This window comes from Struthio camelus, chromosome 27 (assembly GCF_040807025.1).
Source record: "Struthio camelus isolate bStrCam1 chromosome 27, bStrCam1.hap1, whole genome shotgun sequence".
Taxonomy (NCBI): domain Eukaryota; kingdom Metazoa; phylum Chordata; class Aves; order Struthioniformes; family Struthionidae; genus Struthio; species Struthio camelus.
Window position 1 is genome coordinate 2,270,266 of NC_090968.1, and position 68,405 is coordinate 2,338,670.

Consider the following 68,405-nt stretch of genomic DNA (forward strand, 5'->3'; position numbering starts at 1 on the left):
CCCGACCGCCCCGAAAGGCACTCGGAGCCTCCCCGGCCGCCCCGAAAGGCACTCGCAGGCGGCCCGGCCTTCCCAAAAGGCACTCGGAGGCAGACCGGCCTCCCTGAAAGGCACTCGGAGTCTCCCCGGCCTCCCCGAAAGGCACTCGGAGGCAGACTGGCCACCCCAAAAGGCACTCGGAGCCCGCCCTGCCGCCCCCAAAGGCACTCAGAGGCAGCTCGGAGACCCCGAAAGGCACTCGGAGCCTGCCCGGCCACCCCAAAAGGCACTCGGAGCCTCCCCGGCCGCCCCGAAAGGCACTCGGAGCCTCCCCGGACGCCCACAAAGGCACTCGGAGCCTCCCCGGCCTCCCCGAAAGGCACTTGGAGCCTCCCCGGCCGCCCCAAAAGGCACACGCAGGCAGCCTGGCCGCCCCGAAAGGCACTCGGAGGCGGCCTGGCCACCCCAAAAGGCACTCGGAGCCTCCCCGGCTGCCCCGAAAGGCACTCGGAGCCTCCCCAGCCTCACCGAAAGGCACTCGGAGCCTCCCCGGCCACCCCGAAAGGCACTCGGAGCCTGCCCGGCCGCCCCAAAAGGCACTCGGAGCCTCCCCGGCCTCACCGAAAGGCACTCGGAGGCGGCCCGGCCGCCCCCAAAGGCACTCGGAGCCTCCCCGGCCGCCCCGAAAGGCACTCGGAGCCTCCCCAGCCTCACCGAAAGGCACTCGGAGCCTCCCCGGCCGCCCCAAAAGGCACTCGGAGGCGGCCCGGCTGCCCCACAAGGCACTCGGAGCCTCCCCAGCCACCCCGAAAGGCACTCGGAGGCGCCCCAGCCACCCCGAAAGGCAATCGGAGTCTGCCCGGCCTCCCCGAAAGGCACTCGGAGCCTCCCCAGACTCCAAAAAAAGCACTGGGAGGCGGTCCGGTCGCCCCAAAAGGCACTCGGAGGCTCCCCGACCTCCCCGAAAGGCACTCGGAGCCTGCCCGACCACCCCGAAAGGCACTCGGAGCCTCCCCGGACGCCCCAAAAGGCACTCGGAGCCTCCCCGGCTGCCCCGAAAGGCACTCGGAGCCTGCCCGACCACCCCAAAAGGCACTCGGGGCCTGCACGGCCGCCCCGAAAGGCACTCGGAGCCTCCCCGGCCACCCCAAAAGGCACTCGGAGGCGCCCCAGCTACCCTGAAAGGCACTCGGAGCCTCCCCGGCCTCCCCGAAAGGCACTCGGAGCCGACCCTGCCGCCCCGAAAGGCACTCGGAGCCTCCCCGGCCACCCCGAAAGGAACTCGGAGGCAGACCGGCCTCCCTGAAAGGCACTCGGAGGCAGCCTGACCGCCCCAAAAGGCACTTGGAGCCTCCCCAGCCACCCCGAAAGGCACTCGGAGCCTCCCCGGCCATCCCGAAAGGCACTTGGAGGCGCCCCGGCCGCCCCTAAAGGCACTCGGAGGCGGCCCGGCTGCCCCGAAAGGCACTCGGAGCCTCCCCGGCCGCCCCAAAAGGCACTCGGAGCCTCCCCGGCCTCCACGAAAGGCACTCGGAGGCAACCTGACCGCCCCGAAAGGCACTCGGAGCCTCCCCGGCCGCACCCAAAAGGCACTTGGAGCCTCCCCGGCCACCCCGAAAGGCACTCGGAGCCTCCCCCACCGCCCCAAAAGGCACTCGGAGCCTGCCCGGCCTCCCCGAAAGGCACTCGGAGGCAGCCTGGCCGCCGCGAAAGGCACTTGGAGGCGGCCCGGCCACCCCGAAAGGTACTCGGAGGCGGCCCGGCCGCCCCAAAAGGCACTCGGAGCCTCCCCAGACTCCCCATAAGACACTCGGAGGCGGCCCGGCCACCCCAAAAGGCACTCGGAGCCTCCCCAGCCACCCCAAAAGGCACTCGGAGGCGGCCCGGTCGCCCCGAAAGGCACTCGGAGCCTCCCCGGCTTCAACAAAAGGCACTCGGAGCCTCCCCGACCGCCCCGAAAGGCAATCGGAGCCTCCCCGGCCTCCCCGAAAGGCACTCGGAGGCGCCCCGGCCTCCCCGAAAGGCACTCGGAGCCTCCCCGGCCACCCCAAAAGGCACTCGGAGCCTCCCCGGCTGCAACAAAAGGCACTCGGAGCCTCCCCGGCCACCCCAAAAGGCACTCGGAGCCTCCCCGACCGCCGCGAAAGGCACTCGGAGCCTCCCCGGCCGCCCCGAAAGGCACTCGGAGGCAGACCGGCCGCCCCGAAAGGCACTCGGAGCCTGCCCGACCACCCCAAAAGGCACTCGGAGCCTGCCCGACCACCCCGAAAGGCACTCGGAGCCTCCCCGGCCACCCCAAAAGGCACTCGGAGCCTCCCCGGCCTCCCCGAAAGGCACTCGGAGGCGGCCCGGCCTCCCCGAAAGGCACTCGGAGCCTCCCCAGACTCCCCAAAAGGCACTCGGAGCCTCCCCGGCCACCCCGAAAGGCACTCGGAGCCTCCCCGGCCTCCTCGAAAGGCACTCGGAGCTGGCCCGACCACCCCAAAAGGCACTCGGGGCCTGCACGGCCACCGCGAAAGGCACTCAGAGGCAGCTCGGAGACCCCGAAAGGCACTCGGAGGCGCCCCAGCTACCCCGAAAGGCACTCGGAGCCTGCCCGGCTGCCCCGAAAGGCACTCGGAGCTTGCCCAGCAGCCCCAAAAGGCACTCGGTGCCTCTCTGGCCTCACCGAAAGGCACTCAGAGCCTCCCAAGACTCCCCAAAAGGCCCTCGGAGGCGGCCCGGTCGCCCCAAAAGGCACTCGGAGCCTCCCCGGCCGCCCCGAAAGGCACTCGGAGCCTCCCCGGATGCCCCGAAAGGCACTCGGAGCCTCCCCGACCGCCCCGAAAGGCACTCGGAGCCTCCCCGGCTGCCCCGAAAGGCACTCGGAGCCTCCCCGGCCACCCCGAAAGGCACTCGGAGCCTCCCCGGCCACCCCGAAAGGCACTCGGAGCCTCCCCGACCGCCCCGAAAGGCACTCGGAGCCTCCCCGGCTGCCCCGAAAGGCACTCGGAGCCTCCCCGACCGCCCCGAAAGGCACTCGGAGCCTCCCCGGCCGCCCCAAAAGGCACTTGGAGACACTCCGGCCGCCCCGAAAGGCACTCGAAGACACCCCGACCGCCCCGAAAGGCACTCGGAGGCAGACCGGCCTCCCTGAAAGGCACTCGGAGCCTGCCCGACCACCCCGAAAGGCACTCGGAGCCTGCCCGACCACCCCGAAAGGCATTCGGGGCCTGCCCCAGCCACCCCGAAAGGCACTCGGAGCCTGCCCGGCCACCCCAAAAGGCACTCGGAGGCGGCCCGGTCACCCTAAAAGGCACTCGGAGCCTCCCCGGCCACTCCGAAAGGCACTCGGAGGCGCCCCAGCCACCCCAAAAGGCACTCGGAGCCTCCCCGGCCACCCCGAAAGGCACTCGGAGCCTCCCCGACCACCCCAAAAGGCACTCGGAGCCTCCCCGGCCGCCACGAAAGGCAATCGGAGGCGGCCCGGCCTTCCCAAAAGGCACTCGGAGGCGGCCCGGCCACCCCGAAAGGCACTCGGAGCCTCCCCAGACTCCCCATAAGACACTCGGAGGCGGCCCGGCCACCCCAAAAGGCACTCGGAGCCTCCCCAGCCACCCCAAAAGGCACTCGGAGGCGGCCCGGTCGCCCCGAAAGGCACTCGGAGCCTGCCCGGCCGCCCCGAAAGGCACTCGGAGATTCCCCGGCCGCCCCAAAAGGCACTCGGAGCCTCCCCGGCCTCCCCGAAAGTCACTCGGAGGAGGCCCGGTCGCCCCGAAAGGCACTCGGAGCCTCCCCGGCCGCCCCGAAAGGCACTCGGAGCCTCCCCGGCTGCAACAAAAGGCACTCAGAGCCTCCCCGGCCACCCCGAAAGGCACTCGGAGCCTCCCCGACCGCCCTGAAAGGCACTCAGAGCCTCCCCGGCCGCCCCGAAAGGCACTCGGAGGCAGACCGGCCTCCCTGAAAGGCACTCGGAGGCGGCCCGGCCACCCCAAAAGGCACTCGGAGCCTCCCCGGAAGCCCCGAAAGGCACTCGGAGGCGCCCCAGCTACCCCGAAAGGCACTCGGAGCTTCCCCGGCCACCCCGAAAGGGACTCGGAGGCGGCCCGACCACCCCAAAAGGCACTCGGAGCCTCCCCGGCCACCCCAAAAGGCACTCGGAGCCTCCCCGGCCGCCCCGAAAGGCAATCGGAGGCGGCCCGGCCTTCCCAAAAGGCACTCGGAGGCAGACCGGCCTCCCTGAAAGGCACTCGGAGTCTCCCCGGCCTTCCCGAAAGGCAATCAGAGGCAGACCGGCCACGCCAAAAGGCACTCGGAGCCTCCCCGGCCGCCCCAAAAGGCACTCAGAGGCAGCTCGGAGACCCCGAAAGGCACTCGGAGCCTCCCCGGCCTCCCCGAAAGGCACTCGGAGCCTCCCCGGCCGCCCCAAAAAACACTCCAAGCCTCCCCGGACGCCCACAAAGGCACTCGGAGCCTCTCCGGCCTCCCCGAAAGGCAATCGGAGCCTCCCCGGCCACCCCGAAAGGCACTCGGAGGCGGCCCGACCACCCCGAAAGGCACTCGGAGGCGGCCCGGACACCCCAAAAGGCACACGCAGGCAGCCTGGCCGCCCCGAAAGGCACTCGGAGCCTCCCCGGACGCCCCAAAAGGCACTCGGAGCCTCCCCGGCTGCCCCAAAAGGCACTCGGAGCCTGCCTGGCCTCACCGAAAGGCACTCGGAGGCTCCCCAGCTACCCCGAAAGGCACTCGGAGGAAGCCCGGCTGCCCCGAAAGGCACTCGGAGCCTCCCCGGCCGCCCCGAAAGGCACTCGGAGGTGGACCGGCCGCCCCGAAAGGCACTCGGAGCCTCACCGGACGCCCCAAAAGGCACTCGGAGGCGCCCCAGCTACCCCGAAAGGCACTCGGAGCCTGCCCGGCTGCCCCAAAAGGCACTCGGAGCCTCCCCGGCCACCCCGAAAGGCACTCGGAGCCTCCCCGGATGCCCCGAAAGGCACTCGGAGCCTCCCCGACCGCCCCGAAAGGCACTCGGAGCCTCCCCGACCTCCCCGAAAGGCACTCGGAGCCTGCCCGACCACCCCGAAAGGCACTCGGAGCCTCCCCGGACGCCCCAAAAGGCACTCGGAGCCTCCCCGGCTGCCCCAAATGGCACTCGGAGCTTGCCCGGCCACCCCAAAAGGCACTCGGAGCCTCCCCGGATGCCCCGAAAAGCACTCGGAGCCTCCCCGACCGCCCCGAAAGGCACTCGGAGCCTCCCCGGCTGCCCCGAAAGGCACTCGGAGCCTCCCCGGCCGCCCCGAAAGGCACTCGCAGGCGGCCCGGCCTTCCCAAAAGGCACTCGGAGGCAGACCGGCCTCCCTGAAAGGCACTCGGAGTCTCCCCGGCCTCCCCGAAAGGCACTCGGAGGCAGACCGGCCACCCCAAAAGGCACTCGGAGCCCGCCCTGCCGCCCCCAAAGGCACTCAGAGGCAGCTCGGAGACCCCGAAAGGCACTTGGAGCCTGCCCGGCCACCCCAAAAGGCACTCGGAGCCTCCCCGGCCGCCCCAAAAGGCACTCGGAGCCTCCCCGGACGCCCACAAAGGCACTCGGAGCCTCCCCGGCCTCCCCGAAAGGCACTTGGAGCCTCCCCGGCCGCCCCAAAAGGCACACGCAGGCAGCCTGGCCGCCCCGAAAGGCACTCGGAGGCGGCCTGGCCACCCCAAAAGGCACTCGGAGCCTCCCCGGCTGCCCCGAAAGGCACTCGGAGCCTCCCCAGCCTCACCGAAAGGCACTCGGAGCCTCCCCGGCCACCCCGAAAGGCACTCGGAGCCTGCCCGGCCGCCCCAAAAGGCACTCGGAGCCTCCCCGGCCTCACCGAAAGGCACTCGGAGGCGGCCCGGCCGCCCCCAAAGGCACTCGGAGCCTCCCCGGCCGCCCCGAAAGGCACTCGGAGCCTCCCCAGCCTCACCGAAAGGCACTCGGAGCCTCCCCGGCCGCCCCAAAAGGCACTCGGAGGCGGCCCGGCTGCCCCACAAGGCACTCGGAGCCTCCCCGGCCACCCCGAAAGGCACTCGGAGGCGCCCCAGCCACCCCGAAAGGCAATCGGAGTCTGCCCGGCCTCCCCGAAAGGCACTCGGAGCCTCCCCAGACTCCAAAAAAAGCAATGGGAGGAGGTCCGGTCGCCCCAAAAGGCACTCGGAGGCTCCCCGACCTCCCCGAAAGGCACTCGGAGCCTGCCCGACCACCCCGAAAGGCACTCGGAGCCTCCCCGGACGCCCCAAAAGGCACTCGGAGCCTCCCCGGCTGCCCCGAAAGGCACTCGGAGCCTGCCCGACCACCCCAAAAGGCACTCGGGGCCTGCACGGCCGCCCCAAAAGGCACTCGGAGCCTCCCCGGCCACCCCAAAAGGCACTCGGAGGCGCCCCAGCTACCCTGAAAGGCACTCGGAGCCTCCCCGGCCTCCCCTAAAGGCACTCGGAGGAGGCCCGGTCGCCCCGAAAGGCACTCGGAGCCTCCCCGGCCACCCCGAAAGGAACTCGGAGGCAGACCGGCCTCCCTGAAAGGCACTTGGAGGCAGCCTGACCGCCCCAAAAGGCACTTGGAGCCTGCCCAGCCACCCCGAAAGGCACTCGGAGCCTCCCCGGCCATCCCGAAAGGCACTTGGAGGCGCCCCGGCCGCCCCTAAAGGCACTCGGAGGCGGCCCGGCTGCCCCGAAAGGCACTCGGAGCCTCCCCGGCCGCCCCAAAAGGCACTCGGAGCCTCCCCGGCCTCCACGAAAGGCACTCGGAGGCAACCTGACCGCCCCGAAAGGCACTCGGAGCCTCCCCGGCCGCACCCAAAAGGCACTTGGAGCCTCCCCGGCCACCCCGAAAGGCACTCGGAGCCTCCCCCACCGCCCCAAATGGCACTCGGAGCCTCCCCGGCCGCACCCAAAAGGCACTTGGAGCCTCCCCGGCCACCCCGAAAGGCACTCGGAGCCTCCCCCACCGCCCCAAATGGCACTCGGAGCCTGCCCGGCCTCCCCGAAAGGCACTCGGAGGCAGCCTGGCCGCCGCGAAAGGCACTTGGAGGCGGCCCGGCCACCCCGAAAGGTACTCGGAGGCGGCCCGGCCGCCCCAAAAGGCACTCGGAGCCTCCCCAGACTCCCCATAAGACACTCGGAGGCGGCCCGGCCACCCCAAAAGGCACTCGGAGCCTCCCCAGCCACCCCAAAAGGCACTCGGAGGCGGCCCGGTCGCCCCGAAAGGCAATCGGAGCCTCCCCGGCTTCAACAAAAGGCACTCGGAGCCTCCCCGACCGCCCCGAAAGGCAATCGGAGCCTCCCCGGCCTCCCCGAAAGGCACTCGGAGGCGCCCCGGCCTCCCCGAAAGGCACTCGGAGCCTCCCCGGCCACCCCAAAAGGCACTCGGAGCCTCCCCGGCTGCAACAAAAGGCACTCAGAGCCTCCCCGGCCACCCCAAAAGGCACTCGGAGCCTCCCCGACCGCCGCGAAAGGCACTCGGAGCCTCCCCGGCCGCCCCGAAAGGCACTCGGAGGCAGACCGGCCTCCCTGAAAGGCACTCGGAGCCTGCCCGACCACCCCAAAAGGCACTCGGAGCCTGCCCGACCACCCCGAAAGGCACTCGGAGCCTCCCCGGCCGCCCCAAAAGGCACTTGGAGACACTCCGGCCGCCCCGAAAGGCACTCGAAGACACCCCGACCGCCCCGAAAGGCACTCGGAGGCAGACCGGCCTCCCTGAAAGGCACTCGGAGCCTGCCCGACCACCCCAAAAGGCACTCGGAGCCTGCCCGACCACCCCGAAAGGCACTCGGAGCCTCCCCGGCCGCCCCGAAAGGCACTCGGAGCCTCCCCGGCCTCCCCGAAAGGCACTCGGAGCCTCCCCGGCCGCCCCGAAAGGCACTCGGAGCCTGCCCGACCGCCCCGAAAGGCACTCGGAGCCTCCCCGGCCGCCCCGAAAGGCACTCGCAGGCGGCCCGGCCTTCCCAAAAGGCACTCGGAGGCAGACCGGCCTCCCTGAAAGGCACTCGGAGTCTCCCCGGCCTCCCCGAAAGGCACTCGGAGGCAGACCGGCCACCCCAAAAGGCACTCGGAGCCCGCCCTGCCGCCCCCAAAGGCACTCAGAGGCAGCTCGGAGACCCCGAAAGGCACTCGGAGCCTGCCCGGCCACCCCAAAAGGCACTCGGAGCCTCCCCGGCCGCCCCGAAAGGCACTCGGAGCCTCCCCGGACGCCCACAAAGGCACTCGGAGCCTCCCCGGCCTCACCGAAAGGCACTCGGAGCCTCCCCGGCCGCCCCAAAAGGCACACGCAGGCAGCCTGGCCGCCCCGAAAGGCACTCGGAGGCGGCCTGGCCACCCCAAAAGGCACTCGGAGCCTCCCCGGCTGCCCCGAAAGGCACTCGGAGCCTCCCCAGCCTCACCGAAAGGCACTCGGAGCCTCCCCGGCCACCCCGAAAGGCACTCGGAGCCTGCCCGGCCGCCCCAAAAGGCACTCGGAGCCTCCCCGGCCTCACCGAAAGGCACTCGGAGGCGGCCCGGCCGCCCCCAAAGGCACTCGGAGCCTCCCCGGCCGCCCCGAAAGGCACTCGGAGCCTCCCCAGCCTCACCGAAAGGCACTCGGAGCCTCCCCGGCCGCCCCAAAAGGCACTCGGAGGCGGCCCGGCTGCCCCACAAGGCACTCGGAGCCTCCCCGGCCACCCCGAAAGGCACTCGGAGGCGCCCCAGCCACCCCGAAAGGCAATCGGAGTCTGCCCGGCCTCCCCGAAAGGCACTCGGAGCCTCCCCAGACTCCAAAAAAAGCACTGGGAGGCGGTCCGGTCGCCCCAAAAGGCACTCGGAGGCTCCCCGACCTCCCCGAAAGGCACTCGGAGCCTGCCCGACCACCCCGAAAGGCACTCGGAGCCTCCCCGGCCGCCCCAAAAGGCACTCGGAGCCTCCCCGGCCTCCACGAAAGGCACTCGGAGGCAACCTGACCGCCCTGAAAGGCACTCGGAGCCTCCCCGGCCGCACCCAAAAGGCACTTGGAGCCTCCCCGGCCACCCCGAAAGGCACTCGGAGCCTCCCCCACCGCCCCAAATGGCACTCGGAGCCTGCCCGGCCTCCCCGAAAGGCACTCGGAGGCAGCCTGGCCGCCGCGAAAGGCACTTGGAGGCGGCCCGGCCACCCCGAAAGGTACTCGGAGGCGGCCCGGCCGCCCCAAAAGGCACTCGGAGCCTCCCCAGACTCCCCATAAGACACTCGGAGGCGGCCCGGCCACCCCAAAAGGCACTCGGAGCCTCCCCAGCCACCCCAAAAGGCACTCGGAGGCGGCCCGGTCGCCCCGAAAGGCACTCGGAGCCTCCCCGGCTTCAACAAAAGGCACTCGGAGCCTCCCCGACCGCCCCGAAAGGCAATCGGAGCCTCCCCGGCCTCCCCGAAAGGCACTCGGAGGCGCCCCGGCCTCCCCGAAAGGCACTCGGAGCCTCCCCGGCCACCCCAAAAGGCACTCGGAGCCTCCCCGGCTGCAACAAAAGGCACTCAGAGCCTCCCCGGCCACCCCGAAAGGCACTCGGAGCCTCCCCGACCGCCGCGAAAGGCACTCGGAGCCTCCCCGGCCGCCCCGAAAGGCACTCGGAGGCAGACCGGCCTCCCTGAAAGGCACTCGGAGCCTGCCCGACCACCCCAAAAGGCACTTGGAGCCTGCCCGACCACCCCGAAAGGCACTCGGAGCCTCCCCGGCAGCCCCAAAAGGCACTCGGAGCCTCCCCGGCCTCCCCGAAAGGCACTCGGAGGCGGCCCGGCCTCCCCGAAAGGCACTCGGAGCCTCCCCAGACTCCCCAAAAGGCACTCGGAGCCTCCCCGGCCACCCCGAAAGGCACTCGGAGCCTCCCCGGCCTCCTCGAAAGGCACTCGGAGCTGGCCCGACCACCCCAAAAGGCACTCGGGGCCTGCACGGCCACCGCGAAAGGCACTCAGAGGCAGCTCGGAGACCCCGAAAGGCACTCGGAGGCGCCCCAGCTACCCCGAAAAGCACTCGGAGCCTGCCCGGCTGCCCCGAAAGGCACTCGGAGCTTGCCCAGCAGCCCCAAAAGGCACTCGGTGCCTCCCCGGCCTCCCCGAAAGGCACTCAGAGCCTCCCAAGACTCCCCAAAAGGCCCTCGGAGGCGGCCCGGTCGCCCCAAAAGGCACTCGGAGCCTCCCCGGCCACCCCGAAAGGCACTCGGAGCCTCCCCGGATGCCCCGAAAGGCACTCGGAGCCTCCCCGGATGCCCCGAAAGGCACTCGGAGCCTCCCCGGCTGCCCCGAAAGGCACTCGGAGCCTCCCCGGCCACCCCGAAAGGCACTCGGAGCCTCCCCGGATGCCCCGAAAGGCACTCGGAGCCTCCCCGACCGCCCCGAAAGGCACTCGGAGCCTCCCCGGCTGCCCCGAAAGGCACTCGGAGCCTCCCCGACCGCCCCGAAAGGCACTCGGAGCCTCCCCGGCCGCCCCAAAAGGCACTTGGAGACACTCCGGCCGCCCCGAAAGGCACTCGAAGACACCCCGACCGCCCCGAAAGGCACTCGGAGGCAGACTGGCCTCCCTGAAAGGCACTCGGAGCCTGCCCGACCACCCCAAAAGGCACTCGGAGCCTGCCCGACCACCCCGAAAGGCACTCGGAGCCTCCCCGGCCGCCCCGAAAGGCACTCGGAGCCTCCCCGGCCTCCCCGAAAGGCACTCGGAGCCTGCCCGACCGCCCCGAAAGGCACTCGGAGCCTGCCCGACCGCCCCGAAAGGCACTCGGAGCCTCCCCGGCCGCCCCGAAAGGCACTCGCAGGCGGCCCGGCCTTCCCAAAAGGCACTCGGAGGCAGACCGGCCTCCCTGAAAGGCACTCGGAGTCTCCCCGGCCTCCCCGAAAGGCACTCGGAGGCAGACCGGCCACCCCAAAAGGCACTCGGAGCCCGCCCTGCCGCCCCCAAAGGCACTCAGAGGCAGCTCGGAGACCCCGAAAGGCACTCAGAGCCTGCCCGGCCACCCCAAAAGGCACTCGGAGCCTCCCCGGCCGCCCCGAAAGGCACTCGGAGCCTCCCCGGACGCCCACAAAGGCACTCGGAGCCTCCCCGGCCTCCCCGAAAGGCACTTGGAGCCTCCCCGGCCGCCCCAAAAGGCACACGCAGGCAGCCTGGCCGCCCCGAAAGGCACTCGGAGGCGGCCTGGCCACCCCAAAAGGCACTCGGAGCCTCCCCGGCCTCCCCGAAAGGCACTCGGAGCCTCCCCAGCCTCACCGAAAGGCACTCGGAGCCTCCCCGGCCACCCCGAAAGGCACTCGGAGCCTGCCCGGCTGCCCCAAAAGGCACTCGGAGCCTCCCCGGCCTCACCGAAAGGCACTCGGAGGCGGCCCGGCCACCCCGAAAGGCACTCGGAGCCTCCCCGGCCGCCCCGAAAGGCACTCGGAGCCTCCCCAGCCTCACCGAAAGGCACTCGGAGCCTCCCCGGCCGCCCCAAAAGGCACTCGGAGGCGGCCCGGCTGCCCCACAAGGCACTCGGAGCCTCCCCGGCCACCCAAAAAGGCACTCGGAGGCGCCCCAGCCACCCCGAAAGGCAATCGGAGTCTGCCCGGCCTCCCCGAAAGGCACTCGGAGCCTCCCCAGACTCCAAAAAAAGCACTGGGAGGCGGTCTGGTCGCCCCAAAAGGCACTCGGAGGCTCCCCGACCTCCCCGAAAGGCACTCGGAGCCTGCCCGACCACCCCGAAAGGCACTCGGAGCCTCCCCGGACGCCCCAAAAGGCACTCGGAGCCTCCCCGGCTGCCCCGAAAGGCACTCGGAGCCTGCCCGACCACCCCAAAAGGCACTCGGGGCCTGCACGGCCGCCCCGAAAGGCACTCGGAGCCTCCCCGGCCACCCCAAAAGGCACTCGGAGGCGCCCCAGCTACCCTGAAAGGCACTCGGAGCCTCCCCGGCCTCCCCGAAAGGCACTCGGAGCCGGCCCTGCCGCCCCGAAAGGCACTCGGAGCCTCCCCGGCCACCCCGAAAGGAACTCGGAGGCAGACCGGCCTCCCTGAAAGGCACTCGGAGGCAGCCTGACCGCCCCAAAAGGCACTTGGAGCCTGCCCAGCCACCCCGAAAGGCACTCGGAGCCTCCCCGGCCATCCCGAAAGGCACTTGGAGGCGCCCCGGCCGCCCCTAAAGGCACTCGGAGGCGGCCCGGCTGCCCCGAAAGGCACTCGGAGCCTCCCCGGCTGCCCCGAAAGGCACTCGGAGCCTCCCCGGCCGCCCCAAAAGGCACTCGGAGCCTCCCCGGCCTCCACGAAAGGCACTCGGAGGCAACCTGACCGCCCCGAAAGGCACTCGGAGCCTCCCTGGCCACACCCAAAAGGCACTTGGAGCCTCCCCGGCCACCCCGAAAGGCACTCGGAGCCTCCCTCACCGCCCCAAATGGCACTCGGAGCCTGCCCGGCCTCCCCGAAAGGCACTCGGAGGCAGCCTGGCCGCCGCGAAAGGCACTTGGAGGCGGCCCGGCCACCCCGAAATGTACTCGGAGGCGGCCCGGCCGCCCCAAAAGGCACTCGGAGCCTCCCCAGACTCCCCATAAGACACTCGGAGGCGGCCCGGCCACCCCAAAAGGCACTCGGAGCCTCCCCAGCCACCCCAAAAGGCACTCGGAGGCGGCCCGGTCGCCCCGAAAGGCACTCGGAGCCTCCCCGACCGCCCCGAAAGGCAATCGGAGCCTCCCCGGCCTCCCCGAAAGGCACTCGGAGGCGCCCCGGCCTCCCCGAAAGGCACTCGGAGCCTCCCCGGCCACCCCAAAAGGCACTCGGAGCCTCCCCGGCTGCAACAAAAGGCACTCAGAGCCTCCCCGGCCACCCCGAAAGGCACTCGGAGCCTCCCCGACCGCCGCGAAAGGCACTCGGAGCCTTCCCGGCCTCACCGAAAGGCACTCGGAGGCAGACCGGCCTCCCTGAAAGGCACTCGGAGCCTGCCCGACCACCCCAAAAGGCACTCGGAGCCTGCCCGACCACCCCGAAAGGCACTCGGAGCCTCCCCGTCAGCCCCCAAAGGCACTCGGAGCCTCCCCGGCTGCAACAAAAGGCACTCGGAGCCTCCCCGGCCACCCCAAAAGGCACTCGGAGCCTCCCCGACCGCCCCGAAAGGCACTCGGAGCCTCCCCGGCCGCCCCGAAAGGCACTCGGAGGCAGACCGGCCTCCCTGAAAGGCACTCGGAGCCTCCCCGGCCACCCCGAAAGGCACTCGGAGCCTGCCCGGCCGCCCCGAAAGGCACTCGGAGATTCCCCGGCCGCCCCAAAAGGCACTCGGAGCCTCCCCGGCCTCACTGAAAGGCACTCGGAGGCGGCCCGGCCGCCCCCAAAGGCACTCGGAGCCTCCCCGGCCGCCCCGAAAGGCACTCGGAGCCTCCCCGGCCTCACCGAAAGGCACTCGGAGCCTCCCCGGCCGCACCGAAAGGCACTCGGAGGCAGCCTGGCCGCCCCAAAAGGCACTCGGAGGCGGCCCGGCCGCCCCGAAAGGCACTCGGAGCCTCCCCGGCCACCCCAAAAGGCACTCGGAGGTGCCCCAGCCACCCCGAAAGGCAATCGGAGTCTGCCCGGCCTCCCCGAAAGGCACTCGGAGCCTCCCCAGACTCCCCGAAAGGCACTCGGAGGCGGCCCGGTCGCCCCAAAAGGCACTCGGAGCCTCCCCGAAAGGCACTCGGAGCCTGCCCGACCACCCCGAAAGGCACTCGGAGCCTCCCCGGCCTCACCGAAAGGCACTCGGAGCCTCCCCGGCCGCACCGAAAGGCACTCGGAGGCAGCCTGGCCGCCCCAAAAGGCACTCGGAGGCGGCCCGGCCGCCCCGAAAGGCACTCGGAGCCTCCCCGGCCACCCCAAAAGGCACTCGGAGGTGCCCCAGCCACCCCGAAAGGCAATCGGAGTCTGCCCGGCCTCCCCGAAAGGCACTCGGAGCCTCCCCAGACTCCCCGAAAGGCACTCGGAGGCGGCCCGGTCGCCCCAAAAGGCACTCGGAGCCTCCCCGAAAGGCACTCGGAGCCTGCCCGACCACCCCGAAAGGCACTCGGAGCCTCCCCGGCCTCCCCGAAAGGCACTCGGAGCCTCCCCGGCCGTCCCGAAAGGCACTCGGAGCCTCCCCGGCCACCTCGAAAGGCACTCGGAGGCAGCTTGGCCGCCCCGAAAGGCACTCGGAGCCTCCCCGGCCTCCCCGAAAGGCACTCGGAGCCTCCTCGACCGCCCCGAAAGGCACTCGGAGCCTCCACGGCAGCCCCGAAAGGCACTCGGAGGCGACCCGGCCGTCCCGAAAGGCACTCGGAGCCTCCCCGGCCGCCCCGAAAGGCACTCGGAGCCTCCCCGGCCACCCCGAAAGGCACTCGGAGCCTCCCCGGCCTCCCCGAAAGGCACTCGGAGCCTCCCCGACCGCCCCGAAAGGCACTCGGAGGCAACCCGGCCGCCCCAAAAGGCACTCGGAGCCTCCCCAGTCGCCCTGAAAGGCACTCGGAGGCGGCCCGGCCACCCCGAAAGGCACTCGGAGCCTCCCCGGCCACCCCAAAAGGCACTCGGAGGCAGCCCAGCCACCCCGAAAGGCAATCGGAGTCTGCCCAGCCGCCCCGAAAGGCACTCGGAGCCTCCCCGACCGTCCCGAAAGGCACTCGGAGCCTCCCCGGCCGACCACAAAGGCACTCGGAGCCTCCCCGGCCGCCCCGAAAGGCACTCGGAGCCTCCCCGGCCACCCCAAAAGGCACTCAGAGGCAGCCCGGCTGCCCCGAAAGGCACTCGGAGCCTCCCCGGCCTCCCCGAAAGGCACTCGGAGCCTCCCCGGCCACCCCGAAAGGAATTCGGGGCCTGCCCGGCCACCCCGAAAGGCACTCGGAGCCTCCCCGGCCACCCCGAAAGGCATTCGGGGCCTGTCTGGCCACCCCGAAAGGCACTCGGAGCCTCCCCGGCCACCCCGAAAGGAATTCGGGGCCTGCCCGGCCACCCCGAAAGGCACTCGGAGCCTCCCCGGCCACCCCGAAAGGCATTCGGGGCCTGTCTGGCCACCCCGAAAGGCACTCGGAGCCTCCCCGGCCAACCCAAAAGGCACTCGGAGGCGGCCCGGCCACCCCGAAAGGCACTCGGAGCCTCCCCAGCCTCCCCGAAAGGCACTCAGAGGCGCCCCGGCCTCCCCGAAAGGCACTCGGAGCCTGCCCGGCCACCCCGAAAGGCATTCGGGGCCTGCCCGGCCACCCCGAAAGGCACTCGGAGCCTCCCCGGCCACCCCGAAAGGCATTCGGGGCTTGTCTGGCCACCCCGAAAGGCACTCGGAGCCTCCCCGGCCAACCCAAAAGGCCCTCGGAGGCGGCCCGGCCACCCCGAAAGGCACTCGGAGCCTCCCCGGCCACCCTGAAAGGCACTCGGAGCCTCCCCGGATGCCCCGAAAGGCACCCGGAGGAGCCCCGGCCACACAGAAAGGCACTCGGAGCCTCCCAGGCCGCCCCGAAAGGCACTCGGAGCCTCCCCGGCCACCCCAAAAGGCACTCGGAGGCAGCCGGGCCGTCCCGAAAGGCAATCGGAGTCTCCCGGCCTCCCCGAAAGGCACTCGGAGCCTCCCCGGACGCCCGGAAAGGCACTCGGAGCCTCCCCGGCCACCCCGAAAGGCACTCGGAGTCTCCCCGGCCACCCCGAAAGGCACTCGAAGGCGGCCCGGCCTCCCCGAAAGGCACTCGGAGCCTGCCCTGCCGCCCCAAAAGGCACTCAGAGGCAGCTCGGCGACCCAGAAAGGCACTCGGAGCCTCCCCGGCCTCACTGAAAGGCACTCGTAGCCTCCCCGGCCACCCCGAAAGGCATTCGGAGCCTCCCCGGCCGCCCCAAAAGGCACTCGGAGGCAGACCGGCCTCCCTGAAAGGCACTCGGAGGCAGCCCGGCCTCCCCGAAAGGCACTCGGAGCCTGCCCGACCACCCCGAAAGGCACTCGGAGCCTGCCCGTCAGCCCCCAAAGGCACTCGGAGCCTCCCCGGCTGCAACAAAAGGCACTCGGAGCCTGCCCGACCACCCCAAAAGGCACTCGGAGCCTGCCCGACCACCCCGAAAGGCACTCGGAGCCTCCCCGTCAGCCCCCAAAGGCACTCGGAGCCTCCCCGGCTGCAACAAAAGGCACTCGGAGCCTCCCCGGCCACCCCAAAAGGCACTCGGAGCCTCCCCGACCGCCCCGAAAGGCACTCGGAGCCTCCCCGGCCGCCCCGAAAGGCACTCGGAGGCAGACCGGCCTCCCTGAAAGGCACTCGGAGCCTCCCCGGCCACCCCGAAAGGCACTCGGAGCCTGCCCGGCCGCCCCGAAAGGCACTCGGAGATTCCCCGGCCGCCCCAAAAGGCACTCGGAGCCTCCCCGGCCTCACTGAAAGGCACTCGGAGGCGGCCCGGCCGCCCCCAAAGGCACTCGGAGCCTCCCCGGCCGCCCCGAAAGGCACTCGGAGCCTCCCCGGCCTCACCGAAAGGCACTCGGAGCCTCCCCGGCCGCACCGAAAGGCACTCGGAGGCAGCCTGGCCGCCCCAAAAGGCACTCGGAGGCGGCCCGGCCGCCCCGAAAGGCACTCGGAGCCTCCCCGGCCACCCCAAAAGGCACTCGGAGGTGCCCCAGCCACCCCGAAAGGCAATCGGAGTCTGCCCGGCCTCCCCGAAAGGCACTCGGAGCCTCCCCAGACTCCCCGAAAGGCACTCGGAGGCGGCCCGGTCGCCCCAAAAGGCACTCGGAGCCTCCCCGAAAGGCACTCGGAGCCTGCCCGACCACCCCGAAAGGCACTCGGAGCCTCCCCGGCCTCACCGAAAGGCACTCGGAGCCTCCCCGGCCGCACCGAAAGGCACTCGGAGGCAGCCTGGCCGCCCCAAAAGGCACTCGGAGGCGGCCCGGCCGCCCCGAAAGGCACTCGGAGCCTCCCCGGCCACCCCAAAAGGCACTCGGAGGTGCCCCAGCCACCCCGAAAGGCAATCGGAGTCTGCCCGGCCTCCCTGAAAGGCACTCGGAGCCTCCCCAGACTCCCCGAAAGGCACTCGGAGGCGGCCCGGTCGCCCCAAAAGGCACTCGGAGCCTCCCCGAAAGGCACTCGGAGCCTGCCCGACCACCCCGAAAGGCACTCGGAGCCTCCCCGGCCTCCCCGAAAGGCACTCGGAGCCTCCCCGGCCGTCCCGAAAGGCACTCGGAGCCTCCCCGGCCACCTCGAAAGGCACTCGGAGGCAGCTTGGCCGCCCCGAAAGGCACTCGGAGCCTCCCCGGCCTCCCCGAAAGGCACTCGGAGCCTCCTCGACCGCCCCGAAAGGCACTCGGAGCCTCCACGGCAGCCCCGAAAGGCACTCGGAGGCGACCCGGCCGTCCCGAAAGGCACTCGGAGCCTCCCCGGCCGCCCCGAAAGGCACTCGGAGCCTCCCCGGCCACCCCGAAAGGCACTCGGAGCCTCCCCGGCCTCCCCGAAAGGCACTCGGAGCCTCCCCGACCGCCCCGAAAGGCACTCGGAGGCAACCCGGCCGCCCCAAAAGGCACTCGGAGCCTCCCCAGTCGCCCTGAAAGGCACTCGGAGGCGGCCCGGCCACCCCGAAAGGCACTCGGAGCCTCCCCGGCCACCCCAAAAGGCACTCGGAGGCAGCCCAGCCACCCCGAAAGGCAATCGGAGTCTGCCCAGCCGCCCCGAAAGGCACTCGGAGCCTCCCCGACCGTCCCGAAAGGCACTCGGAGCCTCCCCGGCCGACCACAAAGGCACTCGGAGCCTCCCCGGCCGCCCCGAAAGGCACTCGGAGCCTCCCCGGCCACCCCAAAAGGCACTCAGAGGCAGCCCGGCTGCCCCGAAAGGCACTCGGAGCCTCCCCGGCCTCCCCGAAAGGCACTCGGAGCCTCCCCGGCCACCCCGAAAGGAATTCGGGGCCTGCCCGGCCACCCCGAAAGGCACTCGGAGCCTCCCCGGCCACCCCGAAAGGCATTCGGGGCCTGTCTGGCCACCCCGAAAGGCACTCGGAGCCTCCCCGGCCACCCCGAAAGGAATTCGGGGCCTGCCCGGCCACCCCGAAAGGCACTCGGAGCCTCCCCGGCCACCCCGAAAGGCATTCGGGGCCTGTCTGGCCACCCCGAAAGGCACTCGGAGCCTCCCCGGCCAACCCAAAAGGCACTCGGAGGCGGCCCGGCCACCCCGAAAGGCACTCGGAGCCTCCCCAGCCTCCCCGAAAGGCACTCAGAGGCGCCCCGGCCTCCCCGAAAGGCACTCGGAGCCTGCCCGGCCACCCCGAAAGGCATTCGGGGCCTGCCCGGCCACCCCGAAAGGCACTCGGAGCCTCCCCGGCCACCCCGAAAGGCATTCGGGGCTTGTCTGGCCACCCCGAAAGGCACTCGGAGCCTCCCCGGCCAACCCAAAAGGCCCTCGGAGGCGGCCCGGCCACCCCGAAAGGCACTCGGAGCCTCCCCGGCCACCCTGAAAGGCACTCGGAGCCTCCCCGGATGCCCCGAAAGGCACCCGGAGGAGCCCCGGCCACACAGAAAGGCACTCGGAGCCTCCCAGGCCGCCCCGAAAGGCACTCGGAGCCTCCCCGGCCACCCCAAAAGGCACTCGGAGGCAGCCGGGCCGTCCCGAAAGGCAATCGGAGTCTCCCGGCCTCCCCGAAAGGCACTCGGAGCCTCCCCGGACGCCCGGAAAGGCACTCGGAGCCTCCCCGGCCACCCCGAAAGGCACTCGGAGTCTCCCCGGCCACCCCGAAAGGCACTCGAAGGCGGCCCGGCCTCCCCGAAAGGCACTCGGAGCCTGCCCTGCCGCCCCAAAAGGCACTCAGAGGCAGCTCGGCGACCCAGAAAGGCACTCGGAGCCTCCCCGGCCTCACTGAAAGGCACTCGTAGCCTCCCCGGCCACCCCGAAAGGCATTCGGAGCCTCCCCGGCCGCCCCAAAAGGCACTCGGAGGCAGACCGGCCTCCCTGAAAGGCACTCGGAGGCAGCCCGGCCTCCCCGAAAGGCACTCGGAGGCAGCCTGGCCGCCCCGAAAGGCACTCGGAGCCTGCCCGGCGGCCCCGAAAGGCACTCGGAGCCTGCCCAACCACGCCAAAAGGCACTCGGAGGCGCCCCAGCTACCCCGAAAGGCACTCGGAGCCTGCCCGGCTGCCCCGAAAGGCACTCGGAGGCGGCCCGGCCGCCCCGAAAGGCACTCGGAGCCTGCCCGGCCGCCCCGAAAGGCACTCGGAGCCTCCCCGGCCACCCCAAAAGGCACTCGGAGGCGGCCCGTCAGCCCCGAAAGGCACTCGGAGCCTCCCACTCTGCAACAAAAGGCACTCAGAGCCTCCCCGGCCACCCCGAAAGGCACTCGGAGCCTCCCCGACCGCCCCGAAAGGCACTCGGAGGCAACCTGACCGCCCCGAAAGGCACTCGGAGCCTGCCCGGCCGCCCCGAAAGGTACTCGGAGCCTCCCCCACCGCCCCGAAAGGCACTCGGAGCCTCCCCGGCCTCACCGAAAGGCACTCGGAGCCTCCCCCACCGCCCCGAAAGGCACTTGGAGGCGGCCCGGCCTCCCCGAAAGGCACTCGGAGCCTCCCCAGACTCCCCAAAAGGCACTCGGAGCCTCCCCGGCCGCCCCGAAAGGCACTCGGAGCCTCCCCGGCCACCCCGAAAGGCACTCGGAGCCTGCCCGACCACCCCGAAAGGCATTCGGGGCCTGCCCCAGCCACCCCGAAAGGCACTCGGAGCCTGCCCGGCCACCCCAAAAGGCACTCGGAGGCGGCCCGGCCACCCCAAAAGGCACTCGGAGCCTCCCCGGCCACACCGAAAGGCACTCGGAGGCGCCCCAGCCACCCCAAAAGGCACTCGGAGCCTCCCCGGCCACCCCGAAAGGCACTCGGAGCCTCCCCGACCACCCCAAAAGGCACTCGGAGCCTCCCCGGCCGCCACGAAAGGCAATCGGAGGCGGCCCGGCCTTCCCAAAAGGCACTCGGAGGCGACCCGGTCACCCCGAAAGGCACTCGGAGTCTCCCCGGACTCCCCGAAAGGCACTCCGAGGCAGCCCGGCCACCCCGAAAGGCACTCAGAGCCTGCCCTGCCGCCCACAAAGGCACTCAGAGGCAGCTCGGCGACCCCGAAAGGCACTCGGAGCCTGCCCGGCCTCCCCGAAAGGCACTCAGAGGCAGACTGGCCGCTGCGAAAGGCACTTGGAGGCGGCCCGGCCACCCCGAAAGGCACTCGGAGCCTCCCCAGACTCCCCATAAGACACTCGGAGGCGGCCCGGCCACCCCAAAAGGCACTCGGAGCCTCCCCAGCCACCCCAAAAGGCACTCGGAGGCGGCCCGGTCGCCCCGAAAGGCACTCGGAGCCTGCCCGGCCGCCCCGAAAGGCACTCGGAGATTCCCCGGCCGCCCCAAAAGGCACTCGGAGCCTCCCCGGCCTCCCCGAAAGGCACTCGGAGGAGGCCCGGTCGCCCCGAAAGGCACTCGGAGCCTCCCCTGCCGCCCCGAAAGGCACTCGGAGCCTCCCCGGACGCCCCCAAAGGCACTCGGAGCCTCCCCGGCCTCCCCGAAAGGCACTCGGAGCCTCCCCGACCGCCCTGAAAGGCACTCGGAGCCTCCCCGGCCGCCCCGAAAGGCACTCGGAGGCAGACCGGCCACCCCGAAAGGCACTCGGAGGCGGCCCGGCCACCCCAAAAGGCACTCAGAGCCTCCCCGGAAGCCCCGAAAGGCACTCGGAGGTGCCCCAGCTACCCCGAAAGGCACTCGGAGCTTCCCCGGCCACCCCGAAAGGGACTCGGAGGCGGCCCGACCACCCCAAAAGGCACTCGGAGCCTCCCCGGCCACCCCGAAAGGCACTCGGAGCCTCCCCGGCCGCCCCGAAAGGCAATCGGAGGCGGCCCGGCCTTCCCAAAAGGCACTCGGAGGCAGACCGGCCTCCCTGAAAGGCACTCGGAGTCTCCCCGGCCTTCCCGAAAGGCACTCAGAGGCAGACCGGCCACGCCAAAAGGCACTCGGAGCCTCCCCGGCCGCCCCAAAAGGCACTCAGAGGCAGCTCGGAGACCCCGAAAGGCACTCGGAGCCTCCCCGGCCTCCCCGAAAGGCACTCGGAGCCTCCCCGGCCGCCCCAAAAAACACTCCAAGCCTCCCCGGACGCCCACAAAGGCACTCGGAGCCTCTCCGGCCTCCCCGAAAGGCAATCGGAGCCTCCCCGGCCACCCCGAAAGGCACTCGGAGGCGGCCCGACCACCCCGAAAGGCACTCGGAGGCGGCCCGGACACCCCAAAAGGCACACGCAGGCAGCCTGGCCGCCCCGAAAGGCACTCGGAGCCTCCCCGGCCACCCCAAAAGGCACTCGGAGCCTCCCCGGCTGCCCCAAAAGGCACTCGGAGCCTGCCCGGCCGCCCCAAATGGCACTCGGAGCTTGCCCGGCCACCCCAAAAGGCACTCGGAGCCTCCCCGGCCTCACCGAAAGGCACTCGGAGGCTCCCCAGCTACCCCGAAAGGCACTCGGAGGAAGCCCGGCTGCCCCGAAAGGCACTCGGAGCCTCCCCGGCCGCCCCGAAAGGCACTCGGAGGTGGACCGGCCGCCCCGAAAGGCACTCGGAGCCTCCCCGGACGCCCCAAAAGGCACTCGGAGGCGCCCCAGCTACCCCGAAAGGCACTCGGAGCCTGCCCGGCTGCCCCAAAAGGCACTCGGAGCCTGCCCGGCCTCACCGAAAGGCACTCGGAGCCTCCCCGGCCACCCCAAAAGGCACTCGGAGCCTCCCCGGATGCCCCGAAAGGCACCCGGAGGAGCCCCGGCCACACAGAAAGGCACTCGGAGCCTCCCCGGCCGCCCCGAAAGGCACTCGGAGCCTCCCCGGCCACCCCGAAAGGCACTCGGAGCCTGCCCGACCACCCCGAAAGGCATTCGGGGCCTGCCCCAGCCACCCCGAAAGGCACTCGGAGCCTGCCCGGCCACCCCAAAAGGCACTCGGAGGCGGCCCGGCCACCCCAAAAGGCACTCGGAGCCTCCCCGGCCACTCCGAAAGGCACTCGGAGGCGCCCCAGCCACCCCAAAAGGCACTCGGAGCCTCCCCGGCCACCCCGAAAGGCACTCGGAGCCTCCCCGACCACCCCAAAAGGCACTCGGAGCCTCCCCGGCCGCCACGAAAGGCAATCGGAGGCGGCCCGGCCTTCCCAAAAGGCACTCGGAGGCGACCCGGTCACCCCGAAAGGCACTCGGAGTCTCCCCGGACTCCCCGAAAGGCACTCCGAGGCAGCCCGGCCACCCCGAAAGGCACTCAGAGCCTGCCCTGCCGCCCACAAAGGCACTCAGAGGCAGCTCGGCGACCCCGAAAGGCACTCGGAGCCTGCCCGGCCTCCCCGAAAGGCACTCAGAGGCAGACTGGCCGCTGCGAAAGGCACTTGGAGGCGGCCCGGCCACCCCGAAAGGCACTCGGAGCCTCCCCAGACTCCCCATAAGACACTCGGAGGCGGCCCGGCCACCCCAAAAGGCACTCGGAGCCTCCCCAGCCACCCCAAAAGGCACTCGGAGGCGGCCCGGTCGCCCCGAAAGGCACTCGGAGCCTGCCCGGCCGCCCCGAAAGGCACTCGGAGATTCCCCGGCCGCCCCAAAAGGCACTCGGAGCCTCCCCGGCCTCCCCGAAAGGCACTCGGAGGAGGCCCGGTCGCCCCGAAAGGCACTCGGAGCCTCCCCTGCCGCCCCGAAAGGCACTCGGAGCCTCCCCGGACGCCCCCAAAGGCACTCGGAGCCTCCCCGGCCTCCCCGAAAGGCACTCGGAGCCTCCCCGACCGCCCTGAAAGGCACTCGGAGCCTCCCCGGCCGCCCCGAAAGGCACTCGGAGGCAGACCGGCCACCCCGAAAGGCACTCGGAGGCGGCCCGGCCACCCCAAAAGGCACTCAGAGCCTCCCCGGAAGCCCCGAAAGGCACTCGGAGGTGCCCCAGCTACCCCGAAAGGCACTCGGAGCTTCCCCGGCCACCCCGAAAGGGACTCGGAGGCGGCCCGACCACCCCAAAAGGCACTCGGAGCCTCCCCGGCCACCCCGAAAGGCACTCGGAGCCTCCCCGGCCGCCCCGAAAGGCAATCGGAGGCGGCCCGGCCTTCCCAAAAGGCACTCGGAGGCAGACCGGCCTCCCTGAAAGGCACTCGGAGTCTCCCCGGCCTTCCCGAAAGGCACTCAGAGGCAGACCGGCCACGCCAAAAGGCACTCGGAGCCTCCCCGGCCGCCCCAAAAGGCACTCAGAGGCAGCTCGGAGACCCCGAAAGGCACTCGGAGCCTCCCCGGCCTCCCCGAAAGGCACTCGGAGCCTCCCCGGCCGCCCCAAAAAACACTCCAAGCCTCCCCGGACGCCCACAAAGGCACTCGGAGCCTCTCCGGCCTCCCCGAAAGGCAATCGGAGCCTCCCCGGCCACCCCGAAAGGCACTCGGAGGCGGCCCGACCACCCCGAAAGGCACTCGGAGGCGGCCCGGACACCCCAAAAGGCACACGCAGGCAGCCTGGCCGCCCCGAAAGGCACTCGGAGCCTCCCCGGCCACCCCAAAAGGCACTCGGAGCCTCCCCGGCTGCCCCAAAAGGCACTCGGAGCCTGCCCGGCCGCCCCAAATGGCACTCGGAGCTTGCCCGGCCACCCCAAAAGGCACTCGGAGCCTCCCCGGCCTCACCGAAAGGCACTCGGAGGCTCCCCAGCTACCCCGAAAGGCACTCGGAGGAAGCCCGGCTGCCCCGAAAGGCACTCGGAGCCTCCCCGGCCGCCCCGAAAGGCACTCGGAGGTGGACCGGCCGCCCCGAAAGGCACTCGGAGCCTCCCCGGACGCCCCAAAAGGCACTCGGAGGCGCCCCAGCTACCCCGAAAGGCACTCGGAGCCTGCCCGGCTGCCCCAAAAGGCACTCGGAGCCTGCCCGGCCTCACCGAAAGGCACTCGGAGCCTCCCCGGCCACCCCAAAAGGCACTCGGAGCCTCCCCGGATGCCCCGAAAGGCACCCGGAGGAGCCCCGGCCACACAGAAAGGCACTCGGAGCCTCCCCGGCCGCCCCGAAAGGCACTCGGAGCCTCCCCGGCCACCACAAAAGGCACTCGGAGGCAGCCCGGCCGCCCCGAAAGGCACTCGGAGCCTGCCCGGCCTCACCGAAAGGCACTCGGAGCCTCCCCGGCCTCCCCGAAAGGCACTCGGAGGAGGCCCGGCCTACCCGAAAGGCACTCGCAGGCGGCCCGGCCACCCCGAAAGGCACTCGGAGTCTCCCCGGATGCCCCGAAAGGCACTGGGATGCGGCCCGGCCTCCCCGAAAGGCACTCGGAGCCTGCCCTGCCTCCCCAAAAGGCACTCAGAGGCAGCTCGGCGACCCCGAAAGGCACTCGGAGCCTCCCCGGCCGCCCCGAAAGGCACTCGGAGCCTCCCCGACCGCCCCGAAAGGCACTCGGAGCCTCTCCGGCCTCCCCGAAAGGCAATCGGAGCCTCCCCGGCCACCCCGAAAGGCACTCGGAGGCGGCCCGACCACCCGGAAAGGCACTCGGAGGCGGCCCGGACACCCCAAAAGGCACACGCAGGCAGCCTGGCCGCCCCGAAAGGCACTCGGAGCCTCCCCGGCCGCCCCGAAAGGCACTCGGAGCCTCCCCGGCTGCCCCAAAAGGCACTCGGAGCCTGCCCGCCCGCCCCGAATGGCACTCGGAGCTTGCCCGGCCACCCCAAAAGGCACTCGGAGCCTCCCCGGCCTCACCGAAAGGCACTCGGAGGCTCCCCAGCTACCCCGAAAGGCACTCGGAGGAAGCCCGGCTGCCCCGAAAGGCACTCGGAGCCTCCCCGGCCTCCCCGAAAGGCACTCGGAGCCTCCCCGACCGCCCCGAAAGGCACTCGGAGCCTCCCCGGCTGCCCCGAAAGGCACTCGGAGGCGACCCGGCCGTCCCGAAAGGCACTCGGAGCCTCCCCGGCCGCCCCGAAAGGCACTCGGAGCCTCCCCGGCTGCCCCAAAAGGCACTCGGAGCCTCCCCGGCCGCCCCGAAAGGCACTCGGAGCCTCCCCGACCGCCCCGAAAGGCACTCGGAGCCTCCCCGGCCGCCCCAAAAGGCACTCGGAGCCTCCCCAGTCGCCCTGAAAGGCACTCGGAGGCGGCCCGGCCACCCCGAAAGGCACTCGGAGCCTCCCCGGCCACCCCGAAAGGCACTCGGAGGCGCCCCAGCCACCCCGAAAGGCAATCGGAGTCTGCCCAGCCGCCCCAAAAGGCACTCGGAGCCTCCCCGGCCTCACCGAAAGGCACTCGGAGCCTCCCCGGCCGACCACAAAGGCACTCGGAGCCTCCCCGGCCGCCCCGAAAGGCACTCGGAGCCTCCCCGGCCACCCCAAAAGGCACTCGGAGGCAGCCCGGCTGCCCCGAAAGGCACTCGGAGCCTCCCCGGCCTCCCCGAAAGGCACTCGGAGCCTCCCCGGCCACCCCGAAAGGAATTCGGGGCCTGCCCGGCCACCCCGAAAGGCACTCGGAGCCTCCCCGGCCACCCCGAAAGGCATTCGGGGCCTGTCTGGCCACCCCGAAAGGCACTCGGAGCCTCCCCGGCCAACCCAAAAGGCACTCGGAGGCGGCCCGGCCTCCCCGAAAGGCACTCGGAGCCTCCCCAGCCTCCCCGAAAGGCACTCAGAGGCGCCCCGGCCTCCCCGAAAGGCACTCGGAGCCTGCCCGGCCACCCCAAAAGGCATTCGGGGCCTGCCCGGCCACCCCGAAAGGCACTCGGAGCCTCCCCGGCCACCCCGAAAGGCATTCGGGGCCTGCCCCAGCCACCCCGAAAGGCACTCGGAGCCTCCCCGGCCAACCCAAAAGGCCCTCGGAGGCGGCCCGGCCACCCCGAAAGGCACTCGGAGCCTCCCCGGCCACCCTGAAAGGCACTCGGAGCCTCCCCGGATGCCCCGAAAGGCACCCGGAGGAGCCCCGGCCACACAGAAAGGCACTCGGAGCCTCCCAGGCCGCCCCGAAAGGCACTCGGAGCCTCCCTGGCCACCCCAAAAGGCACTCGGAGGCAGCCCGGCCGTCCCGAAAGGCAATCGGAGTCTCCCGGCCTCCCCGAAAGGCACTCGGAGCCTCCCCGACCGCCCCGAAAGGCACTCGGAGCCTCCCCGGCCACCCCGAAAGGCACTCGGAGTCTCCCCGGCCACCCCGAAAGGCACTCGAAGGCGGCCCGGCCTCCCCGAAAGGCACTCGGAGCCTGCCCTGCTGCCCCAAAAGGCACTCAGAGGCAGCTCGGCGACCCAGAAAGGCACTCGGAGCCTCCCCGGCCTCACTGAAAGGCACTCGGAGCCTCCCCGGCCACCCCGAAAGGCATTCGGAGCCTCCCCGGCCGCCCCAAAAGGCACTCGGAGGCAGACCGGCCTCCCTGAAAGGCACTCGGAGGCAGCCCGGCCTCCCCGAAAGGCACTCGGAGGCAGCCTGGCCGCCCCGAAAGGCACTCGGAGCCTGCCCGGCGGCCCCGAAAGGCACTCGGAGGCGGCCCGGCCGCCCCAAAAGGCACTCGGAGCCTCCCCGGCCACCCCAAAAGGCATTCGGAGGCGGCCCGTCAGCCCCCAAAGGCACTCGGAGCCTCCCACTCTGCAACAAAAGGCACTCAGAGCCTCCCCGGCCACCCCGAAAGGCACTCGGAGGCAACCTGACCGCCCCGAAAGGCACTCGGAGCCTGCCCGGCCGCCCCGAAAGGTACTCGGAGCCTCCCCCACCGCCCCGAAAGGCACTCGGAGCCTCCCCGGCCTCACCGAAAGGCACTCGGAGCCTCCCCCACCGCCCCGAAAGGCACTTGGAGGCGGCCCGGCCTCCCCGAAAGGCACTCGGAGCCTCCCCAGACTCCCCAAAAGGCACTCGGAGCCTCCCCGGCCGCCCCGAAAGGCACTCGGAGCCTCCCCGGCCACCCCGAAAGGCACTCGGAGCCTGCCCGACCACCCCGAAAGGCATTCGGGGCCTGCCCCAGCCACCCCGAAAGGCACTCGGAGCCTGCCCGGCCACCCCAAAAGGCACTCGGAGGCGGCCCGGCCACCCCAAAAGGCACTCGGAGCCTCCCCGGCCACTCCGAAAGGCACTCGGAGGCGCCCCAGCCACCCCAAAAGGCACTCGGAGCCTCCCCGGCCACCCCGAAAGGCACTCGGAGCCTCCCCGAACACCCCAAAAGGCACTCGGAGCCTCCCCGGCCGCCACGAAAGGCAATCGGAGGCGGCCCGGCCTTCCCAAAAGGCACTCGGAGGCGACCCGGTCACCCCGAAAGGCACTCGGAGTCTCCCCGGCCTCCCCGAAAGGCACTCCGAGGCAGCCCGGCCACCCCGAAAGGCACTCAGAGCATGCCCTGCCGCCCACAAAGGCACTCAGAGGCAGCTCGGCGACCCCGAAAGGCACTCGGAGCCTGCCCGGCCTCCCCGAAAGGCACTCGGAGATTCCCCGGCCGCCCCAAAAGGCACTCGGAGCCTCCCCGGCCTCCCCGAAAGGCACTCGGAGGAGGCCCGGTCGCCCCGAAAGGCACTCGGAGCCTCCCCGGCCGCCCCGAAAGGCACTCGGAGCCTCCCCGGACGCCCCATAAGACACTCAGAGGCAGACTGGCCGCTGCGAAAGGCACTTGGAGGCGGCCCGGCCACCCCGAAAGGTACTCGGAGGCGGCCCGGCCACCCCGAAAGGCACTCGGAGCCTCCCCAGACTCCCCATAAGACACTCGGAGGCGGCCCGGCCACCCCAAAAGGCACTCGGAGCCTCCCCAGCCACCCCAAAAGGCACTCGGAGGCGGCCCGGTCGCCCCGAAAGGCACTCGGAGCCTGCCCGGCCGCCCCGAAAGGCACTCGGAGATTCCCCGGCCGCCCCAAAAGGCACTCGGAGCCTCCCCGGCCTCCCCGAAAGGCACTCGGAGGAGGCCCGGTCGCCCCGAAAGGCACTCGGAGCCTCCCCGGCCGCCCCGAAAGGCACTCGGAGCCTCCCCGGACGCCCCCAAAGGCACTCGGAGCCTCCCCGGCCTCCCCGAAAGGCACTCGGAGCCTCCCCGACCGCCCCGAAAGGCACTCGGAGCCTCCCCGGCCGCCCCGAAAGGCACTCGGAGGCAGACCGGCCTCCCTGAAAGGCACTCGGAGGCGGCCCGGCCACCCCGAAAGGCACTCGGAGCCTCCCCGGAAGCCCCGAAAGGCACTCGGAGGCGCCCCAGCTACCCCGAAAGGCACTCGGAGCTTCCCCGGCCACCCCGAAAGGGACTCGGAGGCGGCCCGACCACCCCAAAAGGCACTCGGAGCCTCCCCGGCCACCCCGAAAGGCACTCGGAGCCTCCCCGGCCGCCCCGAAAGGCAATCGGAGGCGGCCCGGCCTTCCCAAAAGGCACTCGGAGGCAGAACGGCCTCCCTGAAAGGCACTCGGAGTCTCTCCGGCCTTCCCGAAAGGCACTCAGAGGCAGACCGGCCACGCCAAAAGGCACTCGGAGCCTCCCCGGCCGCCCCAAAAGGCACTCAGAGGCAGCTCGGAGACCCCGAAAGGCACTCGGAGCCTCCCCGGCCTCCCCGAAAGGCACTCGGAGCCTCCCCGGCCGCCCCAAAAAACACTCCAAGCCTCCCCGGACGCCCACAAAGGCACTCGGAGCCTCTCCGGCCTCCCCGAAAGGCAATCGGAGCCTACCCGGCCACCCCGAAAGGCACTCGGAGGCGGCCCGACCACCCCGAAAGGCACTCGGAGGCGGCCCGGACACCCCAAAAGGCACACGCAGGCAGCCTGGCCGCCCCGAAAGGCACTCGGAGCCTCCCCGGCCACCCCAAAAGGCACTCGGAGCCTCCCCGGCTGCCCCAAAAGGCACTCGAAGCCTGCCCGGCCGCCCCAAATGGCACTCGGAGCTTGCCCGGCCACCCCAAAAGGCACTCGGAGCCTCCCCGGCCTCACCGAAAGGCACTCGGAGGCTCCCCAGCTACCCCGAAAGGCACTCGGAGGAAGCCCGGCTGCCCCGAAAGGCACTCGGAGCCTCCCCGGCCGCCCCGAAAGGCACTCGGAGGTGGACCGGCCGCCCCGAAAGGCACTCGGAGCCTCCCCGGACGCCCCGAAAGGCACTCGGAGCCTCCCCGGCTGCAACAAAAGGCACTCAGAGCCTCCCCGGCCACCCCAAAAGGCACTCGGAGCCTCCCCGACCGCCCCGAAAGGCACTCGGAGCCTCCCCGGCCGCCCCAAAAGGCACTTGGAGACACTCCGGCCGCCCCGAAAGGCACTCGAAGACACCCCGACCGCCCCGAAAGGCACTCGGAGGCAGACCGGCCTCCCTGAAAGGCACTCGGAGCCTGCCCGACCACCCCAAAAGGCACTCGGAGCCTGCCCGACCACCCCGAAAGGCACTCGGAGCCTCCCCGGCCGCCCCGAAAGGCACTCGGAGCCTCCCCGGCCTCCCCGAAAGGCACTCGGAGCCTACCCGGCCGCCCCGAAAGGCACTCGGAGCCTGCCCGACCGCCCCGAAAGGCACTCGGAGCCTCCCCGGCCGCCCCGAAAGGCACTCGCAGGCGGCCCGGCCTTCCCAAAAGGCACTCGGAGGCAGACCGGCCTCCCTGAAAGGCACTCGGAGTCTGCCCGGCCTCCCCGAAAGGCACTCGGAGGCAGACCGGCCACCCCAAAAGGCACTCGGAGCCCGCCCTGCCACCCCCAAAGGCACTCAGAGGCAGCTCGGAGACCCCGAAAGGCACTCGGAGCCTGCCCGGCCACCCCAAAAGGCACTCGGAGCCTCCCCGGCCGCCCCGAAAGGCACTCGGAGCCTCCCCGACCACCCCAAAAGGCACTCGGAGCCTCCCCGGCCTCCCCGAAAGGCACTTGGAGCCTCCCCGGCCGCCCCAAAAGGCACACGCAGGCAGCCTGGCCGCCCCGAAAGGCACTCGGAGGCGGCCTGGCCACCCCAAAAGGCACTCGGAGCCTCCCCGGCTGCCCCGAAAGGCACTCGGAGCCTCCCCAGCCTCACCGAAAGGCACTCGGAGCCTCCCCGGCCACCCCGAAAGGCACTCGGAGCCTGCCCGGCTGCCCCAAAAGGCACTCGGAGCCTCCCCGGCCTCACCGAAAGGCACTCGGAGGCGGCCCGGCCGCCCCCAAAGGCACTCGGAGCCTCCCCGGCCGCCCCGAAAGGCACTCGGAGCCTCCCCAGCCTCACCGAAAGGCACTCGGAGCCTCCCCGGCCTCACCGAAAGGCACTCGGAGGCGGCCCGGCCGCCCCCAAAGGCACTCGGAGCCTCCCCGGACGCCCCGAAAGGCACTCGGAGCCTCCCCAGCCTCACCGAAAGGCACTCGGAGCCTCCCCGGCCGCCCCAAAAGGCACTCGGAGGCGGCCCGGCTGCCCCACAAGGCACTCGGAGCCTCCCCGGCCACCCAAAAAGGCACTCGGAGGCGCCCCAGCCACCCCGAAAGGCAATCGGAGTCTGCCCGGCCTCCCCGAAAGGCACTCGGAGCCTCCCCAGACTCCAAAAAAAGCACTGGGAGGCGGTCCGGTCGCCCCAAAAGGCACTCGGAGGCTCCCCGACCTCCCCGAAAGGCACTCGGAGCCTGCCCGACCACCCCGAAAGGCACTCGGAGCCTCCCCGGACGCCCCAAAAGGCACTCGGAGCCTCCCCGGCTGCCCCGAAAGGCACTCGGAGCCTGCCCGACCACCCCAAAAGGCACTCGGGGCCTGCACGGCCGCCCCAAAAGGCACTCGGAGCCTCCCCGGCCACCCCAAAAGGCACTCGGAGGCGCCCCAGCTACCCTGAAAGGCACTCGGAGCCTCCCCGGCCTCCCCGAAAGGCACTCGGAGGAGGCCCGGTCGCCCCGAAAGGCACTCGGAGCCTCCCCGGCCACCCCGAAAGGAACTCGGAGGCAGACCGGCCTCCCTGAAAGGCACTTGGAGGCAGCCTGACCGCCCCAAAAGGCACTTGGAGCCTGCCCAGCCACCCCGAAAGGCACTCGGAGCCTCCCCGGCCATCCCGAAAGGCACTTGGAGGCGCCCCGGCCGCCCCTAAAGGCACTCGGAGGCGGCCCGGCCTCCCCGAAAGGCACTCGGAGCCTCCCCGGCCGCCCCAAAAGGCACTCGGAGCCTCCCCGGCCTCCACGAAAGGCACTCGGAGGCAACCTGACCGCCCCGAAAGGCACTCGGAGCCTCCCCGGCCGCACCCAAAAGGCACTTGGAGCCTCCCCGGCCACCCCGAAAGGCACTCGGAGCCTCCCCCACCGCCCCAAATGGCACTCGGAGCCTCCCCGGCCGCACCCAAAAGGCACTTGGAGCCTCCCCGGCCACCCCGAAAGGCACTCGGAGCCTCCCCCACCGCCCCAAATGGCACTCGGAGCCTGCCCGGCCTCCCCGAAAGGCACTCGGAGGCAGCCTGGCCGCCGCGAAAGGCACTTGGAGGCGGCCCGGCCACCCCGAAAGGTACTCGGAGGCGGCCCGGCCGCCCCAAAAGGCACTCGGAGCCTCCCCAGACTCCCCATAAGACACTCGGAGGCGGCCCGGCCACCCCAAAAGGCACTCGGAGCCTCCCCAGCCACCCCAAAAGGCACTCGGAGGCGGCCCGGTCGCCCCGAAAGGCAATCGGAGCCTCCCCGGCTTCAACAAAAGGCACTCGGAGCCTCCCCGACCGCCCCGAAAGGCAATCGGAGCCTCCCCGGCCTCCCCGAAAGGCACTCGGAGGCGCCCCGGCCTCCCCGAAAGGCACTCGGAGCCTCCCCGGCCACCCCAAAAGGCACTCGGAGCCTCCCCGGCTGCAACAAAAGGCACTCAGAGCCTCCCCGGCCACCCCGAAAGGCACTCGGAGCCTCCCCGACCGCCGCGAAAGGCACTCGGAGCCTCCCCGGCCGCCCCGAAAGGCACTCGGAGGCAGACCGGCCTCCCTGAAAGGCACTCGGAGCCTGCCCGACCACCCCAAAAGGCACTCGGAGCCTGCCCGACCACCCCGAAAGGCACTCGGAGCCTCCCCGGCCGCCCCAAAAGGCACTTGGAGACACTCCGGCCGCCCCGAAAGGCACTCGAAGACACCCCGACCGCCCCGAAAGGCACTCGGAGGCAGACCGGCCTCCCTGAAAGGCACTCGGAGCCTGCCCGACCACCCCAAAAGGCACTCGGAGCCTGCCCGACCACCCCGAAAGGCACTCGGAGCCTCCCCGGCCGCCCCGAAAGGCACTCGGAGCCTCCCCGGCTGCCCCGAAAGGCACTCGGAGCCTCCCCGGCCGCCCCGAAAGGCACTCGGAGCCTGCCCGACCGCCCCGAAAGGCACTCGGAGCCTCCCCGGCCGCCCCGAAAGGCACTCGCAGGCGGCCCGGCCTTCCCAAAAGGCACTCGGAGGCAGACCGGCCTCCCTGAAAGGCACTCGGAGTCTCCCCGGCCTCCCCGAAAGGCACTCGGAGGCAGACCGGCCACCCCAAAAGGCACTCGGAGCCCGCCCTGCCGCCCCCAAAGGCACTCAGAGGCAGCTCGGAGACCCCGAAAGGCACTCGGAGCCTGCCCGGCCACCCCAAAAGGCACTCGGAGCCTCCCCGGCCGCCCCGAAAGGCACTCGGAGCCTCCCCGGACGCCCACAAAGGCACTCGGAGCCTCCCCGGCCTCACCGAAAGGCACTCGGAGCCTCCCCGGCCGCCCCAAAAGGCACTCGGAGGCGGCCCGGCTGCCCCACAAGGCGCTCGGAGCCTCCCCGGCCACCCCGAAAGGCACTCGGAGGCGCCCCAGCCACCCCGAAAGGCAATCGGAGTCTGCCCGGCCTCCCCGAAAGGCACTCGGAGCCTCCCCAGACTCCAAAAAAAGCACTGGGAGGCGGTCCGGTCGCCCCAAAAGGCACTCGGAGGCTCCCCGACCTCCCCGAAAGGCACTCGGAGCCTGCCCGACCACCCCGAAAGGCACTCGGAGCCTCCCCGGACGCCCCAAAAGGCACTCGGAGCCTCCCCGGCTGCCCCGAAAGGCACTCGGAGCCTGCCCGACCACCCCAAAAGGCACTCGGGGCCTGCACGGCCGCCCCGAAAGGCACTCGGAGCCTCCCCGGCCACCCCAAAAGGCAGTCGGAGGCGCCCCAGCTACCCTGAAAGGCACTCGGAGCCTCCCCGGCCTCCCCGAAAGGCACTCGGAGCCGACCCTGCCGCCCCGAAAGGCACTCGGAGCCTCCCCGGCCACCCCGAAAGGAACTCGGAGGCAGACCGGCCTCCACGAAAGGCACTCGGAGGCAGCCTGACCGCCCCAAAAGGCACTTGGAGCCTGCCCAGCCACCCCGAAAGGCACTCGGAGCCTCCCCGGCCATCCCGAAAGGCACTTGGAGGCGCCCCGGCCGCCCCTAAAGGCACTCGGAGGCGGCCCGGCTGCCCCGAAAGGCACTCGGAGCCTCCCCGGCCGCCCCAAAAGGCACTCGGAGCCTCCCCGGCCTCCACGAAAGGCACTCGGAGGCAACCTGACCGCCCCGAAAGGCACTCGGAGCCTCCCCGGCCGCACCCAAAAGGCACTTGGAGCCTCCCCGGCCACCCCGAAAGGCACTCGGAGCCTCCCCCACCGCCCCAAATGGCACTCGGAGCCTGCCCGGCCTCCCCGAAAGGCACTCGGAGGCAGCCTGGCCGCCGCGAAAGGCACTTGGAGGCGGCCCGGCCACCCCGAAAGGTACTCGGAGGCGGCCCGGCCGCCCCAAAAGGCACTCGGAGGCAGCCCGGCTGCCCCGAAAGGCACTCGGAGCCTCCCCGGCCTCCCCGAAAGGCACTCGGAGCCTCCCCGGCCACCCCGAAAGGAATTCGGGGCCTGCCCGGCCACCCCGAAAGGCACTCGGAGCCTCCCCGGCCACCCCGAAAGGCATTCGGGGCCTGTCTGGCCACCCCGAAAGGCACTCGGAGCCTCCCCGGCCAACCCAAAAGGCACTCGGAGGCGGCCCGGCCTCCCCGAAAGGCACTCGGAGCCTCCCCAGCCTCCCCGAAAGGCACTCAGAGGCGCCCCGGCCTCCCCGAAAGGCACTCGGAGCCTGCCCGGCCACCCCAAAAGGCATTCGGGGCCTGCCCGGCCACCCCGAAAGGCACTCGGAGCCTCCCCGGCCACCCCGAAAGGCATTCGGGGCCTGCCCCAGCCACCCCGAAAGGCACTCGGAGCCTCCCCGGCCAACCCAAAAGGCCCTCGGAGGCGGCCCGGCCACCCCGAAAGGCACTCGGAGCCTCCCCGGCCACCCTGAAAGGCACTCGGAGCCTCCCCGGATGCCCCGAAAGGCACCCGGAGGAGCCCCGGCCACACAGAAAGGCACTCGGAGCCTCCCAGGCCGCCCCGAAAGGCACTCGGAGCCTCCCTGGCCACCCCAAAAGGCACTCGGAGGCAGCCCGGCCGTCCCGAAAGGCAATCGGAGTCTCCCGGCCTCCCCGAAAGGCACTCGGAGCCTCCCCGACCGCCCCGAAAGGCACTCGGAGCCTCCCCGGCCACCCCGAAAGGCACTCGGAGTCTCCCCGGCCACCCCGAAAGGCACTCGAAGGCGGCCCGGCCTCCCCGAAAGGCACTCGGAGCCTGCCCTGCTGCCCCAAAAGGCACTCAGAGGCAGCTCGGCGACCCAGAAAGGCACTCGGAGCCTCCCCGGCCTCACTGAAAGGCACTCGGAGCCTCCCCGGCCACCCCGAAAGGCATTCGGAGCCTCCCCGGCCGCCCCAAAAGGCACTCGGAGGCAGACCGGCCTCCCTGAAAGGCACTCGGAGGCAGCCCGGCCTCCCCGAAAGGCACTCGGAGGCAGCCTGGCCGCCCCGAAAGGCACTCGGAGCCTGCCCGGCGGCCCCGAAAGGCACTCGGAGGCGGCCCGGCCGCCCCAAAAGGCACTCGGAGCCTCCCCGGCCACCCCAAAAGGCATTCGGAGGCGGCCCGTCAGCCCCCAAAGGCACTCGGAGCCTCCCACTCTGCAACAAAAGGCACTCAGAGCCTCCCCGGCCACCCCGAAAGGCACTCGGAGGCAACCTGACCGCCCCGAAAGGCACTCGGAGCCTGCCCGGCCGCCCCGAAAGGTACTCGGAGCCTCCCCCACCGCCCCGAAAGGCACTCGGAGCCTCCCCGGCCTCACCGAAAGGCACTCGGAGCCTCCCCCACCGCCCCGAAAGGCACTTGGAGGCGGCCCGGCCTCCCCGAAAGGCACTCGGAGCCTCCCCAGACTCCCCAAAAGGCACTCGGAGCCTCCCCGGCCGCCCCGAAAGGCACTCGGAGCCTCCCCGGCCACCCCGAAAGGCACTCGGAGCCTGCCCGACCACCCCGAAAGGCATTCGGGGCCTGCCCCAGCCACCCCGAAAGGCACTCGGAGCCTGCCCGGCCACCCCAAAAGGCACTCGGAGGCGGCCCGGCCACCCCAAAAGGCACTCGGAGCCTCCCCGGCCACTCCGAAAGGCACTCGGAGGCGCCCCAGCCACCCCAAAAGGCACTCGGAGCCTCCCCGGCCACCCCGAAAGGCACTCGGAGCCTCCCCGAACACCCCAAAAGGCACTCGGAGCCTCCCCGGCCGCCACGAAAGGCAATCGGAGGCGGCCCGGCCTTCCCAAAAGGCACTCGGAGGCGACCCGGTCACCCCGAAAGGCACTCGGAGTCTCCCCGGCCTCCCCGAAAGGCACTCCGAGGCAGCCCGGCCACCCCGAAAGGCACTCAGAGCATGCCCTGCCGCCCACAAAGGCACTCAGAGGCAGCTCGGCGACCCCGAAAGGCACTCGGAGCCTGCCCGGCCTCCCCGAAAGGCACTCGGAGATTCCCCGGCCGCCCCAAAAGGCACTCGGAGCCTCCCCGGCCTCCCCGAAAGGCACTCGGAGGAGGCCCGGTCGCCCCGAAAGGCACTCGGAGCCTCCCCGGCCGCCCCGAAAGGCACTCGGAGCCTCCCCGGACGCCCCATAAGACACTCAGAGGCAGACTGGCCGCTGCGAAAGGCACTTGGAGGCGGCCCGGCCACCCCGAAAGGTACTCGGAGGCGGCCCGGCCACCCCGAAAGGCACTCGGAGCCTCCCCAGACTCCCCATAAGACACTCGGAGGCGGCCCGGCCACCCCAAAAGGCACTCGGAGCCTCCCCAGCCACCCCAAAAGGCACTCGGAGGCGGCCCGGTCGCCCCGAAAGGCACTCGGAGCCTGCCCGGCCGCCCCGAAAGGCACTCGGAGATTCCCCGGCCGCCCCAAAAGGCACTCGGAGCCTCCCCGGCCTCCCCGAAAGGCACTCGGAGGAGGCCCGGTCGCCCCGAAAGGCACTCGGAGCCTCCCCGGCCGCCCCGAAAGGCACTCGGAGCCTCCCCGGACGCCCCCAAAGGCACTCGGAGCCTCCCCGGCCTCCCCGAAAGGCACTCGGAGCCTCCCCGACCGCCCCGAAAGGCACTCGGAGCCTCCCCGGCCGCCCCGAAAGGCACTCGGAGGCAGACCGGCCTCCCTGAAAGGCACTCGGAGGCGGCCCGGCCACCCCGAAAGGCACTCGGAGCCTCCCCGGAAGCCCCGAAAGGCACTCGGAGGCGCCCCAGCTACCCCGAAAGGCACTCGGAGCTTCCCCGGCCACCCCGAAAGGGACTCGGAGGCGGCCCGACCACCCCAAAAGGCACTCGGAGCCTCCCCGGCCACCCCGAAAGGCACTCGGAGCCTCCCCGGCCGCCCCGAAAGGCAATCGGAGGCGGCCCGGCCTTCCCAAAAGGCACTCGGAGGCAGAACGGCCTCCCTGAAAGGCACTCGGAGTCTCTCCGGCCTTCCCGAAAGGCACTCAGAGGCAGACCGGCCACGCCAAAAGGCACTCGGAGCCTCCCCGGCCGCCCCAAAAGGCACTCAGAGGCAGCTCGGAGACCCCGAAAGGCACTCGGAGCCTCCCCGGCCTCCCCGAAAGGCACTCGGAGCCTCCCCGGCCGCCCCAAAAAACACTCCAAGCCTCCCCGGACGCCCACAAAGGCACTCGGAGCCTCTCCGGCCTCCCCGAAAGGCAATCGGAGCCTACCCGGCCACCCCGAAAGGCACTCGGAGGCGGCCCGACCACCCCGAAAGGCACTCGGAGGCGGCCCGGACACCCCAAAAGGCACACGCAGGCAGCCTGGCCGCCCCGAAAGGCACTCGGAGCCTCCCCGGCCACCCCAAAAGGCACTCGGAGCCTCCCCGGCTGCCCCAAAAGGCACTCGAAGCCTGCCCGGCCGCCCCAAATGGCACTCGGAGCTTGCCCGGCCACCCCAAAAGGCACTCGGAGCCTCCCCGGCCTCACCGAAAGGCACTCGGAGGCTCCCCAGCTACCCCGAAAGGCACTCGGAGGAAGCCCGGCTGCCCCGAAAGGCACTCGGAGCCTCCCCGGCCGCCCCGAAAGGCACTCGGAGGTGGACCGGCCGCCCCGAAAGGCACTCGGAGCCTCCCCGGACGCCCCGAAAGGCACTCGGAGCCTCCCCGGCTGCAACAAAAGGCACTCAGAGCCTCCCCGGCCACCCCAAAAGGCACTCGGAGCCTCCCCGACCGCCCCGAAAGGCACTCGGAGCCTCCCCGGCCGCCCCAAAAGGCACTTGGAGACACTCCGGCCGCCCCGAAAGGCACTCGAAGACACCCCGACCGCCCCGAAAGGCACTCGGAGGCAGACCGGCCTCCCTGAAAGGCACTCGGAGCCTGCCCGACCACCCCAAAAGGCACTCGGAGCCTGCCCGACCACCCCGAAAGGCACTCGGAGCCTCCCCGGCCGCCCCGAAAGGCACTCGGAGCCTCCCCGGCCTCCCCGAAAGGCACTCGGAGCCTACCCGGCTGCCCCGAAAGGCACTCGGAGCCTGCCCGACCGCCCCGAAAGGCACTCGGAGCCTCCCCGGCCGCCCCGAAAGGCACTCGCAGGCGGCCCGGCCTTCCCAAAAGGCACTCGGAGGCAGACCGGCCTCCCTGAAAGGCACTCGGAGTCTGCCCGGCCTCCCCGAAAGGCACTCGGAGGCAGACCGGCCACCCCAAAAGGCACTCGGAGCCCGCCCTGCCACCCCCAAAGGCACTCAGAGGCAGCTCGGAGACCCCGAAAGGCACTCGGAGCCTGCCCGGCCACCCCAAAAGGCACTCGGAGCCTCCCCGGCCGCCCCGAAAGGCACTCGGAGCCTCCCCGACCACCCCAAAAGGCACTCGGAGCCTCCCCGGCCTCCCCGAAAGGCACTTGGAGCCTCCCCGGCCGCCCCAAAAGGCACACGCAGGCAGCCTGGCCGCCCCGAAAGGCACTCGGAGGCGGCCTGGCCACCCCAAAAGGCACTCGGAGCCTCCCCGGCTGCCCCGAAAGGCACTCGGAGCCTCCCCAGCCTCACCGAAAGGCACTCGGAGCCTCCCCGGCCACCCCGAAAGGCACTCGGAGCCTGCCCGGCTGCCCCAAAAGGCACTCGGAGCCTCCCCGGCCTCACCGAAAGGCACTCGGAGGCGGCCCGGCCGCCCCCAAAGGCACTCGGAGCCTCCCCGGCCGCCCCGAAAGGCACTCGGAGCCTCCCCAGCCTCACCGAAAGGCACTCGGAGCCTCCCCGGCCTCACCGAAAGGCACTCGGAGGCGGCCCGGCCGCCCCCAAAGGCACTCGGAGCCTCCCCGGACGCCCCGAAAGGCACTCGGAGCCTCCCCAGCCTCACCGAAAGGCACTCGGAGCCTCCCCGGCCGCCCCAAAAGGCACTCGGAGGCGGCCCGGCTGCCCCACAAGGCACTCGGAGCCTCCCCGGCCACCCAAAAAGGCACTCGGAGGCGCCCCAGCCACCCCGAAAGGCAATCGGAGTCTGCCCGGCCTCCCCGAAAGGCACTCGGAGCCTCCCCAGACTCCAAAAAAAGCACTGGGAGGCGGTCCGGTCGCCCCAAAAGGCACTCGGAGGCTCCCCGACCTCCCCGAAAGGCACTCGGAGCCTGCCCGACCACCCCGAAAGGCACTCGGAGCCTCCCCGGACGCCCCAAAAGGCACTCGGAGCCTCCCCGGCTGCCCCGAAAGGCACTCGGAGCCTGCCCGACCACCCCAAAAGGCACTCGGGGCCTGCACGGCCGCCCCAAAAGGCACTCGGAGCCTCCCCGGCCACCCCAAAAGGCACTCGGAGGCGCCCCAGCTACCCTGAAAGGCACTCGGAGCCTCCCCGGCCTCCCCGAAAGGCACTCGGAGGAGGCCCGGTCGCCCCGAAAGGCACTCGGAGCCTCCCCGGCCACCCCGAAAGGAACTCGGAGGCAGACCGGCCTCCCTGAAAGGCACTTGGAGGCAGCCTGACCGCCCCAAAAGGCACTTGGAGCCTGCCCAGCCACCCCGAAAGGCACTCGGAGCCTCCCCGGCCATCCCGAAAGGCACTTGGAGGCGCCCCGGCCGCCCCTAAAGGCACTCGGAGGCGGCCCGGCCTCCCCGAAAGGCACTCGGAGCCTCCCCGGCCGCCCCAAAAGGCACTCGGAGCCTCCCCGGCCTCCACGAAAGGCACTCGGAGGCAACCTGACCGCCCCGAAAGGCACTCGGAGCCTCCCCGGCCGCACCCAAAAGGCACTTGGAGCCTCCCCGGCCACCCCGAAAGGCACTCGGAGCCTCCCCCACCGCCCCAAATGGCACTCGGAGCCTCCCCGGCCGCACCCAAAAGGCACTTGGAGCCTCCCCGGCCACCCCGAAAGGCACTCGGAGCCTCCCCCACCGCCCCAAATGGCACTCGGAGCCTGCCCGGCCTCCCCGAAAGGCACTCGGAGGCAGCCTGGCCGCCGCGAAAGGCACTTGGAGGCGGCCCGGCCACCCCGAAAGGTACTCGGAGGCGGCCCGGCCGCCCCAAAAGGCACTCGGAGCCTCCCCAGACTCCCCATAAGACACTCGGAGGCGGCCCGGCCACCCCAAAAGGCACTCGGAGCCTCCCCAGCCACCCCAAAAGGCACTCGGAGGCGGCCCGGTCGCCCCGAAAGGCAATCGGAGCCTCCCCGGCTTCAACAAAAGGCACTCGGAGCCTCCCCGACCGCCCCGAAAGGCAATCGGAGCCTCCCCGGCCTCCCCGAAAGGCACTCGGAGGCGCCCCGGCCTCCCCGAAAGGCACTCGGAGCCTCCCCGGCCACCCCAAAAGGCACTCGGAGCCTCCCCGGCTGCAACAAAAGGCACTCAGAGCCTCCCCGGCCACCCCGAAAGGCACTCGGAGCCTCCCCGACCGCCGCGAAAGGCACTCGGAGCCTCCCCGGCCGCCCCGAAAGGCACTCGGAGGCAGACCGGCCTCCCTGAAAGGCACTCGGAGCCTGCCCGACCACCCCAAAAGGCACTCGGAGCCTGCCCGACCACCCCGAAAGGCACTCGGAGCCTCCCCGGCCGCCCCAAAAGGCACTTGGAGACACTCCGGCCGCCCCGAAAGGCACTCGAAGACACCCCGACCGCCCCGAAAGGCACTCGGAGGCAGACCGGCCTCCCTGAAAGGCACTCGGAGCCTGCCCGACCACCCCAAAAGGCACTCGGAGCCTGCCCGACCACCCCGAAAGGCACTCGGAGCCTCCCCGGCCGCCCCGAAAGGCACTCGGAGCCTCCCCGGCTGCCCCGAAAGGCACTCGGAGCCTCCCCGGCCGCCCCGAAAGGCACTCGGAGCCTGCCCGACCGCCCCGAAAGGCACTCGGAGCCTCCCCGGCCGCCCCGAAAGGCACTCGCAGGCGGCCCGGCCTTCCCAAAAGGCACTCGGAGGCAGACCGGCCTCCTTGAAAGGCACTCGGAGTCTCCCCGGCCTCCCCGAAAGGCACTCGGAGGCAGACCGGCCACCCCAAAAGGCACTCGGAGCCCGCCCTGCCGCCCCCAAAGGCACTCAGAGGCAGCTCGGAGACCCCGAAAGGCACTCGGAGCCTGCCCGGCCACCCCAAAAGGCACTCGGAGCCTCCCCGGCCGCCCCGAAAGGCACTCGGAGCCTCCCCGGACGCCCACAAAGGCACTCGGAGCCTCCCCGGCCTCACCGAAAGGCACTCGGAGCCTCCCCGGCCGCCCCAAAAGGCACTCGGAGGCGGCCCGGCTGCCCCACAAGGCGCTCGGAGCCTCCCCGGCCACCCCGAAAGGCACTCGGAGGCGCCCCAGCCACCCCGAAAGGCAATCGGAGTCTGCCCGGCCTCCCCGAAAGGCACTCGGAGCCTCCCCAGACTCCAAAAAAAGCACTGGGAGGCGGTCCGGTCGCCCCAAAAGGCACTCGGAGGCTCCCCGACCTCCCCGAAAGGCACTCGGAGCCTGCCCGACCACCCCGAAAGGCACTCGGAGCCTCCCCGGACGCCCCAAAAGGCACTCGGAGCCTCCCCGGCTGCCCCGAAAGGCACTCGGAGCCTGCCCGACCACCCCAAAAGGCACTCGGGGCCTGCACGGCCGCCCCGAAAGGCACTCGGAGCCTCCCCGGCCACCCCAAAAGGCAGTCGGAGGCGCCCCAGCTACCCTGAAAGGCACTCGGAGCCTCCCCGGCCTCCCCGAAAGGCACTCGGAGCCGACCCTGCCGCCCCGAAAGGCACTCGGAGCCTCCCCGGCCACCCCGAAAGGAACTCGGAGGCAGACCGGCCTCCACGAAAGGCACTCGGAGGCAGCCTGACCGCCCCAAAAGGCACTTGGAGCCTGCCCAGCCACCCCGAAAGGCACTCGGAGCCTCCCCGGCCATCCCGAAAGGCACTTGGAGGCGCCCCGGCCGCCCCTAAAGGCACTCGGAGGCGGCCCGGCTGCCCCGAAAGGCACTCGGAGCCTCCCCGGCCGCCCCAAAAGGCACTCGGAGCCTCCCCGGCCTCCACGAAAGGCACTCGGAGGCAACCTGACCGCCCCGAAAGGCACTCGGAGCCTCCCCGGCCGCACCCAAAAGGCACTTGGAGCCTCCCCGGCCACCCCGAAAGGCACTCGGAGCCTCCCCCACCGCCCCAAATGGCACTCGGAGCCTGCCCGGCCTCCCCGAAAGGCACTCGGAGGCAGCCTGGCCGCCGCGAAAGGCACTTGGAGGCGGCCCGGCCACCCCGAAAGGTACTCGGAGGCGGCCCGGCCGCCCCAAAAGGCACTCGGAGCCTCCCCAGACTCCCCATAAGACACTCGGAGGCGGCCCGGCCACCCCAAAAGGCACTCGGAGCCTCCCCAGCCATCCCAAAAGGCACTCGGAGGCGGCCCGGTCGCCCCGAAAGGCACTCGGAGCCTCCCCGGCTTCAACAAAAGGCACTCGGAGCCTCCCCGACCGCCCCGAAAGGCACTCGGAGCCTGCCCGACCGCCCCGAAAGGCACTCGGAGCCTCCCCGGCCGCCCCGAAAGGCACTCGCAGGCGGCCCGGCCTTCCCAAAAGGCACTCGGAGGCAGACCGGCCTCCCTGAAAGGCACTCGGAGTCTGCCCGGCCTCCCCGAAAGGCACTCGGAGGCAGACCGGCCACCCCAAAAGGCACTCGGAGCCCGCCCTGCCGCCCCCAAAGGCACTCAGAGGCAGCTCGGAGACCCCGAAAGGCACTCGGAGCCTGCCCGGCCACCCCAAAAGGCACTCGGAGCCTCCCCGGCCGCCCCGAAAGGCACTCGGAGCCTCCCCGACCACCCCAAAAGGCACTCGGAGCCTCCCCGGCCTCCCCGAAAGGCACTTGGAGCCTCCCCGGCCGCCCCAAAAGGCACACGCAGGCAGCCTGGCCGCCCCGAAAGGCACTCGGAGGCGGCCTGGCCACCCCAAAAGGCACTCGGAGCCTCCCCGGCTGCCCCGAAAGGCACTCGGAGCCTCCCCAGCCTCACCGAAAGGCACTCGGAGCCTCCCCGGCCACCCCGAAAGGCACTCGGAGCCTGCCCGGCTGCCCCAAAAGGCACTCGGAGCCTCCCCGGCCTCACCGAAAGGCACTCGGAGGCGGCCCGGCCGCCCCCAAAGGCACTCGGAGCCTCCCCGGACGCCCCGAAAGGCACTCGGAGCCTCCCCAGCCTCACCGAAAGGCACTCGGAGCCTCCCCGGCCGCCCCAAAAGGTACTCGGAGGCGGCCCGGCTGCCCCACAAGGCACTCGGAGCCTCCCCGGCCACCCAAAAAGGCACTCGGAGGCGCCCCAGCCACCCCGAAAGGCAATCGGAGTCTGCCCGGCCTCCCCGAAAGGCACTCGGAGCCTCCCCAGACTCCAAAAAAAGCACTGGGAGGCGGTCCGGTCGCCCCAAAAGGCACTCGGAGGCTCCCCGACCTCCCCGAAAGGCACTCGGAGCCTGCCCGACCACCCCGAAAGGCACTCGGAGCCTCCCCGGACGCCCCAAAAGGCACTCGGAGCCTCCCCGGCTGCCCCGAAAGGCACTCGGAGCCTGCCCGACCACCCCAAAAGGCACTCGGGGCCTGCACGGCCGCCCCAAAAGGCACTCGGAGCCTCCCCGGCCACCCCAAAAGGCACTCGGAGGCGCCCCAGCTACCCTGAAAGGCACTCGGAGCCTCCCCGGCCTCCCCGAAAGGCACTCGGAGGAGGCCCGGTCGCCCCGAAAGGCACTCGGAGCCTCCCCGGCCACCCCGAAAGGAACTCGGAGGCAGACCGGCCTCCCTGAAAGGCACTTGGAGGCAGCCTGACCGCCCCAAAAGGCACTTGGAGCCTGCCCAGCCACCCCGAAAGGCACTCGGAGCCTCCCCGGCCATCCCGAAAGGCACTTGGAGGCGCCCCGGCCGCCCCTAAAGGCACTCGGAGGCGGCCCGGCCTCCCCGAAAGGCACTCGGAGCCTCCCCGGCCGCCCCAAAAGGCACTCGGAGCCTCCCCGGCCTCCACGAAAGGCACTCGGAGGCAACCTGACCGCCCCGAAAGGCACTCGGAGCCTCCCCGGCCGCACCCAAAAGGCACTTGGAGCCTCCCCGGCCACCCCGAAAGGCACTCGGAGCCTCCCCCACCGCCCCAAATGGCACTCGGAGCCTCCCCGGCCGCACCCAAAAGGCACTTGGAGCCTCCCCGGCCACCCCGAAAGGCACTCGGAGCCTCCCCCACCGCCCCAAATGGCACTCGGAGCCTGCCCGGCCTCCCCGAAAGGCACTCGGAGGCAGCCTGGCCGCCGCGAAAGGCACTTGGAGGCGGCCCGGCCACCCCGAAAGGTACTCGGAGGCGGCCCGGCCGCCCCAAAAGGCACTCGGAGCCTCCCCAGACTCCCCATAAGACACTCGGAGGCGGCCCGGCCACCCCAAAAGGCACTCGGAGCCTCCCCAGCCACCCCAAAAGGCACTCGGAGGCGGCCCGGTCGCCCCGAAAGGCAATCGGAGCCTCCCCGGCTTCAACAAAAGGCACTCGGAGCCTCCCCGACCGCCCCGAAAGGCAATCGGAGCCTCCCCGGCCTCCCCGAAAGGCACTCGGAGGCGCCCCGGCCTCCCCGAAAGGCACTCGGAGCCTCCCCGGCCACCCCAAAAGGCACTCGGAGCCTCCCCGGCTGCAACAAAAGGCACTCAGAGCCTCCCCGGCCACCCCGAAAGGCACTCGGAGCCTCCCCGACCGCCGCGAAAGGCACTCGGAGCCTCCCCGGCCGCCCCGAAAGGCACTCGGAGGCAGACCGGCCTCCCTGAAAGGCACTCGGAGCCTGCCCGACCACCCCAAAAGGCACTCGGAGCCTGCCCGACCACCCCGAAAGGCACTCGGAGCCTCCCCGGCCGCCCCAAAAGGCACTTGGAGACACTCCGGCCGCCCCGAAAGGCACTCGAAGACACCCCGACCGCCCCGAAAGGCACTCGGAGGCAGACCGGCCTCCCTGAAAGGCACTCGGAGCCTGCCCGACCACCCCAAAAGGCACTCGGAGCCTGCCCGACCACCCCGAAAGGCACTCGGAGCCTCCCCGGCCGCCCCGAAAGGCACTCGGAGCCTCCCCGGCCTCCCCGAAAGGCACTCGGAGCCTCCCCGGCCGCCCCGAAAGGCACTCGGAGCCTGCCCGACCGCCCCGAAAGGCACTCGGAGCCTCCCCGGCCGCCCCGAAAGGCACTCGCAGGCGGCCCGGCCTTCCCAAAAGGCACTCGGAGGCAGACCGGCCTCCCTGAAAGGCACTCGGAGTCTCCCCGGCCTCCCCGAAAGGCACTCGGAGGCAGACCGGCCACCCCAAAAGGCACTCGGAGCCCGCCCTGCCGCCCCCAAAGGCACTCAGAGGCAGCTCGGAGACCCCGAAAGGCACTCGGAGCCTGCCCGGCCACCCCAAAAGGCACTCGGAGCCTCCCCGGCCGCCCCGAAAGGCACTCGGAGCCTCCCCGGACGCCCACAAAGGCACTCGGAGCCTCCCCGGCCTCACCGAAAGGCACTCGGAGCCTCCCCGGCCGCCCCAAAAGGCACTCGGAGGCGGCCCGGCTGCCCCACAAGGCGCTCGGAGCCTCCCCGGCCACCCCGAAAGGCACTCGGAGGCGCCCCAGCCACCCCGAAAGGCAATCGGAGTCTGCCCGGCCTCCCCGAAAGGCACTCGGAGCCTCCCCAGACTCCAAAAAAAGCACTGGGAGGCGGTCCGGTCGCCCCAAAAGGCACTCGGAGGCTCCCCGACCTCCCCGAAAGGCACTCGGAGCCTGCCCGACCACCCCGAAAGGCACTCGGAGCCTCCCCGGACGCCCCAAAAGGCACTCGGAGCCTCCCCGGCTGCCCCGAAAGGCACTCGGAGCCTGCCCGACCACCCCAAAAGGCACTCGGGGCCTGCACGGCCGCCCCGAAAGGCACTCGGAGCCTCCCCGGCCACCCCAAAAGGCAGTCGGAGGCGCCCCAGCTACCCTGAAAGGCACTCGGAGCCTCCCCGGCCTCCCCGAAAGGCACTCGGAGCCGACCCTGCCGCCCCGAAAGGCACTCGGAGCCTCCCCGGCCACCCCGAAAGGAACTCGGAGGCAGACCGGCCTCCCTGAAAGGCACTCGGAGGCAGCCTGACCGCCCCAAAAGGCACTTGGAGCCTGCCCAGCCACCCCGAAAGGCACTCGGAGCCTCCCCGGCCATCCCGAAAGGCACTTGGAGGCGCCCCGGCCGCCCCTAAAGGCACTCGGAGGCGGCCCGGCTGCCCCGAAAGGCACTCGGAGCCTCCCCGGCCGCCCCAAAAGGCACTCGGAGCCTCCCCGGCCTCCACGAAAGGCACTCGGAGGCAACCTGACCGCCCCGAAAGGCACTCGGAGCCTCCCCGGCCGCACCCAAAAGGCACTTGGAGCCTCCCCGGCCACCCCGAAAGGCACTCGGAGCCTCCCCCACCGCCCCAAATGGCACTCGGAGCCTGCCCGGCCTCCCCGAAAGGCACTCGGAGGCAGCCTGGCCGCCGCGAAAGGCACTTGGAGGCGGCCCGGCCACCCCGAAAGGTACTCGGAGGCGGCCCGGCCGCCCCAAAAGGCACTCGGAGCCTCCCCAGACTCCCCATAAGACACTCGGAGGCGGCCCGGCCACCCCAAAAGGCACTCGGAGCCTCCCCAGCCATCCCAAAAGGCACTCGGAGGCGGCCCGGTCGCCCCGAAAGGCACTCGGAGCCTCCCCGGCTTCAACAAAAGGCACTCGGAGCCTCCCCGACCGCCCCGAAAGGCAATCGGAGCCTCCCCGGCCTCCCCGAAAGGCACTCGGAGGCGCCCCGGCCTCCCCGAAAGGCACTCGGAGCCTCCCCGGCCACCCCAAAAGGCACTCGGAGCCTCCCCGGCTGCAACAAAAGGCACTCAGAGCCTCCCCGGCCACCCCGAAAGGCACTCGGAGCCTCCCCGACCGCCGCGAAAGGCACTCGGAGCCTCCCCGGCCGCCCCGAAAGGCACTCGGAGGCAGACCGGCCTCCCTGAAAGGCACTCGGAGCCTGCCCGACCACCCCAAAAGGCACTTGGAGCCTGCCCGACCACCCCGAAAGGCACTCGGAGCCTCCCCGGCAGCCCCAAAAGGCACTCGGAGCCTCCCCGGCCTCCCCGAAAGGCACTCGGAGGCGGCCCGGCCTCCCCGAAAGGCACTCGGAGCCTCCCCAGACTCCCCAAAAGGCACTCGGAGCCTCCCCGGCCACCCCGAAAGGCACTCGGAGCCTCCCCGGCCTCCTCGAAAGGCACTCGGAGCTGGCCCGACCACCCCAAAAGGCACTCGGGGCCTGCACGGCCACCGCGAAAGGCACTCAGAGGCAGCTCGGAGACCCCGAAAGGCACTCGGAGGCGCCCCAGCTACCCCGAAAGGCACTCGGAGCCTGCCCGGCCTCCCCGAAAGGCACTCGGAGCTTGCCCAGCAGCCCCAAAAGGCACTCGGTGCCTCTCTGGCCTCCCCGAAAGGCACTCAGAGCCTCCCAAGACTCCCCAAAAGGCCCTCGGAGGCGGCCCGGTCGCCCCAAAAGGCACTCGGAGCCTCCCCGGCCACCCCGAAAGGCACTCGGAGCCTCCCCGGATGCCCCGAAAGGCACTCGGAGCCTCCCCGACCGCCCCGAAAGGCACTCGGAGCCTCCCCGGCTGCCCCGAAAGGCACTCGGAGCCTCCCCGGCCACCCCGAAAGGCACTCGGAGCCTCCCCGGATGCCCCGAAAGGCACTCGGAGCCTCCCCGACCGCCCCGAAAGGCACTCGGAGCCTCCCTGGCTGCCCCGAAAGGCACTCGGAGCCTCCCCGACCGCCCCGAAAGGCACTCGGAGCCTCCCCGGCCGCCCCAAAAGGCACTTGGAGACACTCCGGCCGCCCCGAAAGGCACTCGAAGACACCCCGACCGCCCCGAAAGGCACTCGGAGGCAGACCGGCCTCCCTGAAAGGCACTCGGAGCCTGCCCGACCACCCCAAAAGGCACTCGGAGCCTGCCCGACCACCCCGAAAGGCACTCGGAGGCAGACCGGCCGCCCCGAAAGGCACTCGGAGCCTCCCCGGCCTCCCCGAAAGGCACTCGGAGCCTCCCCGGCCGCCCCGAAAGGCACTCGGAGCCTGCCCGACCGCCCCGAAAGGCACTCGGAGCCTCCCCGGCCGCCCCGAAAGGCACTCGCAGGCGGCCCGGCCTTCCCAAAAGGCACTCGGAGGCAGACCGGCCTCCCTGAAAGGCACTCGGAGTCTCCCCGGCCTCCCCGAAAGGCACTCGGAGGCAGACCGGCCACCCCAAAAGGCACTCGGAGCCCGCCCTGCCGCCCCCAAAGGCACTCAGAGGCAGCTCGGAGACCCCGAAAGGCACTCGGAGCCTGCCCGGCCACCCCAAAAGGCACTCGGAGCCTCCCCGGCCGCCCCGAAAGGCACTCGGAGCCTCCCCGGACGCCCACAAAGGCACTCGGAGCCTCCCCGGCCTCCCTGAAAGGCACTTGGAGACTCCCCGGCCGCCCCAAAAGGCACACGCAGGCAGCCTGGCCGCCCCGAAAGGCACTCGGAGGCGGCCTGGCCACCCCAAAAGGCACTCGGAGCCTCCCCGGCTGCCCCGAAAGGCACTCGGAGCCTCCCCAGCCTCACCGAAAGGCACTCGGAGCCTCCCCGGCCACCCCGAAAGGCACTCGGAGCCTGCCCGGCTGCCCCAAAAGGCACTCGGAGCCTCCCCGGCCTCACCGAAAGGCACTCGGAGGCGGCCCGGCCACCCCGAAAGGCACTCGGAGCCTGGCCGGCCGCCCCGAAAGGCACTCGGAGCCTCCCCAGCCTCACCGAAAGGCACTCGGAGCCTCCCCGGCCGCCCCAAAAGGCACTCGGAGGCGGCCCGGCTGCCCCACAAGGCACTCGGAGCCTCCCCGGCCACCCAAAAAGGCACTCGGAGGCGCCCCAGCCACCCCGAAAGGCAATCGGAGTCTGCCCGGCCTCCCCGAAAGGCACTCGGAGCCTCCCCAGACTCCAAAAAAAGCACTGGGAGGCGGTCCGGTCGCCCCAAAAGGCACTCGGAGGCTCCCCGACCTCCCCGAAAGGCACTCGGAGCCTGCCCGACCACCCCGAAAGGCACTCGGAGCCTCCCCGGACGCCCCGAAAGGCACTCGGAGCCTCCCCGGCTGCCCCGAAAGGCACTCGGAGCCTGCCCGACCACCCCAAAAGGCACTCGGGGCCTGCACGGCCGCCCCAAAAGGCACTCGGAGCCTCCCCGGCCACCCCAAAAGGCACTCGGAGGCGCCCCAGCTACCCTGAAAGGCACTCGGAGCCTCCCCGGCCTCCCCGAAAGGCACTCGGAGCCGGCCCTGCCGCCCCGAAAGGCACTCGGAGCCTCCCCGGCCACCCCGAAAGGAACTCGGAGGCAGACCGGCCTCCCTGAAAGGCACTCGGAGGCAGCCTGACCGCCCCAAAAGGCACTTGGAGCCTGCCCAGCCACCCCGAAAGGCACTCGGAGCCTCCCCGGCCATCCCGAAAGGCACTTGGAGGCGCCCCGGCCGCCCCTAAAGGCACTCGGAGGCGGCCCGGCTGCCCCGAAAGGCACTCGGAGCCTCCCCGGCCGCCCCAAAAGGCACTCGGAGCCTCCCCGGCCTCCACGAAAGGCACTCGGAGGCAACCTGACCGCCCCGAAAGGCACTCGGAGCCTCCCTGGCCGCACCCAAAAGGCACTTGGAGCCTCCCCGGCCACCCCGAAAGGCACTCGGAGCCTCCCTCACCGCCCCAAATGGCACTCGGAGACTGCCCGGCCTCCCCGAAAGGCACTCGGAGGCAGCCTGGCCGCCGCGAAAGGCACTTGGAGGCGGCCCGGCCACCCCGAAAGGTACTCGGAGGCGGCCCGGCCGCCCCAAAAGGCACTCGGAGCCTCCCCAGACTCCCCATAAGACACTCGGAGGCGGCCCGGCCACCCCAAAAGGCACTCGGAGCCTCCCCAGCCACCCCAAAAGGCACTCGGAGGCGGCCCGGTCGCCCCGAAAGGCACTCGGAGCCTCCCCGGCTTCAACAAAAGGCACTCGGAGCCTCCCCGACCGCCCCGAAAGGCAATCGGAGCCTCCCCGGCCTCCCCGAAAGGCACTCGGAGGCGCCCCGGCCTCCCCGAAAGGCACTCGGAGCCTCCCCGGCCACCAAAAAAGGCACTCGGAGCCTCCCCGGCTGCAACAAAAGGCACTCAGAGCCTCCCCGGCCACCCCGAAAGGCACTCGGAGCCTCCCCGACCGCCGCGAAAGGCACTCGGAGCATTCCCGGCCTCACCGAAAGGCACTCGGAGGCAGACCGGCCTCCCTGAAAGGCACTCGGAGCCTGCCCGACCACCCCAAAAGGCACTCGGAGCCTGCCCGACCACCCCGAAAGGCACTCGGAGCCTCCCCGTCAGCCCCCAAAGGCACTCGGAGCCTCCCCGGCTGCAACAAAAGGCACTCGGAGCCTCCCCGGCCACCCCAAAAGGCACTCGGAGCCTCCCCGACCGCCCCGAAAGGCACTCGGAGCCTCCCCGGCCGCCCCGAAAGGCACTCGGAGGCAGACCGGCCTCCCTGAAAGGCACTCGGAGCCTCCCCGGCCACCCCGAAAGGCACTCGGAGCCTGCCCGGCCGCCCCGAAAGGCACTCGGAGATTCCCCGGCCGCCCCAAAAGGCACTCGGAGCCTCCCCGGCCTCACCGAAAGGCACTCGGAGGCGGCCCGGCCGCCCCCAAAGGCACTCGGAGCCTCCCCGGCCGCCACAAAAGGCACTCAGAGCCTCCCCGGCCACCCCGAAAGGCACTCGGAGCCTCCCCGACCGCCGCGAAAGGCACTCGGAGCATTCCCGGCCTCACCGAAAGGCACTCGGAGGCAGACCGGCCTCCCTGAAAGGCACTCGGAGCCTGCCCGACCACCCCAAAAGGCACTCGGAGCCTGCCCGACCACCCCGAAAGGCACTCGGAGCCTCCCCGTCAGCCCCCAAAGGCACTCGGAGCCTCCCCGGCTGCAACAAAAGGCACTCGGAGCCTCCCCGGCCACCCCAAAAGGCACTCGGAGCCTCCCCGACCGCCCCGAAAGGCACTCGGAGCCTCCCCGGCCGCCCCGAAAGGCACTCGGAGCCTCCCCGGCCGCCCCGAAAGGCACTCGGAGGCAGACCGGCCTCCCTGAAAGGCACTCGGAGCCTCCCCGGCCACCCCGAAAGGCACTCGGAGCCTGCCCGGCCGCCCCGAAAGGCACTCGGAGATTCCCCGGCCGCCCCAAAAGGCACTCGGAGCCTCCCCGGCCTCACCGAAAGGCACTCGGAGCCTCCCCGGCCGCACCGAAAGGCACTCGGAGGCAGCCTGGCCGCCCCAAAAGGCACTCGGAGGCGGCCCGGCCGCCCCGAAAGGCACTCGGAGCCTCCCCGGCCACCCCGAAAGGCACTCGGAGGTGCCCCAGCCACCCCGAAAGGCAATCGGAGTCTGCCCGGCCTCCCCGAAAGGCACTCGGAGCCTCCCCGGACTCCCCGAAAGGCACTCGGAGGCGGCCCGTTCGCCCCAAAAGGCACTCGGAGCCTCCCCGAAAGGCACTCGGAGCCTGCCCGACCACCCCGAAAGGCACTCGGAGCCTCCCCGGCCTCCCCGAAAGGCACTCGGAGCCTCCCCGGCCGTCCCGAAAGGCACTCGGAGCCTCCCCGACCGCCCCGAAAGGCACTCGGAGGCAACCCGGCCGCCCCAAAAGGCACTCGGAGCCTCCCCAGTCGCCCTGAAAGGCACTCGGAGGCGGCCCGGCCACCCCGAAAGGCACTCGGAGCCTCCCCGGCCACCCCGAAAGGCACTCGGAGGCGCCCCAGCCACCCCGAAAGGCAATCGGAGTCTGCCCGGCCGCCCCGAAAGGCACTCGGAGCCTCCCCGACCGTCCCGAAAGGCACTCGGAGCCTCCCCGGCCGCCCCGAAAGGCACTCGGAGCCTCCCCGGCCACCCCGAAAGGAATTCGGGGCCTGCCCGGCCACCCCGAAAGGCACTCGGAGCCTCCCCAGCCACCCCGAAAGGCACTCAGAGGCGCCCCGGCCGCCCCGAAAGGCACTCGGAGCCTGCCCGGCCAACCCAAAAGGCACTCGGAGGCGGCCCGGCCACCCCGAAAGGCACTCGGAGCCTCCCCAGCCTCCCCGAAAGGCACTCAGAGGCGCCCCGGCCGCCCCGAAAGGCACTCGGAGCCTGCCCGGCCACCCCGAAAGGCATTCGGGGCCTTCCCGGCCACCCCGAAAGGCACTCGGAGCCTGCCCGGCCACCCCGAAAGGCATTCGGGGCTTTTCTGGCCACCCCGAAAGGCACTCGGAGCCTCCCCGGCCAACCCAAAAGGCCCTCGGAGGCGGCCCGGCCACCCCGAAAGGCACTCGGAGCCTCCCCGGCCACCCTGAAAGGCACTCGGAGCCTCCCCGGATGCCCCAAAAGGCACCCGGAGGAGCCCCGGCCACACAGAAAGGCACTCGGAGCCTCCCAGGCCGCCCCGAAAGGCACTCGGAGCCTCCCCGGCCACCCCAAAAGGCACTCGGAGGCAGCCCGGCCGTCCCGAAAGGCAATCGGAGTCTCCCGGCCTCCCCGAAAGGCACTCGGAGCCTCCCCGGACGCCCGGAAAGGCACTCGGAGCCTCCCCGGCCACCCCGAAAGGCACTCGGAGTCTCCCCGGCCACCCCGAAAGGCACTCGAAGGCGGCCCGGCCTCCCCGAAAGGCACTCGGAGCCTGCCCTGCCGCCCCGAAAGGCACTCAGAGGCAGCTCGGCGACCCAGAAAGGCACTCGGAGCCTCCCCGGCCTCACTGAAAGGCACTCGGAGCCTCCCCGGCCACCCCGAAAGGCATTCGGAGCCTCCCCGGCCGCCCCAAAAGGCACTCGGAGGCAGACCGGCCTCCCTGAAAGGCACTCGGAGGCAGCCCGGCCTCCCCGAAAGGCACTCGGAGGCAGCCTGGCCGCCCCGAAAGGCACTCGGAGCCTGCCCGGCGGCCCCGAAAGGCACTCGGAGCCTGCCCAACCACGCCAAAAGGCACTCGGAGGCGCCCCAGCTACCCCGAAAGGCACTCGGAGCCTGCCCGGCTGCCCCGAAAGGCACTCGGAGGCGGCCCGGCCGCCCCGAAAGGCACTCGGAGCCTGCCCGGCCGCCCCGAAAGGCACTCGGAGCCTCCCCGGCCACCCCAAAAGGCACTCGGAGGCGGCCCGTCAGCCCCGAAAGGCACTCGGAGCCTCCCACTCTGCAACAAAAGGCACTCAGAGCCTCCCCGGCCACCCCGAAAGGCACTCGGAGCCTCCCCGACCGCCCCGAAAGGCACTCGGAGGCAACCTGACCGCCCCGAAAGGCACTCGGAGCCTGCCCGGCCTCACCGAAAGGCACTCGGAGCCTCCCCCACCGCCCCGAAAGGCACTTGGAGGCGGCCCGGCCTCACCGAAAGGCACTCGGAGCCTCCCCCACCGCCCCGAAAGGCACTTGGAGGCGGCCCGGCCTCCCCGAAAGGCACTCGGAGCCTCCCCAGACTCCCCAAAAGGCACTCGGAGCCTCCCCGGCCGCCCCGAAAGGCACTCGGAGCCTCCCCGGCCACCCCGAAAGGCACTTGGAGCCTGCCCGACCACCCCGAAAGGCATTCGGGGCCTGCCCCAGCCACCCCGAAAGGCACTCGGAGCCTGCCCGGCCACCCCAAAAGGCACTCGGAGGCGGCCCGGCCACCCCAAAAGGCACTCGGAGCCTCCCCGGCCACTCCGAAAGGCACTCGGAGGCGCCCCAGCCACCCCAAAAGGCACTCGGAGCCTCCCCGGCCACCCCGAAAGGCACTCGGAGCCTCCCCGACCACCCCAAAAGGCACTCGGAGCCTCCCCGGCCGCCACGAAAGGCAATCGGAGGCGGCCCGGCCTTCCCAAAAGGCACTCGGAGGCGACCCGGTCACCCCGAAAGGCACTCGGAGTCTCCCCGGACTCCCCGAAAGGCACTCCGAGGCAGCCCGGCCACCCCGAAAGGCACTCAGAGCATGCCCTGCCGCCCACAAAGGCACTCAGAGGCAGCTCGGCGACCCCGAAAGGCACTCGGAGCCTGCCCGGCCTCCCCGAAAGGCACTCAGAGGCAGACTGGCCGCTGCGAAAGGCACTTGGAGGCGGCCCGGCCACCCCGAAAGGTACTCGGAGGCGGCCCGGCCACCCCGAAAGGCACTCGGAGCCTCCCCAGACTCCCCATAAGACACTCGGAGGCGGCCCGGCCACCCCAAAAGGCACTCGGAGCCTCCCCAGCCACCCCAAAAGGCACTCGGAGGCGGCCCGGTCGCCCCGAAAGGCACTCGGAGCCTGCCCGGCCGCCCCAAAAGGCACTCGGAGATTCCCCGGCCGCCCCAAAAGGCACTCGGAGCCTCCCCGGCCTCCCCGAAAGGCACTCGGAGGAGGCCCGGTCGCCCCGAAAGGCACTCGGAGCCTCCCCGGCCGCCCCGAAAGGCACTCGGAGCCTCCCCGGCTGCAACAAAAGGCACTCAGAGCCTCCCCGGCCTCCCCGAAAGGCACTCGGAGCCTCCCCGACCGCCCTGAAAGGCACTCGGAGCCTCCCCGGCCGCCCCGAAAGGCACTCGGAGGCAGACCGGCCTCCCTGAAAGGCACTCGGAGGCGGCCCGGCCACCCCGAAAGGCACTCGGAGCCTCCCCGGAAGCCCCGAAAGGCACTCGGAGGCGCCCCAGCTACCCCGAAAGGCACTCGGAGCTTCCCCGGCCACCCCGAAAGGGACTCGGAGGCGGCCCGACCACCCCAAAAGGCACTCGGAGCCTCCCCGGCCACCCCGAAAGGCACTCGGAGCCTCCCCGGCCGCCCCGAAAGGCAATCGGAGGCGGCCCGGCCTTCCCAAAAGGCACTCGGAGGCAGACCGGCCTCCCTGAAAGGCACTCGGAGTCTCCCCGGCCTTCCCGAAAGGCACTCAGAGGCAGACCGGCCACGCCAAAAGGCACTCGGAGCCTCCCCGGCCGCCCCAAAAGGCACTCAGAGGCAGCTCGGAGACCCCGAAAGGCACTCGGAGCCTCCCCGGCCTCCCCGAAAGGCACTCGGAGCCTCCCCGGCCGCCCCAAAAAACACTCCAAGCCTCCCCGGACGCCCACAAAGGCACTCGGAGCCTCTCCGGCCTCCCCGAAAGGCAATCGGAGCCTCCCCGGCCACCCCGAAAGGCACTCGGAGGCGGCCCGACCACCCCGAAAGGCACTCGGAGGCGGCCCGGACACCCCAAAAGGCACACGCAGGCAGCCTGGCCGCCCCGAAAGGCACTCGGAGCCTCCCCGGCCACCCCAAAAGGCACTCGGAGCCTCCCCGGCTGCCCCAAAAGGCACTCGGAGCCTGCCCGGCCGCCCCAAATGGCACTCGGAGCTTGCCCGGCCACCCCAAAAGGCACTCGGAGCCTCCCCGGCCTCACCGAAAGGCACTCGGAGGCTCCCCAGCTACCCCGAAAGGCACTCGGAGGAAGCCCGGCTGCCCCGAAAGGCACTCGGAGCCTCCCCGGCCGCCCCGAAAGGCACTCGGAGGTGGACCGGCCGCCCCGAAAGGCACTCGGAGCCTCCCCGGACGCCCCAAAAGGCACTCGGAGGCGCCCCAGCTACCCCGAAAGGCACTCGGAGCCTGCCCGGCTGCCCCAAAAGGCACTCGGAGCCTCCCCGGATGCCCCGAAAGGCACCCGGAGGAGCCCCGGCCACACAGAAAGGCACTCGGAGCCTCCCCGGCCGCCCCGAAAGGCACTCGGAGCCTCCCCGGCCACCACAAAAGGCACTCGGAGGCAGCCCGGCCGCCCCGAAAGGCACTCGGAGCCTGCCCGGCCTCACCGAAAGGCACTCGGAGCCTCCCCGGCCACCCCAAAAGGCACTCGGAGCCTCCCCGGATGCCCCGAAAGGCACCCGGAGGAGCCCCGGCCACACAGAAAGGCACTCGGAGCCTCCCCGGCCGCCCCGAAAGGCACTCGGAGCCTCCCCGGCCACCACAAAAGGCACTCGGAGGCAGCCCGGCCGCCCCGAAAGGCACTCGGAGCCTGCCCGGCCTCACCGAAAGGAACTCGGAGCCTCCCCGGCCTCCCCGAAAGGCACTCGGAGGAGGCCCGGCCTACCCGAAAGGCACTCGCAGGCGGCCCGGCCACCCCGAAAGGCACTCGGAGTCTCCCCGGCCACCCCGAAAGGCACTGGGAGGCGGCCCGGCCTCCCCGAAAGGCACTCGGAGCCTGCCCTGCCTCCCCAAAAGGCACTCAGAGGCAGCTCGGCGACCCCAAAAGGCACTCGGAGCCTCCCCGGCCGCCCCGAAAGGCACTCGGAGCCTCCCCGGCCGCCCCGAAAGGCACTCGGAGCCTCTCCGGCCTCCCCGAAAGGCAATCGGAGCCTCCCCGGCCACCCCGAAAGGCACTCGGAGGCGGCCCGACCACCCGGAAAGGCACTCGGAGGCGGCCCGGACACCCCAAAAGGCACACGCAGGCAGCCTGGCCGCCCCGAAAGGCACTCGGAGCCTGCCCGGCCGCCCCGAATGGCACTCGGAGCTTGCCCGGCCACCCCAAAAGGCACTCGGAGCCTCCCCGGCCTCACCGAAAGGCACTCGGAGGCTCCCCAGCTACCCCGAAAGGCACTCGGAGGAAGCCCGGCTGCCCCGAAAGGCACTCGGAGCCTCCCCGGCCTCCCCGAAAGGCACTCGGAGCCTCCCCGACCGCCCCGAAAGGCACTCGGAGCCTCCACGGCAGCCCCGAAAGGCACTCGGAGGCGACCCGGCCGTCCCGAAAGGCACTCGGAGCCTCCCCGGCCGCCCCGAAAGGCACTCGGAGCCTCCCCGGCCTCCCCGAAAGGCACTCGGAGCCTCCCCGGCCTCCCCGAAAGGCACTCGGAGCCTCCCCGACCGCCCCGAAAGGCACTCGGAGGCAACCCGGCCGCCCCAAAAGGCACTCGGAGCCTCCCCAGTCGCCCTGAAAGGCACTCGGAGGCGGCCCGGCCACCCGAAAGGCACTCGGAGCCTCCCCGGCCACCCCGAAAGGCACTCGGAGGCGCCCCAGCCACCCCGAAAGGCAATCGGAGTCTGCCCGGCCGCCCCGAAAGGCACTCGGAGCCTCCCCGACCGCCCCAAAAGGCACTTGGAGGCGGCCCGGCCGCCCCGAAAGGCACTCGGAGCCTCCCCGGCCGCCCCGAAAGGCACTCGGAGCCTCCCCGGCCACCCCGAAAGGCACTCGGAGGCAGCCCGGCTGCCCCGAAAGGCACTCGGAGCCTCCCCGGCCTCCCCGAAAGGCACTCGGAGCCTCCCTGGCCACCCCGAAAGGAATTCGGGGCCTGCCCGGCCACCCCGAAAGGCACTCGGAGCCTCCCCGGCCACCCCGAAAGGCATTCGGGGCCTGTCTGGCCACCCCGAAAGGCACTCGGAGCCTCCCCGGCCAACCCAAAAGGCACTCGGAGGCGGCCCGGCCACCCCGAAAGGCACTCGGAGCCTCCCCAGCCTCCCCGAAAGGCACTCAGAGGCGCCCCGGCCTCCCCAAAAGGCACTCGGAGCCTGCCCGGCCACCCCGAAAGGCATTCGGGGCCTGCCCGGCCACCCCGAAAGGCACTCGGAGCCTCCCCGGCCACCCCGAAAGGCATTCGGGGCTTGTCTGGCCACCCCGAAAGGCACTCGGAGCCTCCCCGGCCAACCCAAAAGGCCCTCGGAGGCGGCCCGGCCACCCCGAAAGGCACTCGGAGCCTCCCCGGCCACCCTGAAAGGCACTCGGAGCCTCCCCGGATGCCCCGAAAGGCACCCGGAGGAGCCCCGGCCACACAGAAAGGCACTCGGAGCCTCCCAGGCCGCTCCGAAAGGCACTCGGAGCCTCCCCGGCCACCCCAAAAGGCACTCGGAGGCAGCCCGGCCGTCCCGAAAGGCAATCGGAGTCTCCCGGCCTCCCCGAAAGGCACTCGGAGCCTCCCCGGACGCCCGGAAAGGCACTCGGAGCCTCCCCGGCCACCCCGAAAGGCACTCGGAGTCTCCCCGGCCACCCCGAAAGGCACTCGAAGGCGGCCCGGCCTCCCCGAAAGGCACTCGGAGCCTGCCCTGCCGCCCCAAAAGGCACTCAGAGGCAGCTCGGCGACCCAGAAAGGCACTCGGAGCCTCCCCGGCCTCACTGAAAGGCACTCGGAGCCTCCCCGGCCACCCCGAAAGGCATTCGGAGCCTCCCTGGCCGCCCCAAAAGGCACTCGGAGGCAGACCGGCCTCCCTGAAAGGCACTCGGAGGCAGCCCGGCCTCCCCGAAAGGCACTCGGAGGCAGCCTGGCCGCCCGAAAGGCACTCGGAGCCTCCCCGGCCACCCCGAAAGGCACTCGGAGCCTGCCCGACCACCCCGAAAGGCATTCGGGGCCTGCCCCAGCCACCCCGAAAGGCACTCGGAGCCTGCCCGGCCACCCCAAAAGGCACTCGGAGGCGGCCCGGCCACCCCAAAAGGCACTCGGAGCCTCCCCGGCCACTCCGAAAGGCACTCGGAGGCGCCCCAGCCACCCCAAAAGGCACTCGGAGCCTCCCCGGCCACCCCAAAAGGCACTCGGAGCCTGCCCGGCCTCCCCGAAAGGCACTCGGAGATTCCCCGGCCGCCCCAAAAGGCACTCGGAGCCTCCCCGGCCTCCCCGAAAGGCACTCGGAGGAGGCCCGGTCGCCCCGAAAGGCACTCGGAGCCTCCCCGGCCGCCCCGAAAGGCACTCGGAGCCTCCCCGGACGCCCCATAAGACACTCAGAGGCAGACTGGCCGCTGCGAAAGGCACTTGGAGGCGGCCCGGCCACCCCGAAAGGTACTCGGAGGCGGCCCGGCCACCCCGAAAGGCACTCGGAGCCTCCCCAGACTCCCCATAAGACACTCGGAGGCGGCCCGGCCACCCCAAAAGGCACTCGGAGCCTCCCCAGCCACCCCAAAAGGCACTCGGAGGCGGCCCGGTCGCCCCGAAAGGCACTCGGAGCCTGCCCGGCCGCCCCGAAAGGCACTCGGAGATTCCCCGGCCGCCCCAAAAGGCACTCGGAGCCTCCCCGACCGCCCCGAAAGGCACTCGGAGGAGGCCCGGTCGCCCCGAAAGGCACTCGGAGCCTCCCCGGCCGCCCCGAAAGGCACTCGGAGCCTCCCCGGACGCCCCCAAAGGCACTCGGAGCCTCCCCGGCCTCCCCGAAAGGCACTCGGAGCCTCCCCGACCGCCCCGAAAGGCACTCGGAGCCTCCCCGGCCGCCCCGAAAGGCACTCGGAGGCAGACCGGCCTCCCTGAAAGGCACTCGGAGGCGGCCCGGCCACCCCGAAAGGCACTCGGAGCCTCCCCGGAAGCCCCGAAAGGCACTCGGAGGCGCCCCAGCTACCCCGAAAGGCACTCGGAGCTTCCCCGGCCACCCCGAAAGGGACTCGGAGGCGGCCCGACCACCCCAAAAGGCACTCGGAGCCTCCCCGGCCACCCCGAAAGGCACTCGGAGCCTCCCCGGCCGCCCCGAAAGGCAATCGGAGGCGGCCCGGCCTTCCCAAAAGGCACTCGGAGGCAGAACGGCCTCCCTGAAAGGCACTCGGAGTCTCCCCGGCCTTCCCGAAAGGCACTCAGAGGCAGACCGGCCACGCCAAAAGGCACTCGGAGCCTCCCCGGCCGCCCCAAAAGGCACTCAGAGGCAGCTCGGAGACCCCGAAAGGCACTCGGAGCCTCCCCGGCCTCCCCGAAAGGCACTCGGAGCCTCCCCGGCCGCCCCAAAAAACACTCCAAGCCTCCCCGGACGCCCACAAAGGCACTCGGAGCCTCTCTGGCCTCCCCGAAAGGCAATCGGAGCCTCCCCGGCCACCCCGAAAGGCACTCGGAGGCGGCCCGACCACCCCGAAAGGCACTCGGAGGCGGCCCGGACACCCCAAAAGGCACACGCAGGCAGCCTGGCCGCCCCGAAAGGCACTCGGAGCCTCCCCGGCCACTCCGAAAGGCACTCGGAGGCGCCCCAGCCACCCCAAAAGGCACTCGGAGCCTCCCCGGCCACCCCAAAAGGCACTCGGAGCCTGCCCGGGCTCCCCGAAAGGCACTCGGAGATTCCCCGGCCGCCCCAAAAGGCACTCGGAGCCTCCCCGGCCTCCCCGAAAGGCACTCGGAGGAAGCCCGGTCGCCCCGAAAGGCACTCGGAGCCTCCCCGGCCGCCCCGAAAGGCACTCGGAGCCTCCCCGGACGCCCCATAAGACACTCAGAGGCAGACTGGCCGCTGCGAAAGGCACTTGGAGGCGGCCCGGCCACCCCGAAAGGTACTCGGAGGCGGCCCGGCCACCCCGAAAGGCACTCGGAGCCTCCCCAGACTCCCCATAAGACACTCGGAGGCGGCCCGGCCACCCCAAAAGGCACTCGGAGCCTCCCCAGCCACCCCAAAAGGCACTCGGAGGCGGCCCGGTCGCCCCGAAAGGCACTCGGAGCCTGCCCGGCCGCCCCGAAAGGCACTCGGAGATTCCCCGGCCGCCCCAAAAGGCACTCGGAGCCTCCCCGACCGCCCCGAAAGGCACTCGGAGGAGGCCCGGTCGCCCCGAAAGGCACTCGGAGCCTCCCCGGCCGCCCCGAAAGGCACTCGGAGCCTCCCCGGACGCCCCCAAAGGCACTCGGAGCCTCCCCGGCCTCCCCGAAAGGCACTCGGAGCCTCCCCGACCGCCCCGAAAGGCACTCGGAGCCTCCCCGGCCGCCCCGAAAGGCACTCGGAGGCAGACCGGCCTCCCTGAAAGGCACTCGGAGGCGGCCCGGCCACCCCGAAAGGCACTCGGAGCCTCCCCGGAAGCCCCGAAAGGCACTCGGAGGCGCCCCAGCTACCCCGAAAGGCACTCGGAGCTTCCCCGGCCACCCCGAAAGGGACTCGGAGGCGGCCCGACCACCCCAAAAGGCACTCGGAGCCTCCCCGGCCACCCCGAAAGGCACTCGGAGCCTCCCCGGCCGCCCCGAAAGGCAATCGGAGGCGGCCCGGCCTTCCCAAAAGGCACTCGGAGGCAGAACGGCCTCCCTGAAAGGCACTCGGAGTCTCCCCGGCCTTCCCGAAAGGCACTCAGAGGCAGACCGGCCACGCCAAAAGGCACTCGGAGCCTCCCCGGCCGCCCCAAAAGGCACTCAGAGGCAGCTCGGAGACCCCGAAAGGCACTCGGAGCCTCCCCGGCCTCCCCGAAAGGCACTCGGAGCCTCCCCGGCCGCCCCAAAAAACACTCCAAGCCTCCCCGGACGCCCACAAAGGCACTCGGAGCCTCTCTGGCCTCCCCGAAAGGCAATCGGAGCCTCCCCGGCCACCCCGAAAGGCACTCGGAGGCGGCCCGACCACCCGGAAAGGCACTCGGAGGCGGCCCGGACACCCCAAAAGGCACACGCAGGCAGCCTGGCCGCCCCGAAAGGCACTCGGAGCCTCCCCGGCCACCCCAAAAGGCACTCGGAGCCTCCCCGGCTGCCCCAAAAGGCACTCGGAGCCTGCCCGGCCGCCCCAAATGGCACTCGGAGCTTGCCCGGCCACCCCAAAAGGCACTCGGAGCCTCCCCGGCCTCACCGAAAGGCACTCGGAGGCTCCCCAGCTACCCCGAAAGGCACTCGGAGGAAGCCCGGCTGCCCCGAAAGGCACTCGGAGCCTCCCCGGCCGCCCCGAAAGGCACTCGGAGGTGGACCGGCCGCCCCGAAAGGCACTCGGAGCCTCCCCGGACGCCCCGAAAGGCACTCGGAGCCTCCCCGGCTGCAACAAAAGGCACTCAGAGCCTCCCCGGCCACCCCAAAAGGCACTCGGAGCCTCCCCGACCGCCCCGAAAGGCACTCGGAGCCTCCCCGGCCGCCCCAAAAGGCACTTGGAGACACTCCGGCCGCCCCGAAAGGCACTCGGAGCCTCCCCGGCCTCCCCGAAAGGCACTCGGAGGAGGCCCGGTCGCCCCGAAAGGCACTCGGAGCCTCCCCGGCCGCCCCGAAAGGCACTCGGAGCCTCCCCGGACGCCCCATAAGACACTCAGAGGCAGACTGGCCGCTGCGAAAGGCACTTGGAGGCGGCCCGGCCACCCCGAAAGGTACTCGGAGGCGGCCCGGCCACCCCGAAAGGCACTCGGAGCCTCCCCGACCGCCCCAAAAGGCACTCGGAGCCTGCCCGGCCACCCCAAAAGGCACTCGGAGCCTCCCCAGCCACCCCAAAAGGCACTCGGAGGCGGCCCGGTCGCCCCGAAAGGCACTCGGAGCCTGCCCGGCCGCCCCAAAAGGCACTCGGAGATTCCCCGGCCGCCCCAAAAGGCACTCGGAGCCTCCCCGGCCTCCCCGAAAGGCACTCGGAGGAGGCCCGGTCGCCCCGAAAGGCACTCGGAGCCTCCCCGGCCGCCCCGAAAGGCACTCGGAGCCTCCCCGGACGCCCCCAAAGGCACTCGGAGCCTCCCCGGCCTCCCCGAAAGGCACTCGGAGCCTCCCCGACCGCCCCGAAAGGCACTCGGAGCCTCCCCGGCCGCCCCGAAAGGCACTCGGAGGCAGACCGGCCTCCCTGAAAGGCACTCGGAGGCGGCCCGGCCACCCCGAAAGGCACTCGGAGCCTCCCCGGAAGCCCCGAAAGGCACTCGGAGGCGCCCCAGCTACCCCGAAAGGCACTCGGACCTTCCCCGGCCACCCCGAAAGGGACTCGGAGGCGGCCCGACCACCCCAAAAGGCACTCGGAGCCTCCCCGGCCACCCCGAAAGGCACTCGGAGCCTCCCCGGCCGCCCCGAAAGGCAATCGGAGGCGGCCCGGCCTTCCCAAAAGGCACTCGGAGGCAGAACGGCCTCCCTGAAAGGCACTCGGAGTCTCCCCGGCCTTCCCGAAAGGCACTCGGAGGCAGACCGGCCACGCCAAAAGGCACTCGGAGCCTCCCCGGCCGCCCCAAAAGGCACTCAGAGGCAGCTCGGAGACCCCGAAAGGCACTCGGAGCCTCCCCGGCCTCCCCGAAAGGCACTCGGAGCCTCCCCGGCCGCCCCAAAAAACACTCCAAGCCTCCCCGGACGCCCACAAAGGCACTCGGAGCCTCTCTGGCCTCCCCGAAAGGCAATCGGAGCCTCCCCGGCCACCCCGAAAGGCACTCGGAGGCGGCCCGACCACCCCGAAAGGCACTCGGAGGCGGCCCGGACACCCCAAAAGGCACACGCAGGCAGCCTGGCCGCCCCGAAAGGCACTCGGAGCCTCCCCGGCCACCCCAAAAGGCACTCGGAGCCTCCCCGGCTGCCCCAAAAGGCACTCGGAGCCTGCCCGGCCGCCCCAAATGGCACTCGGAGCTTGCCCGGCCACCCCAAAAGGCACTCGGAGCCTCCCCGGCCTCACCGAAAGGCACTCGGAGGCTCCCCAGCTACCCCGAAAGGCACTCGGAGGAAGCCCGGCTGCCCCGAAAGGCACTCGGAGCCTCCCCGGCCGCCCCGAAAGGCACTCGGAGGTGGACCGGCCGCCCCGAAAGGCACTCGGAGCCTCCCCGGACGCCCCAAAAGGCACTCGGAGCCTCCCCGGCTGCAACAAAAGGCACTCAGAGCCTCCCCGGCCACCCCAAAAGGCACTCGGAGCCTCCCCGACCGCCCCGAAAGGCACTCGGAGCCTCCCCGGCCGCCCCAAAAGGCACTTGGAGACACTCCGGCCGCCCCGAAAGGCACTCGAAGACACCCCGACCGCCCCGAAAGGCACTCGGAGGCAGACCGGCCTCCCTGAAAGGCACTCGGAGCCTGCCCGACCACCCCAAAAGGCACTCGGAGCCTGCCCGACCACCCCGAAAGGCACTCGGAGCCTCCCCGGCCGCCCCACTAGGCACTCGGAGCCTCCCCGGCCTCCCCGAAAGGCACTCGGAGCCTACCCGGCCGCCCCGAAAGGCACTCGGAGCCTGCCCGACCGCCCCGAAAGGCACTCGGAGGCAGACCGGCCACCCCAAAAGGCACTCGGAGCCTCCCCGGCTGCCCCGAAAGGCACTCGGAGCCTCCCCAGCCTCACCGAAAGGCACTCGGAGCCTGCCCGGCTGCCCCAAAAGGCACTCGGAGCCTCCCCGGCCTCACCGAAAGGCACTCGGAGGCGGCCCGGCCGCCCCCAAAGGCACTCGGAGCCTCCCCGGCCGCCCCGAAAGGCACTCGGAGCCTCCCCAGCCTCACCGAAAGGCACTCGGAGCCTCCCCGGCCGCCCCAAAAGGCACTCGGAGGCGGCCCGGCTGCCCCACAAGGCACTCGGAGCCTCCCCGGCCACCCAAAAAGGCACTCGGAGGCGCCCCAGCCACCCCGAAAGGCAATCGGAGTCTGCCCGGCCTCCCCGAAAGGCACTCGGAGCCTCCCCAGACTCCAAAAAAAGCACTGGGAGGCGGTCCGGTCGCCCCAAAAGGCACTCGGAGGCTCCCCGACCTCCCCGAAAGGCACTCGGAGCCTGCCCGACCACCCCGAAAGGCACTCGGAGCCTCCCCGGACGCCCCAAAAGGCACTCGGAGCCTCCCCGGCTGCCCCGAAAGGCACTCGGAGCCTGCCCGACCACCCCAAAAGGCACTCGGGGCCTGCACGGCCGCCCCAAAAGGCACTCGGAGCCTCCCCGGCCACCCCAAAAGGCACTCGGAGGCGCCCCAGCTACCCTGAAAGGCACTCGGAGCCTCCCCGGCCTCCCCGAAAGGCACTCGGAGGAGGCCCGGTCGCCCCGAAAGGCACTCGGAGCCTCCCCGGCCACCACGAAAGGAACTCGGAGGCAGACCGGCCTCCCTGAAAGGCACTTGGAGGCAGCCTGACCGCCCCAAAAGGCACTTGGAGCCTGCCCAGCCACCCCGAAAGGCACTCGGAGCCTCCCCGGCCATCCCGAAAGGCACTTGGAGGCGCCCCGGCCGCCCCTAAAGGCACTCGGAGGCGGCCCGGCCTCCCCGAAAGGCACTCGGAGCCTCCCCGGCCGCCCCAAAAGGCACTCGGAGCCTCCCCGGCCTCCACGAAAGGCACTCGGAGGCAACCTGACCGCCCCGAAAGGCACTCGGAGCCTCCCCGGCCGCACCCAAAAGGCACTTGGAGCCTCCCCGGCCACCCCGAAAGGCACTCGGAGCCTCCCCCACCGCCCCAAATGGCACTCGGAGCCTCCCCGGCCGCACCCAAAAGGCACTTGGAGCCTCCCCGGCCACCCCGAAAGGCACTCGGAGCCTCCCCCACCGCCCCAAATGGCACTCGGAGCCTGCCCGGCCTCCCCGAAAGGCACTCGGAGGCAGCCTGGCCGCCGCGAAAGGCACTTGGAGGCGGCCCGGCCACCCCGAAAGGTACTCGGAGGCGGCCCGGCCGCCCCAAAAGGCACTCGGAGCCTCCCCAGACTCCCCATAAGACACTCGGAGGCGGCCCGGCCACCCCAAAAGGCACTCGGAGCCTCCCCAGCCACCCCAAAAGGCACTCGGAGGCGGCCCGGTCGCCCCGAAAGGCAATCGGAGCCTCCCCGGCTTCAACAAAAGGCACTCGGAGCCTCCCCGACCGCCCCGAAAGGCACTCGGAGCCTCCCCGGCCTCCCCGAAAGGCACTCGGAGGCGCCCCGGCCTCCCCGAAAGGCACTCGGAGCCTCCCCGGCCACCCCAAAAGGCACTCGGAGCCTCCCCGGCTGCAACAAAAGGCACTCAGAGCCTCCCCGGCCACCCCGAAAGGCACTCGGAGCCTCCCCGACCGCCGCGAAAGGCACTCGGAGCCTCCCCGGCCGCCCCGAAAGGCACTCGGAGGCAGACCGGCCTCCCTGAAAGGCACTCGGAGCCTGCCCGACCACCCCAAAAGGCACTCGGAGCCTGCCCGACCACCCCGAAAGGCACTCGGAGCCTCCCCGGCCGCCCCAAAAGGCACTTGGAGACACTCCGGCCGCCCCGAAAGGCACTCGAAGACACCCCGACCGCCCCGAAAGGCACTCGGAGGCAGACCGGCCTCCCTGAAAGGCACTCGGAGCCTGCCCGACCACCCCAAAAGGCACTCGGAGCCTGCCCGACCACCCCGAAAGGCACTCGGAGCCTCCCCGGCCGCCCCGAAAGGCACTCGGAGCCTCCCCGGCCTCCCCGAAAGGCACTCGGAGCCTCCCCGGCCGCCCCGAAAGGCACTCGGAGCCTGCCCGACCGCCCCGAAAGGCACTCGGAGCCTCCCCGGCCGCCCCGAAAGGCACTCGCAGGCGGCCCGGCCTTCCCAAAAGGCACTCGGAGGCAGACCGGCCTCCCTGAAAGGCACTCGGAGTCTCCCCGGCCTCCCCGAAAGGCACTCGGAGGCAGACCGGCCACCCCAAAAGGCACTCGGAGCCCGCCCTGCCGCCCCCAAAGGCACTCAGAGGCAGCTCGGAGACCCCGAAAGGCACTCGGAGCCTGCCCGGCCACCCCAAAAGGCACTCGGAGCCTCCCCGGACGCCCACAAAGGCACTCGGAGCCTCCCCGGACGCCCACAAAGGCACTCGGAGCCTCCCCGGCCTCCCCGAAAGGCACTCGGAGCCTCCCCGGCCGCCCCAAAAGGCACTCGGAGGCGGCCCGGCTGCCCCACAAGGCACTCGGAGCCTCCCCGGCCACCCCGAAAGGCACTCGGAGGCGCCCCAGCCACCCCGAAAGGCAATCGGAGTCTGCCCGGCCTCCCCGAAAGGCACTCGGAGCCTCCCCAGACTCCAAAAAAAGCACTGGGAGGCGGTCCGGTCGCCCCAAAAGGCACTCGGAGGCTCCCCGACCTCCCCGAAAGGCACTCGGAGCCTGCCCGACCACCCCGAAAGGCACTCGGAGCCTCCCCGGACGCCCCAAAAGGCACTCGGAGCCTCCCCGGCTGCCCCGAAAGGCACTCGGAGCCTGCCCGACCACCCCAAAAGGCACTCGGGGCCTGCACGGCCGCCCCAAAAGGCACTCGGAGCCTCCCCGGCCACCCCAAAAGGCACTCGGAGGCGCCCCAGCTACCCTGAAAGGCACTCGGAGCCTCCCCGGCCTCCCCGAAAGGCACTCGGAGGAGGCCCGGTCGCCCCGAAAGGCACTCGGAGCCTCCCCAGCCACCCCGAAAGGAACTCGGAGGCAGACCGGCCTCCCTGAAAGGCACTTGGAGGCAGCCTGACCGCCCCAAAAGGCACTTGGAGCCTGCCCAGCCACCCCGAAAGGCACTCGGAGCCTCCCCGGCCATCCCGAAAGGCACTTGGAGGCGCCCCGGCCGCCCCTAAAGGCACTCGGAGGCGGCCCGGCTGCCCCGAAAGGCACTCGGAGCCTCCCCGGCCGCCCCAAAAGGCACTCGGAGCCTCCCCGGCCTCCACGAAAGGCACTCGGAGGCAACCTGACCGCCCCGAAAGGCACTCGGAGCCTCCCCGGCCGCACCCAAAAGGCACTTGGAGCCTCCCCGGCCACCCCGAAAGGCACTCGGAGCCTCCCCCACCGCCCCAAATGGCACTCGGAGCCTGCCCGGCCTCCCCGAAAGGCACTCGGAGGCAGCCTGGCCGCCGCGAAAGGCACTTGGAGGCGGCCCGGCCACCCCGAAAGGTACTCGGAGGCGGCCCGGCCGCCCCAAAAGGCACTCGGAGCCTCCCCAGACTCCCCATAAGACACTCGGAGGCGGCCCGGCCACCCCAAAAGGCACTCGGAGCCTCCCCAGCCACCCCAAAAGGCACTCGGAGGCGGCCCGGTCGCCCCGAAAGGCACTCGGAGCCTCCCCGGCTTCAACAAAAGGCACTCGGAGCCTCCCCGACCGCCCCGAAAGGCAATCGGAGCCTCCCCGGCCTCCCCGAAAGGCACTCGGAGGCGCCCCGGCCTCCCCGAAAGGCACTCGGAGCCTCCCCGGCCACCCCAAAAGGCACTCGGAGCCTCCCCGGCTGCAACAAAAGGCACTCAGAGCCTCCCCGGCCACCCCGAAAGGCACTCGGAGCCTCCCCGGCCGCCCCGAAAGGCACTCGGAGGCAGACCGGCCTCCCTGAAAGGCACTCGGAGGCAGCCCGACCACCCCAAAAGGCACTTGGAGCCTGCCCGACCACCCCGAAAGGCACTCGGAGCCTCCCCGGCAGCCCCAAAAGGCACTCGGAGCCTCCCCGGCCTCCCCGAAAGGCACTCGGAGGCGGCCCGGCCTCCCCGAAAGGCACTCGGAGCCTCCCCAGACTCCCCAAAAGGCACTCGGAGCCTCCCCGGCCACCCCGAAAGGCACTCGGAGCCTCCCCGGCCTCCTCGAAAGGCACTCGGAGCTGGCCCGACCACCCCAAAAGGCACTCGGGGCCTGCACGGCCACCGCGAAAGGCACTCAGAGGCAGCTCGGAGACCCCGAAAGGCACTCGGAGGCGCCCCAGCTACCCCGAAAGGCACTCGGAGCCTGCCCGGCTGCCCCGAAAGGCACTCGGAGCTTGCCCAGCAGCCCCAAAAGGCACTCGGTGCCTCTCTGGCCTCCCCGAAAGGCACTCAGAGCCTCCCAAGACTTCCCAAAAGGCCCTCGGAGGCGGCCCGGTCGCCCCAAAAGGCACTCGGAGCCTCCCCGGCCACCCCGAAAGGCACTCGGAGCCTCCCCGGATGCCCCGAAAGGCACTCGGAGCCTCCCCGACCGCCCCGAAAGGCACTCGGAGCCTCCCCGGCTGCCCCGAAAGGCACTCGGAGCCTCCCCGGCCACCCCGAAAGGCACTCGGAGCCTCCCCGGATGCCCCGAAAGGCACTCGGAGCCTCCCCGACCGCCCCGAAAGGCACTCGGAGCCTCCCTGGCTGCCCCGAAAGGCACTCGGAGCCTCCCCGACCGCCCCGAAAGGCACTCGGAGCCTCCCCGGCCGCCCCAAAAGGCACTTGGAGACACTCCGGCCGCCCCGAAAGGCACTCGAAGACACCCCGACCGCCCCGAAAGGCACTCGGAGGCAGACCGGCCTCCCTGAAAGGCACTCGGAGCCTGCCCGACCACCCCAAAAGGCACTCGGAGCCTGCCCGACCACCCCGAAAGGCACTCGGAGCCTCCCCGGCAGCCCCAAAAGGCACTCGGAGCCTCCCCGGCCGCCCCGAAAGGCACTCGGAGCCTCCCCGGACGCCCACAAAGGCACTCGGAGCCTCCCCGGCCTCCCCGAAAGGCACTTGGAGCCTCCCCGGCCGCCCCAAAAGGCACACGCAGGCAGCCTGGCCGCCCCGAAAGGCACTCGGAGGCGGCCTGGCCACCCCAAAAGGCACTCGGAGCCTCCCCGGCTGCCCCGAAAGGCACTCGGAGCCTCCCCAGCCTCACCGA